At 44.5% G+C, this 72,089-nt stretch overlaps 3 protein-coding genes across 5 annotated transcripts; 1 reads left to right on the top strand and 2 right to left on the bottom strand.

Annotated features, from left to right (window-relative positions):
• The first annotated feature begins 13,619 nt into the window (after positions 1-13,619).
• LOC109771467 (BTB/POZ and MATH domain-containing protein 3) lies at positions 13,620-22,721 on the top strand. Of its 2 annotated transcripts, XM_020330159.3 has the most exons (5): positions 13,640-13,772; positions 13,849-14,226; positions 14,761-15,109; positions 15,532-15,808; positions 22,027-22,721. In XM_020330159.3, the coding sequence occupies exons 2-5, from the start codon at positions 13,859-13,861 to the stop codon at positions 22,221-22,223; spliced, it is 1,191 nt and encodes a 396-aa protein (XP_020185748.1). In that variant the 5' UTR covers positions 13,640-13,772; positions 13,849-13,858; the 3' UTR covers positions 22,224-22,721. The 2 variants fall into 2 exon arrangements, with proteins under 2 accessions (XP_020185747.1, XP_020185748.1); XM_020330158.4 differs by having other exon boundaries at positions 13,620-14,226.
• Positions 22,722-26,408: 3,687 nt separating this feature from the next.
• LOC109771468 (transcription factor EMB1444) lies at positions 26,409-31,276 on the bottom strand. 2 transcript variants are annotated; one of them, XM_073508518.1, is made up of 11 exons: positions 31,144-31,276; positions 30,288-30,759; positions 29,888-30,085; positions 29,725-29,803; positions 29,594-29,635; positions 29,420-29,479; positions 27,839-29,080; positions 27,662-27,739; positions 27,005-27,115; positions 26,787-26,912; positions 26,409-26,698 (listed from the first exon to the last, which is right to left on the bottom strand). In XM_073508518.1, the coding sequence occupies exons 2-11, from the start codon at positions 30,377-30,379 to the stop codon at positions 26,633-26,635; spliced, it is 2,094 nt and encodes a 697-aa protein (XP_073364619.1). In that variant the 5' UTR covers positions 30,380-30,759; positions 31,144-31,276; the 3' UTR covers positions 26,409-26,632. The 2 variants fall into 2 exon arrangements, with proteins under 2 accessions (XP_073364619.1, XP_020185749.1); XM_020330160.4 differs by having other exon boundaries at positions 27,839-29,086.
• A 799-nt stretch (positions 31,277-32,075) lies between these two features.
• On the bottom strand, positions 32,076-35,785 carry LOC141020545 (uncharacterized). Its single transcript, XM_073508517.1, has 4 exons — positions 33,320-35,785; positions 32,819-33,049; positions 32,456-32,745; positions 32,076-32,358 (listed from the first exon to the last, which is right to left on the bottom strand). Exon 1 carries the CDS (start codon positions 35,699-35,701, stop codon positions 33,518-33,520), a length of 2,184 nt encoding a protein of 727 aa, XP_073364618.1. The 5' UTR covers positions 35,702-35,785; the 3' UTR covers positions 32,076-32,358; positions 32,456-32,745; positions 32,819-33,049; positions 33,320-33,517.
• Positions 35,786-72,089: the final 36,304 nt, after the last annotated feature.

The raw sequence follows: 72,089 nt of genomic DNA on the forward strand, positions 1-72,089 counted from the left end.
TAGAGGGATGGCCGGGGCGGCGGCGGACCTGCGGTGGGGAGTGTTTTCGGGGCGGGCGGGGCGGCGCACCGCCGGCCGCGGGCGGCGGGGGCTGCTGTTTGGCCGGTGGTGGCTGGCGACTCAGGGGGTGGAGGTTGAAGATGAACCGCAAGCCCTTGATTTTGTACCCAACGGCTGCAAAATCGACTGACCAGAGATGAAAAAGTCAGTCGACCGACGTGTAGCCTCACCTTGCTAGTGCGTTCAGTTTCGACAACAAAATTCAGTTTCGACATCAAAATTCAGTTTCGACAGTTAAGTTCAGTTTCGACAGTTAAGTTCAGTTTTGACAGTTAAATTCAGTTTCGACAGTTAAGTTCAGAGATGAGCGGCTGATGTATTTTACATCTAGCACTTTGTGGTTATGTATTTTACGTCATGTATTGGAGATGCTATTAGAATTCCACTCAGGTTAACGTTGTTCGTTGTCTCTCTTGTCCTGCTTCAGCCTCGGCGTCGTACAACTCACCGGAGCTGCTCCAACGACGAAACCCTCCATCACAGTGGAGCAGTACCTCGGGCTCCATCTCCAGACGCCTAAGATCTTCTTCCCCTCCTCCGACATCCAAGTCAGCCGGAGCATCCTCACCGGCCAACCCAATCACGCTGAGATCGACATGGCTTCGCCAAAGAGGTTGTACACTTGTTGCATCTCTTTTTTACTCTACATGTTATATATATTGTCCACTGAGCACTCGTAGTAACGGGAAATACGATTATTTTATCCTACTATATGACAAGCAGTGAGGTACCAAGCAACTTAGCTATCCGTGATGGACTCTCTTGAACGCCATCATTATTTATCTCTACGCGTTTGAGCTGTGCATTTATCGATGGGCCTGGGAGTTGAGCTAGTATGGCAGTGGCCTGGGTCCAAAGTAATAGAAGTAGCACAAAAACATTTTTTTAGTGTAGGATTTTCCTTGCTCAAGCCTGCCTATTAGAATCGCCAGTGCTTGAAAGGAGAAGTGAATGAAAAACATCGGAATTGGAAAGTTTCCTATGGTACTACTTTTCATGAATTTTGTGCAAAGGAATGGAGCAAAGGAAAACTGTAGGATTTGTTCCTTTAGTGTCTCCTTGAAAGAAAAACCGTAGGAATTCTAATTTCCACTTCTCCTCCTTTTCATATTCCTATTCATCAAGCACAAGACTAAGAGATAGTAGCATAATAGCATTATAACCGTACATTTTCTTGTGGTTTGACTTAATCTCACCATGCTTTTTTGCATCCTGTGATCTTCCAATTGTTGTGAATCAAACACCCAGATTGGCAGAAATCCTGTGTTTTTAAATTCTTTGTTTTGCACGTGCATTCCTATCCTATTCCTGTCTATTTCCTATCCCTGCATTGTTAGAATCCTCAAATTCAAACAAGCCCTTACTCAATTACTTCTGTTACAGATATGTGTCAAAGAAAACCTTGTGTGGTTTGTCCTGTTCCTGCGGCGCTGTGTTCCACCCCAGCTCAGCTGCTCCAATGACGGAAGGGTTCACCACAGCAGGGATCCGCTCTCCAGACTGTCTTTCGCCACCTCAGATCTTCTTCCCCACCGCCGGCAGCCACGGCAACTGCATTACCATCATCAATTGAGCAGATGACCTTGAGGACTACACGGGTCCGCAAGAGAGGTCGCACTCTTCCATGTCTGCTTACGTTATGCGTCGCTTAATATGATGACATGCTACATTATCGCCGTGTTCACCTATTAGACTCCGAGTCAGGTCCAAACTAATGCTGAAACTTGAGTTTTTAAATGGTTGTGGGGTACATATTGGGGCAGCAATCAGTACTATCTATCTACTATCTGGTTAATCTCCGGTGTCTACTACGAGTTTCATGTTGGGTGCAAACAAACATTAAAGGAGCCATTATCTGTATTTTTTAACTAAAGCTATTATCTGCCTGCTATCATTGGTTTTGGGTCTATCCACAGTTTGCTACCATCACTCTGGATTTGTGCATGCACTCCTTACATAATCTCACTATGTTTTATTCCTATGCATGCCAGTTATTGTACACAATGGAACTGATCATGTAGAGCAAAAGAGACGAGCCTTGCGTGGCAATAAAATTTCATGCAGACGTCGTTCCATGGTGGGCACAAAGACAGCCCCCCTCCACCCATTTCGGATCGTAATCAAGAGGAAGATAACTGTTCTGAGGGGGATTCAGAAGGAGAATACCACTCCTATTTACCCCATGAGGTCTTCGCTCTAACTTGGCATGCTGATGTTGGTAATATCATGCATATGGTGCCTTGCATTGCTTACTGTATACATTAAAGATGTCATCTGCTTAGTTTAGACATGCTTTGTGTCAATGCCATCTATTTAGTTTCTTTATCGTATATGTGAATCATGCAATGCCATCTTGTCTAGCCAGGCATCATATATGTGAATTTTGCAATGCAACCCTGGTTAGCCAATCATCTTATATGTGAATTATATCATGCCATCATTTTTTTATTACGTGTTAAATTTGTCAACAATTTTAGTACATTCAATTACTCTTCCTGTGCATCAGCCATTCGGCACGGTCATGGAAAAATCTGGAGTGGAAACAAGGTCTTCAGAGCAAACAATGCTATCTGACGAAGCGCATGTCTTGCTGGTTACCGATAGCTCCTCAGAGGAGGATTCAGAGACAGATGACCAGTCATATTCCCCCCCCCGAGGTGCATGCCCTAACTTGGCAGGGTTATGTTGCTCATATCGTGCGTATGGTATCTTGCATTGCTATGTCATTTGCTTAGTTTAGACATGCTTTGTGTGAATGCCACCTGTTTAGTGTCTAATTACCATATATGTGGATTATGCAATGCCATCTTGTTGCAAGACATTATATATGTGAATTATGCAATGCCATGCTGTTTAGGCAAGCGTCATATATGTGAATTATATCATGCCGTCCTTTTTTTGTATTTCTCATTGCTTTTGTCGACAATGTTTGTATATTCAACTGCTCTTCCTGTGCATCAGCCATTTGAATTGGTGATGGAGAAATCTGGAGTGAAAACAAGGTCTTCAGAGCAGACAATGCTACCTGCTGAAGCAGATATCTTGCTGGTTACAGATAGCTCTTCAGAGGAGGATTCAGAGGCAGATGACCAGTCCTATTATCCCCCTGAGGTGTATGCTCAAACTTGGCAGGGTTACATTACTCATATAATGCATATGTTGTATTGCAATGCTTAGTTTTTACATCATATACACAATATTGAATGCCATCTCCTTAGTTGACACATCATATATGCGATTGCCCTCTGCTCACTTCCTTAGTATATAAATCATATATTTGAATTATGTCATGCCATGATGTTTACATAGACAGCATGTATCTGAATTATGGCATGCCAACCCATTTTCTAAAGACATAATATAGTTATATCATCTCATCATGTTTACATAGTCATCATATTTTAAATTATGTCATTCTATCCGTGAATTATATCATGCCATCATGTTTCCATCGACGGCATGTTTGTGATTTATGGCATGCCAACCACTTTAATAGACACATCGTATAGTTATATCATGTCATCCTGTTTACATAGTCATCATATTTTGAAGTATGTCATTCTATCCTATTTAGTTAGCCATCATACATGTGAAATTGTGTCATGCTATCCTGTTTAATTAGCCATCATATGTGAAATTATGTCCTGCTATTCTGTTTGCTTAGACAACATAAATGTGAATTATTTCATGCCCTGTTTTCTTCCCTACTATCCATTGCACCTGTCTATCTTACAATGTCTGTACATTCAATTACTTTTCTTGTTTATCAGCCATTTCAATTGGAGGGAGTGATGGCAGTATCTGTGGGAGTAAAAACACGGTCTTCAGAAAAGATCATGCTACCTGTCAATGCAGATAGAACCACGGTTGTACTTGCCCAAGAACCAGCCCCGCCACACATAACCCACACTCATGCAGATTGTACCCCTACCCAGTTGGACAGAGAACCAGCAACACCCCTTCTAACCCCAACCCCAGCAGATAGACACCCAGTTCCCGTTGACACAGCACCGTCTCCACCACAGAGCACCCAAACACGAGCAGTTAGTAAGGCAACTGCAGTGCCCAAATCACGAGGACCACCACTCCGAACCCGAAGTCAACGCTTAAAGTAGAAGAAGAATTGTTCTTAGGCCAGGTTCCGTAGCTATGGTTCATACTACTTTGCTCTTGCATCACTGTATTTACTGATACCAACTAATTTCAAATTTGAAGGATGCAATTGAAACTCCAATGGCGCAATAGGTATGTTTTAAACCTGTTTCTTCAATGTGTTTGGTTGTTTGCTGTTGTAACTTGCTCTATGTTGATTTCAGTTTCAATTGAATAAAAAGTTATGTTCTCATGCCATGCACATTACAAGTGTTGTTATTGCTGTGTAGTTTCCCACACTTATATTCTGTCTATGCTGCTTTGTCTTAAATAGATATGATTCGAACTGTATCTATCTTGATTTGGCAACATAAACTAGAATGATATAGACCATACAGTGACCATACTACATAGATATATGTTTGTTTCATGCTGTTATCCTGTCCACCTTATTACTGAACTGGTTTACCAAAATGAGTTTCATATACTACATTGTAAACCTGAGATGTGTTTGTTTGTTTCTCTTTTAGAACGCGGATAAAATATTGGAGAAGAGTACCCTATTATGCAATGGTAAAGGAAGTAATGCGGATAAGGTTCAAGATAGTGAACATCCCTGTTGGTCTCCAAGAAAGGTGATAAAAACTATATTGAAGACACTGAGACAACCCCAAAGTCTTGTCTTGATGTAGTGTTCGAGTTACTGGCTACCACTGCTGGCACCAGCTCTTCGAACTCGTTGCCTGAATTAGTTCGGCTTCTTGAGTCTCAACTTCAAGTTGAAAGACATCGATCAGATGTTATGCGACAGGAAGCCGAAGGACTGAGGAAGTCCCTGTAGAATTCAGATACATACTTTTTGGTGCAACAGCAAGCGCTGGAGGACTTAAGCGCCAAACAAGAGAAAGTTAATAAGCTTGGTAAGCATCTTGCCAGCATTATGGGTACCCAGGATATTGTTTCTTGAGCTCTTCTGAAGTGGTTTCAGTTCTGGACTTGTTTTGCTGCGGCGTTTATATGCTGTTGTATTCCCTATATTTGCACTGGTGGCGAACTTTGATGCCCAGTGGATGTAATATGTGTAATAGCCGTGATAGCCTAGTGTAAGTTGCTTGCTTATTTATTTCCTAGTTGTCTTGTTTATTTGTTTGCTTGTAGTCAGTGCAATTCTTTTTCTGCAGTTTGCTAGTGGCTGCAATAACCTATTTTTTAAAACTAGGCCACAATAACCATGGGCTAATATTTACTGTAGTGACACTAGGCCTCCTACGGGCCGTAGAAACAGTGGGCCTTCTACGGGCCGTATAAACAGTGGGCCTTCTACGGGCCGTAGAAACAGTGGGCCTTCTACGGGCCGTAGAAACAATGGGCCTTCTACGGGCCGTATCATCAATGGGCCTTATACGGGTCGTATGATCGATTGGCCAAACATGGGCCAAACATACCGCATTCTGGCTGTAAACGGGCTAGAGTTGGAATCGTCCGTTCATGGGCCGACCATAACGGGCCATCGTTAATAGGCCATATTTGATGACGTTATGAAAACGGCCCAACGTATTAACAGACCACAAACGGGCCGCCTGTAACCACGGGCTGAATTTGGCCCACAAGCAGAAAATGACAGTAACGGGCCGTAAGTAAACGAATGCTGGAAAACAGCCCAAGAATAAATGGGCTCTGAGAAGGCCGAAAGATAACATGGGCTGGAAACGGCCCAACGGAATAACGGGCCGTTAATGGGTATAAAGTGATACACTGTTCTTTACGGCCCAGTTTCACCACGGGCCGTTAATGGGTGTAAAGTGATACACTGTTCATTACGGGCCAGTTTCACCACGGGCCGTTAATAGGCCAAGAGTTACATAGGGCCTCATATGGGCCGAAAGACATCATGGGCCATACATGGGCCAGAAGTGAAAACGGGCTGGAATCATATTGGATGGCCCAGATGATGCTACTAGGCCTAATTCGAATAGGGCGTAACGGGCCTTGGGTTAGCGGGCTGTAAATGGGCTATATGCGAACAGGCCGTTAACAGGCTTTCCATGGGCCGGCCCGCCACCTTTTGACCAAGTCAAACGGGCCGGCCTTTTCACAGGAATGGGCCTCTGTTGGGCCGTGCCATGTGTCGACATATCATAGGCGCCTTCTGTCCAATGAGTGGATGACATCTGTCCTAGCGATGAGCCGACACGTGTTTCCTCTAGCCAATGATGATTTTACACGTGGAAAATCCCCATTGGTCGGGGCTGTTAACGGGTTATCGGATCCAAAACCCGACCCGATAGCTTAACGGCGTTCCGTTACGGTGGATGCCACATGTCGGTCACCCTTGACGAAAGCACTTCTGTGACGCGCGATTTATCGTCATGGAAGTGGACACTTCCGTGATGATAATTTTGGTAATGTCATGGAACACTTCTACGACAGCACATGTATGACTATCTTGATTCTGTCATTAAAATCGTCATGGATGTACATGCATGACAGAAAACGCGACCTACTGTGACAAACACGTATCATCACGGAAGTGTATTTTTTTGTAGTGTCAGTCCACAGATACTACCGATACCAATGCATGTGTAGTGAAGATCCTTGCTTGCGAGTACTTTGGATGAGTACTCACAGTTGCTTTGCTCCCCCCTTTTCCCCTTTCTATACCTGGTTGTCGCAACCAGATGTTGGAGCCCAGGAGCCAGACGCCACCGTCGACGACGACTCCTTCTACACTGGAGGTGCCTACTACTACGTGTAGGCCGCCGCCGACGACCAGGAGTAGTTTAAGAGGATCCCAGGAAGGAGGCCTGCGCCTCTTTCGATCTGTATCCCAGTTTGTGCTAGCCATCTTATGGCAACTTGTTTAACTTATGTCTGTACTCAGATATTGTTGCTTCTGCTGACTCGTCTATGATCGAGCTCTTGTATTCGAGCCCTCGAGGCCCCTGGCTTGTAATATGATGCTCGTATGACTTATTTTATTTTTAGAGTTGTGTTGTGATATCTTCCCGTGAGTCCCTGATCTTGATCGTACACGTTTGCGTGCATGATTAATGTATGATTGAATCGGGGGCGTCACATGTTCGCATTACTAACTAATATGACTGACTCGTGAGAACCAAATGTGCAGACCATGTGCGAGAAAAACGGTCAGCCCCCTCCGCCGATGCCCCAGATTGCTCCGGCGACCACGGTGAGTTTGATTTGAATGGTCGTTAGTTACTAGTATTCACATTTCAGTTTGCATCATGCTAACGAGACATTATTGGAAATGATCTTTGGTGCAGCATGGCTCCCGACAAGCATCGACCAATCCTTCTGCGTCTGCCAATGGCGGAACCCCGACCGGTCCTTCACCTCCGTCTGCCACTGGCGCAGCCCCGACCATTCCTACACCTCCGTGATAACGGTATTTTTCTTCTTATTTAGCCTGTTTAGTCCATTTTTGACATAATGTAGCCTATTTAGTCCACAAATGACATAATAAGATGAAGAAAATCAAGGAAGAGGAAGGAAAGAAGGAATAGGAAGAAAAGAAGAAGAAGAAGAAGTTCTTCTTCTTCTTTTCTTATTCTTCTTTTCTTCTTCTTATCCTCCTCCTCTTACTTGTTTTTATTCGTAAATGGCATAATAACCTTGCTAACCTCATAAATGTCATGTACTTAGCTTGTTGTGCTCTAAAATGACACAATAAGCTTAGTTAGGCCAAAAATGGCATAATTAGCTAGGTTAGCTCAAAAATGACCAAGTTTAGCTAGGTTAGCTCCAATATGATCCATTTAACCTATGTTAGCTCCAAAATGACCTATTTACCTAGCTTAGCTCTAAATTGACCTACACACTTAGCATTTTTACCTACCTTAGCCCAAAAATGGCATTTTTGCCTACATTAGTTAGTAAAGAAGAAGATTAGTAGGAGAGGAGAGAAAGAAAGAGAAGATAAATTCTTCTTCTTCTTTTCCTCCTCTTCCTTTTCTTCTAGCTAGTCTTCTTCTTCTTCTAACTTTCATCTTTCCAATTTGCAGATTTGCTTTACATGAGGAAGCTTGGATTCATGGAGTGTACTATTCTTCTGGTGCTTCCTTGTTGTTTATGAAAACTTGTTTGGATATGTATGTCTATATGGATATGTTGTTGGAAACTTGTTTCTGGTTATGTATGTATATATGGATATGTTGGACTTTGTTGAACTATGTTGTTGGATATATATGTTGGATTTGATGAAATATGTTGTTGGACATGCTGTTATATGTTGGATATGTATGCATGTATATCTGTGTTTGAAACCCTGTCAAATTAAATGGATTCAAATAAAACAGGGGATATATAGCCTCTTTGCCGTCTGCTAGCGGACGGCAAAGAGGACATGTGGCAGCTACCTGTAGAAACTGGGAACACCGGCTGGCTATTTGGTCACTTTGCCGTCTGCCAGCGGACGATAAAGAGGTTTGAATCTTTTGCCGTCCGCCAGCAGACGGCAAAGATTCAAACCTCTTTGCCATCTGCTGGCGGACGGCATAGCTGGCCATGTGGCAGCTTCTTAGTGCTGGCGGAGCTGAGCTCTTTGCCGTCTGTCAGCGGACGGCAAAGAGCGCTGTTAACCCCCTAACGGCCCTCACCCCACCCCACTGCCGTCCGTTATCTTTGCTGTCTGCTGGCTTCGGATGGCAGATGGCACAATCCTTTGCCGCCCGTTTCTAATAACCGGACGGCAAAGAAGGCCTTTGCTGGCACGTGTTCAGACGGACAGTTTGCCGTCCGCTGGCTGACGGCAAAGGAGTTTGCCGTCCGGGATGTATGCCTTTGCCGTCCGCCATGGCAGACGGCAAAGAAGCTGATTCCAGTAGTGAAAGAAGATGAATAAAAAGGATGGTATAGCTCCACTCGATCAATTGGATTGGATGGTGAAGAGAGAAAATGGTGGGGCGGTCATACAAGCCACCGTGCCGAGAGAAACCAACAGGTGACGGGGAACAAGTGGGAGAAGGACAAGATCATGTGTGATGGCGCGGCAAGCAAAATGTCCGCCACTTGGACGGGCATTTTTTCCACCAAGGAGTTCAAGAAGGACGAAATGTAAAAGATGTTCATAGATGTGCAAAGGGAGAAGACGAAGTTCAACCAAGAGAGGTTAAACATGGAGAATAACAAAATAGAATTGGAGAGATAAGAGGAGATTGCAAAATGGGAGCTTCAACAAGTGGTGATAGTGCAAGGAACAGAGAGAGAGAGAGAGAGGTCGAGGCTTGCGAGAGAGACGGAGGAGTCGAGGATCATGTTACTGGACATAAACATCTTGAATGATGAAGGCAAGAAGTGGGTGCTTTGCAGGAAGACGATGATCAATGACAGCAACAAATGAAGTCTTTGGTTCGTTCGTGCATCGCCTATCTATGTATGAATTGTTGAATTTTATTTTGGCATGTAATGAATCATCTTTTACTTTGTATCGCTGAATTCATGATGCATTTGTGCTATATGATGAGCATGCATGGATATGGGTATTGGGATATGGGGAGTTTGGTTGTGCAGGAGGAGAAATGAGGACCCGCCCGACGTTGTCCGCTGGCGTGTCCGGGTGCGTCCCCGGATGTATAGGGGCTCGGATATTCCAACTATGGTTGTGATGCTCTTAGACCCCTGAACTCTCTAGGTCTTTTCATCCATAATTCTTGCCCGGTTTGCGGTTGCAATTGTGCATCCATAAGAAAATATGACCACCTCCAAATGTAAAACAAAGAAGGGACAATACTAGCAGAAACAAACCCGTGAGCCCCCGCGTCGCTCCTCCCGGAGTGACACAGGAGGTGATGAACCCTAGCGCTGCCATGCCTTTTCCTCCCCTTCTCTACTCCTTGCCACCGCCAAAGTGTGCACCGAAAAGCTCGCATGCCACAAGGATGGTGGCGATGGGGTGTCCTCTGCACGAGTAGAACACACCAGATGGCCTAGGATCCTTCTTGGTTTCATCAGTCCATGGGTCAGGTTCAACACCAACCAATCCTGCCACCCGTCGTCGCCACCCCCCGGACCTCACCTTCACAGTAAGAGCTCTGCCCTCGATCGGAAGGGTGGTGATCATCACACCTCTAAAGTGGTTGTCATCTCGCCAACGGGCAGGTGGAAAGAGTGCGTCTCTGGCCTCCAATGGTCCAAAAGGCCGGTAATGATCGTGGAGTTCATAAGGGCCCGCATGCCTTTAAAGTTGTGGGCGAATGGGAGAAGATCCAATCTTCTGAAATAGGGCTCGTAGCGACTATCATATCGCATGGCTTCACTATGATTGTGGCCCCTCAAACAAAGAAGTGGAGGAACCTACAAAAAGCAAACATACATCTTGTTACTTCCTTTCAACTTATAAATAGTAACAAGAGTCCAACAATAGAGATAGTTACCTCCCCTCTTTCCACGAGCATTGCATGGTACTTCGGTTCATAGACATCATCAAGGTCAGTGTAGGGCCACACATCCTACATAATACATCAGAGTCTAGTTAATACCAAATGTACTCCAGGCAATCTCCATATAGAGTTACACCATGTACCAAAAAAAATACATATAGGCATATCAACACCAACTATCATACAATCGCTATAGAGTTTTCTCTAAAAGCCACTTGCATTGTGCATAATGCTTAAAACTTTTCACCACATTCACATACATACATACATACACACACACACACACACAATCACTATAAATTTTCTCATGACGGCCATGAGTACACATTAACAATATACACTTGAAATTCTATCTAAAGTCACAAGCTTTTGACAAATTCTATCTAAAGTCACAAGCATATACACAATCCCTATAAGAATTATATTAAAGTCACGTGCATGCATGTTTCACAAAAAACACATGCATACACAATGCTTATATTTTCTCTCTCTAAATCCATTAGTACACAATACCAAATACATTACCACAACAACTAAATATTGCATCTCAACCAAACATAGCCCAAACAATCTTTTCAAACCAATTAGAAAAAACTAATCTTAGGGTTCCACCAAATACCAAAAATGCAACTAACATAGTAAGTTTTGATAGAAAAAATTGGAGGAATAGAGAGAGAATACCTCAACCAACTCGGGGAAGCTTAGATCCACGGATTTTGGCAATCAAATGAGTGGATCTGGGGAGGATTTGGCGAAGAGGGGAGAGAGGGCGCCGCCTCTGTTCTTCGTGCGAGATGGGGCAGACAAACCCGCTGTGGGGCTGCGAGTGGACCAGGCCCCACCCGCGGCCCCGTTGCCACTTACATATGCAGGTAAGCAACGCTGGGTCAATGGCATTTCTAGAAATGCCCGACGGTTTGACGTTGCACGCTGGCACGTAGGCAGACGTTGCCACCTCGGGAAGTTCGGAAGAGGTTATTTTGTGCTAAAGATTACTCGCAATATTTTTTTTGAGAGTACACCAAAGGCGTACCATTTTTTTATAGAAGGCATAAGACAACTATAAGAGACCATCACTTGTTGTGAACAACAAGCATAGTACAGACTCTACATCCGAGCTAATCCGAAGAAAAGCCACCACACACATTACAAACACAACGCAAAAATACTTGCCCTAAGAACAACAACAAAGCCGCGTCTCAACCAAACACCGGCCACCTCGAAGAGCAACAACTACCACCGGACTCCCCTTGCCAACGCACCAATCACCCTTGAATGCCTAGAAAGAGATGACGAGTGGGTGCGGGACTCAGTCGGTCCCGAGACAACCATCGTCTTGGACTCACCGGCGCCTACGTATATAGCGCCGAAGAAGATCTAATCGGACTAGCGGCGAGCACTGAAGAAACCACATCAACGAACCTTTAGGCCATGTCTCCACAACCGATGCTCCCAAGAGAGGAACGACGCCAAGACGCCGCCATCGCCGGTCCGAGAAGAACCAAGGCTTTCGCTCGGAGACAACCATCCAAGTTAGGAGGAGGAGATGCCGACACACCTTAGCGACACCTCCAAGGAGAGTAGTGACATCTGCAGGCGCCATCGCCCCCAACACCGACCAAATGCGGGTAAGATTTTTCATCTGTGTCGCACATCTCCACACTCCTCGCCGGAATGAGGCACACTGTCCATGAAAGGCCACTCTGCTGCCGCCGCAACACCACGCAATCGTGGCCATAACGATGCAACACGTTAACCCAGCACGACGAAGGGAGGGCAGCCCAACTTTCAACTCCCAAACAACCAAGAAAAATTGCAGCTTTGGACCTCCATCCATGGCAGCACGACCAAGGGCCATCGGCACTGCACGCATCCGCCAAGCACACTGACTCCAGACTGCGTGGTCGCAACCTCCAGCCACTCCAATGAGACGCCAACTACACATGGACGGACCAGGAGCAGCCTCAGATCTCGTGCGCGCCACCACCTCCAACATCCGTGCCGGCGCAAGCCGAGGCCATCTTGCCGCAGCCCCGCACCTCCGGCGCCGTGCAAGCCCAACCCCTCCTGGCCGAACGCGCAACCCCGCAAACACCTCGGATCAACCGCGCCGCCGCCATCAAATCCCCACACTGGCGCCACCAAGAGCCCAAACCCGAGTGCCATCAACCTACGCTGCACTTCCTGCCAAGCTCCGCCACCACCACCGCCGCGTTCCCCGCCACGCGCCACCACACCGGAGGAAACCACTGCGCCGTCCAGATGACGTCTCGCCCCCGCGCGAAGGGAGCCCATTGGGGCGCGCCGACCCGCCCGCCACCTTCCGCAACCGGGCCCCGCCGCCACTGCCAGCATCGGCGGCGGTCAGGGAACCTGCGTGTTTGGTTGTTTAAGGGAAAGGGATTGGGAATTTATGAGAGGGAGTTGCCTGAGGGATTAGACTTGGGAAGTGCATTATTGGATAATTCTAATGAACAATGGATAAAGAAGGGGACACGCAAATGTTGAAACAAAATCTGTAACATGTGAAGGCAAAAAAGAGAATAGAAAGGGGAAATAGATCTGCATCAAACTTTGTTACGTAGCAAAATCAGATGGGCTACACGCTGCTGGGTGCCCCTCTTGCATGAGATGTGCTGGTGCTTGGCATTGCATCTGCAGATTAGTAAGCAGTTAAGCTGGCCGACTTATTTTGGGGGGAAATGATGTCGCTGCAAGTATTTAGGTAGGATTTTCGTGGAATTTTTTCCTTTCTTTGCAGGAGGTGGACCAATAAATCTATAACAATTTTCTTCTAGGCGTCAACTCCCATTCCTTCGCGGAATTACCAGGGTCCCCGCGGAAGAGATCGATGGGAGTTGGGCCTCCTAATTCTCCTTCCCCTTCCCTTGTTAATTCCCAAGTCCATGAACCAATCAAGAGGTCCCAACCACCTTAAACTCCCATTCCCTAGCTCCAACTCCCCCAAACAAACAGGCCGCGCGAGCAGCCCGGGAGGAGGGGAAAGTCGGGCTATTACTGAATGTTGAAACAGTGATTTTGGCCACTTGTATCGCTATATACCAGTCTAGCTATACGTCGCACCTTCATTTCCCCATTCCTTCGTCGAGTCGTCGTCATCGCCATCGACGGGGCTTCTCCCCGGAATCAGGTGGCGCGGCGCAGCTCGGCTGTCCTCTCCTCTCTCCTCCGGGTCGCCGCAGCCCACCGCCGATACCAACCGTAATAATCCCCCCTACGGCCCCCTCCCCTCCCCTCCCGCCCGCCTGCCCAGATTAACCTAATCCCGCGTACCTAGGGTTTGTGCGATGGCGGTGCCGCGGCCGTCGTGGTCGCGGTCGGTCACAGAGACCGTGCGGGGATCGCACCAGTACACGGTCAAGGGTTTCTCCCTCGCCAAGGGCATCGGCCCCGGCCGGCACCTCTCCAGTGACACCTTCGCCGTCGGCGGCTACGACTGGGCCGTCTACCTCTACCCGGACGGAAAGAACCACGAGGACAACGCCAGCTACGTCTCCGTGTTCGTCGCCCTCGCCTCCGAGGGTACCGATGTCCGCGCCCTCTTCGAGCTCACCCTCCTCGACCAGTCCGGCCGCGCCCGCCACAAGGTCCACTCCCATTTCGACCGATCCATGCAGGCCGGACCATACACCCTCAAGTACAGAGGATCCATGTGGTAACTAAGAACATCTCCCTCACCATTTACTCTCTCTTTGCCACCTAAATTGCTTCCAATTACATTTGCCTTGTCCCCCTTGGATTTATTTAACGGATGCCACTACTGTTTGCTACTTTCTGTCTGCTGAGATTTTCACATCTCTAGTTCTAGGCGGATTGGTTAGGCAAAATACCTTACAATGTTATATCTTCAACGCCACAGCTTAAATTAAATCGCAGCAAAGCAAATATTGCTGAGACTAACGCATTGGTCATTAGATACTGCATAATTCCTGGAACAAGAAACCAAGAATTGATGGTTTGCAGAGACTGGCATTCTGTTTCGTATTGCCATATTCTTATGTAGGAAATGGTCAAATGGTATTTCGTTTCAAATGAATGAGGTTTATTTTTTCTTATCCGTTACTTCTTATTATCCTCCCTTACTGATTGTAATGTGCTCTCCCCTCCTTGTCATATTCTCTTTTTCTGTGTACCTGCATTACTCTTTTTCATTTTGTAATGGCAGCTCAAGGTGATTGATTCTTTTCAGGGGTTACAAGAGATTCTACAGAAGGACACAGTTAGAAGCATCAGATTTTTTAAAGGATGATTGCCTAGTAATGAACTGCACAGTAGGTGTCGTCAAGAACCGTCTCGAAACACCAAAGAATATCCAGATTAATGTTCCCCCATCGGATATTGGCCGTTGCTTCAAGGAGCTCTTCGAACTCCACATTGGCTGTGACATAACTTTTGAAGTAGGTGATGAGAAAGTCCAGGCACATAAATGGATTCTTGCCGCTCGCTCCCCGGTGTTCAAAGCCCAATTCTTTGGACCTATTGGTAAACCTGACATGGACAGAGTTGTTGTGGAGGATGTTGAACCTATCGTCTTCAAGGTAATTGTTACATGCAGACTGCACCTATTTTTAGTATGTTTTTGTTAGGGAATCTCAGTTCCTCCTTTTTAGGGTGTTTTCAGTCATAATTTACATTTTTAGAATCTTTTTTACTCATTTGTGAGTGTTTTCTCTCTGCTCTCTGTTGATTAACACACATGCTGTGTGTACTTGTAATTTAATTCCCAGCAGAATAAATAAGTTAATCCCCGTAAAGTAAGCATGTTTGATCTTGTCTAGTATGAACAATCTAGTTCAATTGTTTGTGTTAGAACCAATCTGAGTCCATTTTGGATTACTAAACTTTTGCTGGCTTGCCTAATATCCAACCTTGAGAAAAAGAAGGAAATCCTTGCAAAATTATTACTTAGTGAAAGACCCCCTTATGGTAATATAATGTTACAACTTCTCTTCCAATGCAGGCAATGGTCAATTTCATATATTCTGATGAGCTTCCTAGTATTCATGAAGTAGCTGGGTCTTTCTCAATGTGGACATCTACTGCGGTAACACAACATCTGTTGGCAGCAGCTGATAGATATGGGTTGGACCGGTTAAGAATCCTATGTGAGGCAAAGTTATGTGATGAACTCACTTCTGAAACAGTAGCGACAACCTTAGCCCTAGCTGAACAGCACCACTGTGCTCAGCTCAAGTCTGCCTGTCTAAAATTCACTGCTGTTCGACAAAATCTGGGAGGTATGCCTTTATTCTCTAGAATATATTTGCATCCTTCTGTTGATAGAAGACAGCGTGTTGTCTTCTGTTTATCTGTATCCACCCAGTATTATAGTACTCCGTTAGAAGTTCACGAGTACATAACTAGATATACATGCTAACACAGAGAGTATTTCCTTCTATTGCTATTAGGATAAAGTGGCTGCCTTTTTTGGGTATTTGGAAATGTCGGTTCGAGTAGTGATATTTGGAAATGTCGGTTCGAGTATTTGGAAATGTCGGTTCGAGTAGTGATATAATATCTGTGACATATTATAACCATTTGGTTCATGTTAACTACAATATTCCACGAGTTTTGAATACCACACAAATTTTGGGTCCTGGCACATTTTTCTTGCTGCAAGTTGCAACATACGCATGTGTGTTCACTAGCAAAATGGTGACGATACTATGGAATGATTGCAAAAAGCGCAAATGCTTAACAGTCCTATATGAGGGCGTTAGATTGTTGAGAATATAGTAGGATTGGTAAAACACTCTTCTTGTTTTCATTTTCATTTTCTTGTAGAGTTGATATTGTTCTCAAGGACTTGCACTTCCTTTAAGTAGCAGTTGCTTTGAAAATTTCAGAGATCTTGCAATTCAAACCACTAATGCTGAAAACCCATAGTTTTGAGTTCTTTAAGCCAAATGTTCGCACACGCCCGCATCCTGAGATGTTCATGTGCGGTGCTATGCTTGCTTGTGCCCATTCAGCTGGCTTGTTTGGTGTGTGGCGTAACATGTGGGCATTCATATGCATCATTAAGGAAGTGAAGCTAAGCACATGATTAGTTAGTGTACAGTCATACGAGATGTCAGGCATGGATAGATGAACATCAGCTTGTGTTAGCAGGTGATATCGATGTCAGCCATCGACAGTATGTGAGCCCTCCGTTTCTTTTTACTCCGTGTATTAGATTTTTCTGAAGTCAAATCTCCAAAGTTTGACAAAGTTTATACAAAAAATTATTAACATTCACGCTACAAAATCAATATCATTAGATCCATCATGAAATATATTTTCATATTATATTTATTTGGTATTGTAGATGTTGATATTTTTTAATATAAATTTGGTCAATCTTTACAAAGTTTGACTTTAGACAAATCTAATACACGGAGCAAAAAGAAACGGAGGGAGTACATGAAAATCATGATGTGTCAATAGCTGAGATTGTTGAGCCAATGAACACAGATCAGGTCATTGGGTTACCCATACATATAGTATATTATAGAAACTCATATACATTATAAGTAGTAGCACACCTGATGAGTCACCCGTAGAGCATAATTGAGTGAGCAGTCCATTAGTTGCGGGTAAGAAGTAATCCAAAAAGGGAAGCTAACGTGGAGGAAGCTACATGTGACACAAAATCATTACAAGGTCTGAAGTTCACTATGTGGGATCTTAGGCTTACCGCTTATTTGTTTACACAAGCTATATGTAAATAAAAGCAACTCATGCACGAAATCCTTCTGGATAAGCCATGGAAGTTCTGCTTCCTACAGCAATATATGTCCCACCTCGCCCCTCGTCCCTCCCCGTTGCAACTCAGAAACAGGTAGTGCTGACTTGCTTTGTGAAAATGGAATACTACTTTCAGTCTCCTCACCACCAAAGCAGCCTAAAATAATTTCAGAAAAGTGTTAGTGTTGGGAAAGACTAAACTGTGAATATGAATTGGAAGTCATGTACAAACCTTCCATATAATTCTTCAGAGAATTCAACAGCAAATGAGACCCTTGATATAACAGCTTCACAAATCTGCAATATCTAATAATAATAATAATACACACGTGGAGGTCAGCCAATCTCATGTACCATCAATACATGCCTCAAAATGTGAAAGAAAAAACACTGAAACATAACCATCACCACACCATCTGGTACTGCTGCCTGCTCCCATTGACCAAGGCATTGGAACATATATCAACTAGTAGTTGTTAACCGCATGTTGCTGCGGGTATTGGGTAAAACATATTTTACTGAAATTTGGTTGTATGAACATGAGTAAACATCATGAATATTTGGAATAATAACATATGATCTAAAACTAAAAGTACATGTTATATATTGTGTTTGATTATTGTATAGTTATTAGTTAAAAATATTTACTCCCTCTGTAAAGAAACATAAGAGCGTTTAGATCACTAAATATTTCTTCACAGAGGGAGTATTGAATAGAAGTAGCATAATATAATGGATTTTTTGCCATGCTTGTGATGGTGGGCCTTTGATGAAGTGGCATGTTTGCATGCTGAGATAAATAGCAGTGGGGATCAATTAATAAGAGAAATCTTTCACATGCATATTAAGGTGGGCCTTGATGAGGTGGCATGTGTGCACGTTGAGATAAATAGAGTAGTGGGGATCAACTACTTGAGTATATATAGGATTTCAGTAGGAAGAAAAGGCTTAGTCTACACAAGGTAACACTTAATATCATGGTGGTGAAAGCAATGCCGCATTAGCCATGGCTAGCAGCTGCAAGACACTCAAGTGTCCATAGCAGAAAACAGCAAATATAAGCGTCAATCTATGATGTTCTTCACATGGTAATAACACTTTTAGCATGCAAACCGTATATGTGGAGTTTATAGTTGTCGCAGTGTGACAATGGGACTATTTTCTGTATGAGGCTACGGGTTAAAGGCAACGCAAAATACCCCCTACTTTCACCGATATATTTCTACCACCCTAAGACAGGCCCATAAACATTTACTACAATGAAAAGAACTTCTGAAGGCACTCGGTCACAAGTTAAGCTAAGCTTCTACTAAAACGGCAGCCCGGTGCACGTAGCTCCGCTTGCACAGGGTCCGGGGAAGGGTCTGACCACTTTGTGTCTATTGTACGCAGCCTTTCCCGCAGGGTCCGGGGAAGGGTCCAACCACTTTGGGTCTATTGTACGCAGCCTTTCCCTGCATTTCTGCAAGAGGCTGTTTCCAGGACTCAAACCCGTGACCTCATGGTCACAAGGCATCAACATCACCGCTGCACCAAGGCTCCCCTTCACAAGTTATGCTTCTACTGACCTACCATTTTTTATTCACTCTGTAAAATGACCATGTCAACACTCATTTATATATGAAGCTACAAAGAGATAACAATAACAGCTGGATTGATGAAAACAGAAATCACGATGTATGACGTAGCAATACTCACATTTGTTCTCCTATTCAAATGATAACACTTCATGCTATTAAGATAACCTAATCCTGGTGAAAATGGAACATAATTTTCAAATCTAGTAGTTTGAGATATCACCTTAGCACCGAAGATGGGAGCAGTAGCGAAAACCTTGAAGGCTTGAACCGCAACCTAGCATTGCGGAGCTAGAAGAAATTTGTAGCTGTTGATTACCTTCAGCCGTCGTTTTTCTAAGAGAACCTGCTCATTAAATAGAAGCCAAACTTTTAACTTCAATATCTTATGGAATTATGGAAGCATAACTCTGCAATTTATTAAGTTCTATATGAATCATAGGTTAATAACTGTGCAGCGATGTGTACTTCAAAACCATAAGCATTAGAGAGGCTATAAAAGGCAGATCATTCCAAGCTGACATGTATTAACATGAACTAACTTTGATAAAGTGTAGACGCAAACTGAAAATGCAAGTCTGTTTCATTCTAATACCAACACATCAAAAGTGATATGCACCTAATGTCGAAAACACATAAAAAGTGTCTACTTCATGGCTGAAAGGAATAACAAACAACATTCTAGAAGATTAACAGCAGTTTAAATATTATGACAGTAAGCAAATGGTGTAAAATCCTGATCATCCTTGCAAGCAATTTGACAAACACTTTATGTCCATGGATTGATCACCTGTAAATTCATTTCGAGATGCACGGGCAGAAGTCCCCATGACCTCCCATCTATCAAATTGGAAGGTTGGAACCCATCAAAGGACCACCAAATGAGCTGAAAACAAATAAAACAGCTGCATACCTTGTAGGGAGATCTTCCTTGCACTCCACTCTGCTAGGCTGCTCCCTCTGTCCCAAAATAAGTGTCCCAACTTTAGTACAACTTTCTACTAAAGTTAGTACAAAGTTGAGACACTTATTTTGGGACGGAGGGAGTATTTGTTAAGGTCAAGCTTTTCCCCGTGGAAGTATTTATGGATGCTTTCTTGAGCTGGTATTTTCAACGGACCAAGCACCAAAAATGAGACAGAACATTCGCATGGAGTATAATAGAACAAAACAGAGGAACAGGGAGCACGAGAACCAAAAATCAGGTGGCCAAACGAGAGGGGGTGGGCTCACCGAGAGGATCTTTCCATTATTGCATCGCCATATACTGTAGGATGACGGCGGCTCGCGGTCGTCCAGTTACAAGTTGCAACAGCTCCAAAGGAGGAGGCAGGTTCGCAGGGGCGACATGAGCGGTGGCTGAAGCTCTTCCCGTCGGGTGCTGCCAAGGAGATGTAGTGACGGTGCATCGCAGTAGCGCAAGGTTGGGAAAGAGGAACGCGAGCGTGGCGGCGGTGTGAGGGTTTGGGTTGCGCGCGTACAGAAGAAAACTCTTTTCTTAGCTCCTAAGCTTCTATTTTCAACCCAATCCTCATGCAGCAATCAAACGCCTATTACATATGGGACCAACTAAACAAATGGCCCACATGCGCACCAGCCCAATCTCTCCACCGGATTGACGAGTAGAGAAGTGACGCATGCCAAATCAGCAAGCAGAGGAACGCGCAGACCCGCACGCGTTTTTTCTTCGTCGCTAAGCACTGTTATAATCCTACATGGACATGCCAAGTGCTCGCCCCTTCTCTCGGGCTTATTGGTTTTAATGTGTCAGTGCCTCGGTCGGTGGGTGGGTGCACTGGCGGAGGTACGCAAGAAGTCTTGGGGGGGGGGGGGGGGGGCTAAACATAAAATAGGGATGTTTGGGGGGGGGGCAAAAGCTTATGCTTTTCCTAATCTGACCTCCCTCAAAAAAATCTTCACGTAATTTAATCTAGGCTTGGGGGGGGGGGGGGGGGGGCACGGCCCCTCCAGCAATCAACATAGCTCCGCCGCTGGGTGGGTCCATGAGGCACATGCTCTCATGTGCATGGCATCTGTGTTTTTAGTCATTGAGGTGCGGTCCGTTGCCACTCAAGCAAATTAATAATGCTCGCTGATGTCCACATTTCAAATTTCTACATAAGAATTTCCATCCTTGTCTTTCTGTTAGTCATCACTGTTTACTCTTCCCGTATCCCCCAGTGGTTTGTTTGGCTGGCCTCTTTGAATGCTTACTGGATGATAATTATTTTTCTACTTTACCTGCTATAATATATGTATTATTATTCTTCCTCATTTTTCTTTGTTCATGATGATTCCCTGAAACAGTAGCATGAACATGCTACTATTTCAGATGCTTTTGCTATCAAAATCATGGCTTGATGATACTAATATTGTCTTTGTGCATGGAATTATGGTTTGTAACTTGAAATCTTTATCAGATGACATTCTTGTAAACTGTAGGGTTGAACAAGAATGTGTTATTTCTTTCTAGTTCTGGAACTGTATTCTTTAGCAACAGAGAGGAAGCTGTTGCTGGTTTCAAAAAGGAAACTGAAAGAAAATAAAAAAGCAAGTCGTAATTGACCATTTCCAACTTCTACTCCTTATAATGTACTCCGTCCTATAAATATAAGATGTTATTACAACCAATATACTGCCTCCATTCCTATTAAACTGCCCCAACGTCTTAGTATTTAGGAATGGAGGTAGTATGATATAAGATGTTATTACAACCAATATACTCATATACTGGTTGTAATAACATCTTATATTATGGGACGGAGGAGTATTTTACCTATTTCAAGATAAGAAATGTGGGAGCATTACCGCATCCAGTGAAGGAGAAGGCAAACCTTCAGCAGCATAATGCTGTTATCCCCATTAATTTGCCAAATGCCTTCATGTTAATTTTGAGCAGCTGATGCTCGTTTAGTACCTTCAGTTCCAGTAACCTCCCAATGTTAGGTTTGTGGTATTAGCTTTGCCTTTTGCAAACATATGATGCCTTTTCATGGAAATTTTAGCTACCGTTGGGACTTCCCTGCTGTTTGGTGTCCAACGGAATTTTCACCATTTAGAATCCTTTTAGAACATTTGTTTTGTTGTTATAAGAAGCTATGTAATTTGCCTGGTGGAGTTGTCACCTTGAGCTGTTTGGTTTTGTTGTGCAGCTGTGATGGAGACAGAAGGGTTTAATTACCTGGAGGAGACTTGCCCATCCTTGCTGTCTGATTTGTTAGCAACCGTTGCAGTAGTGGATGATGATCCTGCATCTGTTAACCGGAAAAGGGGAGTTTGTATCAACGAAGATGTGAATCCCGTTGAAAGCGTTGAGGCTAGTGACAGGCGCACCCGCAGGAGGGTTTAGGCGGAGGCTGTCAACTAATGTAGCTTTTTGCTGTCTCCCATGAATTTTACTATGGCTGGAGTTATGTCAAGTGCTCTGTGACAGGAACTTTGATTTGGATGAGAGCAACTTGTGAATAATCTCCAGCATTGACGGCTTTCTGTGGCGTTAGTTGCAACTCTGCCTGTTCATTGACATATTGTATGCCGTATTTAGGTACTCCCTCCGCAAAGAAATATAAGAGCGTTTAGATCATTAAAATAGTGATCTTTACGCTCTTATATTTCTTTAGGGAGGGAGTAATAAGTAATGCCGGATTCCACTGCTTTCCAAGATGGTTGTTTTCGAAATGAATGAATCTAATAAGGTAAGCTTCTATACTATGTACAAATCGATTTTCCTCCCTTTGGGGATTTTTTGGGGCCTCCGGTTGGTTTTCCTCAGTTTGATGTATGTAATTTGGGGACATGGGTGCATGGTGTTGAAGTGTATACATGTATTGCATAGCTTTTTTCATCAGTTTGGACTTTTGGTTGCGTTGTTAGTGCATGAAGCTTAACATGATATTAGAGCTTAAGGTCTTAAGTTTAAGTTTCGTCTTTTGTAATTTATTTAAAGATTGATGTATTTGTGCTGGTCAGTGCATGAAGCTTAACCGTCTTGAGGTTTATTTTTTTATCGCTTTGTTTCGTTTAGTCTGCCAATGGTTCTAAAATAATCCCTCTGTCCCATAATATAAAGGCCAGTACTAGGCGTCGGCGGACCGGCTGAAATTTGGGCCGGTCGCCGTGCGTCCGTGCGATGCGCTCGCCCCCGACCATCAGATTCGCCCTGAAAAACCTGAGCTCTCGCCTCGCTGTCAGATCCACTTGCCCTTCCTCCTTCTCCCACCCTTGCGCGAACGCTTAGCACCGCCGTCCACTTCCTTGAGCCCCTGCTTGAGGATGCCCCTCTTGTTCGCAGCCTTGCGGGTGCCGCTCACAGCCTCGCTGCCGACATATGCATCGCCGGTAGCGCTTGTCACCATCAAGGTAGCAAAACACATCGGTGGTTGCAGCAAAAGGTGCCCTTGGTTGTAGCAAAAATCGTCCGAGTCCTCGCTCGTGCCAGGAGTCGTTGTATGCCGGTTGCATCTTTGTCACACATGGATGCAGCTCTACCGCTATCTCTGGTTGCAGCTCCTGCCCCATTAATGATTGCAGCTCTGCCATCCCTCGCTTGCAGCTCAGCTCCCTGCCGACGTTCGTCTGCCATTCGCCATAACCCTCACCGTTCTAGGACCCGATGAAATGAAGCCTGTTCCAGCAAACGTGGACACCGGTTCCAGCAATCCCCATGGCTGGTTGCAACATCCCGTTGCGCCAGTGACACCAATTCCAGCACCCATGGTCGTGTCCGAGCAAAAGAAACCAAGCAAACAAAACCTCCATTAACCAGTTGAAGCAGAAAAGTTGGCTGGTTCCAGGAAAATTTAACGCCCGTTTCAGAAAAAAGACTAACTTAGCAAAACTTCAGTAGTGGTCGGCTGTAGATTTCTTGAATCTCTGGTTGAAGCTTTTCTTTCAACGGCTGTAGCTTTTCCTGTTTGCCAATGTTTGGTTGAAGCCTTTTTGTGTACTGGATGTAGCTTTTTGCGTCAACGATTATAGCATAGGGCACCGCCCTTTGCAGCTCTGCAGGTGCTGCCGTTGCAGCACGGGAGCATCGCCGTTTCCCTGAGGTTCCAGATCCACCACAAGCTGGTTCCAACAAAAAATGGACGTCGACCTGTGCCTTGTCGTCTCCTGCGCAGGAGAGAGAAAAAAGAAGGAGAGGAAGAAGAGAACGAGAGGATAGATGACAACGATCACCAGAGAGAGAAAAAAAAGCAAAAAGGAATGGTTGGTGGTGGGCCTAGGCGATAAGTCAACTTACATGAGGGCACGTGTGGTCGCAGGATTCTACCCGATCGAACGTAGAACGCGCGTCCGGCCGAAGACTTGGCCGGACTGCCGGCTATAAACGTTTTCCTAATATAAACGCTCTATATTATGGGACGAAGGGAGTATTTAATAGCGGGCTCTATAGGTGTCATCTGCCTGTAGCGGGCCAAAAAACAACCGCCCTAATTGCCGTCAGATATGCAGTGCCTGGCCTGCCTGGCCCTCTCATGTTTTCGTTCTGCTTTCGCTTCCTCCTAGCAAAGCTTGTGCAGCACATGGTTCCTCCCATCTCGTGGTTTGTGTGTTCCCGATGCAGCAGCCCTCTTGTGGCAGCCATTGCTGCAACATCGTGCATCCAACTTGGTGCGGTTGTAGCAAAAAATGTGTCGATCCCCTCAGGTGCCAGCTTGTAGTGGCACCGAGTGCTTCGTCCCGAGGGTCGGCCTTATGCCCAATAGCATGGTGGTCCTCGCAGTATCGGCTCATAGCATGATGACGCCCTCACAACACCGGCTTGCCACAACGTCACCAATCGCGACAACTCCGACGACCTCGCAGTAGCGATTCCAACATCTGGACAGCCTCGCAGCATTGAAGCATGCTCAAAGCACTGCAACATCACCGGCTGGCGCCGCTCACAGCAACACCACCTTGCACCATAGTAGTGGTTGCAACACCATTGCCCTGTCTTGCAGCGGCGGCCACTGGCTCTATCCTCGAGATTGCTTGGGGAGGTGCATGATGCTAGTTGGGCATGGCAACTCGTCGCGGCCCATGTAGCTCCTGGCAGCCTACAGCAACGGCGCTGCCCAGGTCTTGTAGTAATCTATGCTTCATAACTCAACTTCGGCATCAACAATGATCCGCTCCCCTGCCTTGCAGCAATCGCTGCTACGTTACGCAACCGATCGTCTGAAGGTGGTGGGAGGAGAGCGGAAGGAGGGTGTAGTATGCTTCGTGTGAGAATAGGGATAAACGGTGGAGAGGTGGAGAAGACCATCGGTAGTGACGGGAGCACGTAGCTTTGTAGGAACACTTGTTGAAGCCAAATGCACGCGTCTGAAAACTGGTTGAAAACCGCGCGTTATCAGCCAGCTGTAGTCAAGTATATAAAAAAAGTATTTTTCATTTTTTATTCGGTCCATCGCTCTCAGAAAGACTCTAGATGAATCCGTGCCATCACCGCGCCGTCCTTATTTTGATTCCGATGTTCAATTCAAAAGCCACAGCTTTCGTTAAAAATATTCAAAACCAAATCATTTGCACGTCATGCATCGTTTTTTGCATGCAATTTCCTAATATGTGTTACACAAAGAAATTACACAAACTAGACCGAGGGCAATGGAATCATTTTTCTGTTATAGACGCTAGAACTAGAAAACAAGGGGCCAGATGATTTCGGATTTGGAAACCACGTGAGGACAAACGTTATAGACGCCTGGTACTTTCCTTTTTGAGGGGTCTGCTCATCCGCGCTAGCGAGCAAACATGCACTCGTTGTCACGTCCATGAATTTTTTTTAGAAAAAGAAGAATACCCCCGGCCTCTGCATCTGATCAATGCATACGGCCAATTTTATTAATTATTAGCATAAAACCTTACAAAGTCGTATAACAGTAAGACCAAAGCCACCATCTTCGCAACCTCTGTCGCTACTCCTATCTAACTGATGAAGGGGCGCTGATGGTCTGGGCCTAATACCAAACAGACCTCGCAGCCAAACCTAACATCTAAGACCTGAGGTCCCAACCTGGACGCCTGCCGGGTATGGGCACCCACCAATCCGGCGTGCTCCTCAACCAGGCCGCCTGCCGAGTATGAGGCCACCACAACCACCTACCACTTATCCATCTTCAGAGAGCTGTATTGTTGCAACGGCCTTGCCCGGTCTCGCTGCCGCCGACGCCACCACGACGCCAGACAGCGTCGACCTCCTGCGCGTGTCCGTCACCACACATCTGACGCCAAGCCTCCGCTGCTCCATGCCGCCAAGAGCCGCCACCAAGAATATGTATAAAGAAACACCGCTCCACCGAAAGGGAGGCAGCACACCCCCACCCCTCACCTACAGACCCTTCCGTCCGATCCCAATGTCCTTGGCGTCGCCTCCAGGAAGGTCACGTCCATGAATGAATGGTTTCTAGGTTGGTTGTCTTGAAATTGAATGCCCCCGCAATTTTTTTTTAAAATCGAATGAACAAGTACTCCCTCCGTCCCATAATATAGTGTCAAAAAACGTCTTACATTATGGAACAGAGGGGGTAGTTTATAGTCATCTTTCATATGATGAACTTCTGGTACACAATGCATTCCTTTCACACCATAGCATTTCACAGTCCTGTGATCAAAGTATATTCTGTAACAGCATAAGCAACTCTGGGTTGCCATAAATCTCAGAGAAGGAAACAGATGTCTGCAATGAATAATGTTGTTCCACTGCACACTCTTATTGAAATGGGAACTGGACTAGCTGCAAGGCGGCACTTGTCTGAACACGCGACAATGGAATCATCTCCTCTGCAACAGGTGCATCAGTGGGCAAAGAATCTGCATCTGGTTTGAACATTTGGAAGCCTGCGAACACGCCACCAGATATGAGATTCTTGGAAACGTACGTGACTGGTCGCAGACATTCAAGCTACCAGGGAACTATGATACGTACCTCAACAACAAAGCGAGCCCAGAGCTGGTCAGAACGATGCTCCAGCTCTCCCTTCAGTATGCTGACCTCAAGGCCCTTGAACAGATGCGCAGTCTCAAAAAAGACGTCATACTCCTTGCACAATATCTGGGCACAAAATGATTTCTATGGTTCAGGTAACATGGACACGGTTACAAATGCAATGATGAAAACTAGTGCCTGCAGCGTTATATGGTGACCTCAATGAGAAGATGACCAGGTTCCTCGAGCTCTTCCACTCTCAGCGGGCAGTTTTCCAGTTTCTTCTTGGCCTCGTTACCGAACTTCTCATTTCTTGTTTTGTTCTGAAGCTGCTTCAGTGACATGGTATTCACTTGTTATTCGGCCACCACACTATCTCTTAAAAACTTACATGTGGAAAAGTATGGTGCAAAAAATCAGGCAGAAGCACATTGTGGTTTATAGATTAAGAAAATGAATAATTACTACTCCCTCCGTTCACTTTTGTAAGTCATTTCAGACAACTCAAAATGGGCTGTTTTGTACATTGTCTGAAATGTCTTCAAGGTCTTATAAAAGTGAACAGAGGGAGTATCTCAGGAAATGAAGACAGGATACTGCACGCTTGTTTAAATATAGTAGCATACAGATCCAAGTCCAAGAAAAAAAGGTTTAAATTCTCAAACTCTATTACCACCCCTAAGGTCACTCTAATTTTTTTCTAGACAAACGGCCAGATCTTTAGGTAGCCTGCTGGGAAGTAACAGAGTCCTATGATGAGTATTCGCTATGATATGAAAACGAATTCGATGAGCATTATAATTCATATCACACGATTTCTGCAAATAGTTGGTTTCTGAATTTTCAATATCACACACAAATTTGAAGAAGCCCACCTTCTCAGCTTTCTCAGACACACTTTGGAGGAACAACATTTGTGTTATTGTTTTGTCCAGGAGAGCATCAATGCTGCACTGTTTTTTTGCAAGAAGATACAATCAATGCACTTTTTATTTGCAAACAAACACAATTGAAAAGGAGATACATCAAATATTAGAACTCACAAGACAGACCTTTGATGCATTTGGAATGAGCTCCCTCAACTCCTTCATCCTGTCTTGAATCAGTTGCCTGTCTCTCGGTCTTGGTCTGTGCAGTTCCTTTTTTCCGCCTTCATGCTTTATTTCAACTGAAATTTCCCTGTGCATGTCTTGAATTGTATGACCCACGCATTCTTCAGTCATGGTCCTGTTGATTCCCTTTGGGAGCGAAACAGTCATTTTGGAAGTCATGAAGCCTTCTTTGACTGAGGTAGGTGAAAATTCTCGACCACCAGAGGGATCTGGGATTGTCGATTCCTCCAAACTCAGTGCATGATCTTCTCTCTGTATTTGTGTTTCACATGAAGTCGAAGAATCAAACCTCAGTGCATGATCTTCTCTCTGTATTTGTGTTTCGCTTGAAGTCGAAGAATCAGTCAAGTGATACGAGTAACTGTTTGGGATATCACCAACCTGGTTGGTTATAGCATCCACTAAGAATTCAGCATAATCATTGGTCTCGAGGTGTGAGTAAGAATATGCTTTATTTCCATTCGCTTGAAGGAGAGAGTGGCTTGTAGACTCTTGTTGTTTCAATCTACCATGCCACATGAAGCTCTCAAGATCTTCCTTGGGAATTGCTTCAAGATCTTTGTGCATCTTTGAGTGAATTGAAGAATTTGATGTTACAACATCATCATTTAAAACTGTAGTGCTGCCACATGTGTGCTCCTGATATTCTTGTGCCATATATGCCAGGATAAAATCATCAATATTATTATAATCCGCATCTTGTATGTTAATTACTGATGTGCAACTCAGTTTGCTGTTGGAATTGATCAACTTATCCATAAATGAGAGGTTTGTCATATCCGGGTTGACCAATGTCTTGCAGTGAGTGAGTTCAGATGGTGCTTCATTAACATTGGTCCACAGATCACTCTCATTGGCATCGAAGGTTTCATCTGAGCAAGTTGTTAGACCAACATTGTACGCTCCTGTAATGACATCTTCTAACATTGGAAACTCGGACGGAGTGAAGGGATGTGGTAGACTAAGGTGTTCAATGGTAAATAGCTGAGCAGAATTGTTGATCACATCAAATAAGTCATGGGCCAGAACATCTGCGGGATCCACCGATACATCTGCAGCAGGTTTTTTCAAAGAATTTGAGTAGCCGAACCCTGTGGCTGAAGGATTATGAGGAATTGAGGGGTTGTAAATCTTATAGAACAGGTCCTTCATGTGTGTCGCCAGTGCTGAACTTTCCAAAACCTGAGGCTTGAGAATTTTTTACACTGATTAGTCACAAGTAAGAGATAGAGACCTTGTGAAGGAAGAGCCTCAATATATTCTGTGTGAAGATTGTTGCACATCAAGTCTGAGCAACTGATGTTGTTTTTGCACACAATATGCTGATTATGCAGCAATAGTGTGAATTCCCTAGACAATGCTGCTGGGGAGGTACAGAACCACCTTGGTTTCATTCTAGAAATGGAACTGGAACTGGAACCCGTAAAAACTCTAAATCATGTTGATTCTCTTACTTAAATATGATAAATGCACTAATGCATTTAGGAAACATGTGGGTACAATAATAACAACTGAACATACCATACATAAAGATCCCAGGTGAAGAACCCCATAAGGAATCACTGGTACAAGTAGAACTGTCTACATATAAGAAACAAGAATTGCCACGTTAGCCATGCAAGTTTGCATTTGCTGGTTGAACACAGACATACATTGTTGGAGAGGACAACTGAAGTGAAAATAAGTGGGTCGTACTTTAATTCCTGCTGCAAATTGAAACTGCCAGTCTTCGTGATACTGAAAAAAGTAAAATTTGTGAAATCACTTAAAGTGCTATGCAAGTTCCAGAGTTGTGGTGTGGAACGAAAAACGTAAATTTAGTTCACCTTGTACACCAAAGTTGAACGAAGATCACTGGAAGAAATCCAGCAATGTCGTCCCATAATGGCCACTTTACCAATAATTCTGTTGAAGTTGAAATTATTAGAGAATCAAACAGTTTATGTGACGTTGATTATAAGAAGTTGAACAACGCGCAATCATGCTTACTCTTCTCCAAGAGAATACGAATGACTAGACATGCGCAGCAATGCTGCCTCGATGGGGCAAAATGGATAGCTTTGATATTGGCCATCGTTAGACCAAGTAAGTGTTATTATCTGGTTGTCACTATCAGCTGGGTCCCCGTAATGATCTCTCGTGTTTTTGGTCATCTTGTCGACGTAGCCATCCTCCCAAGTCAAGATGCTGAAAGTTAATTTACAAATGATGCAACTGAAAGAGTGATAGTGATTAACGACAAATAAGACTAACAGTTGCAAATTTTAGATGGTATATACTTTATATGATAAGAATATTTTAGTCCTGTTACATTTGACGCACCAAGTTGGTTCAGTACTACTGTCCTACAGATAAGCAAAAAATCAAGAGAACAAACAGTACGACTTACCCGTGCTTCTCGCTTTTGATTGACCAAAATACTGCATACTTCCATAGACCATCAGAACACAAGCCTCGCAACGATTCTGTGTTGAACCCCATGTGCTCACAGCTCAAACCTCATGCAACAAACACAGCAAAGAGAAGTTGCAGACTGGGAGCAAGCTGCCAGAAAATACAGAGGGGCTAGCTGCAACGGTAAGATGCGCGGCCTGCTTGCTTCCACCGTAGACAAGCTCGTCGTTTGATCAATTTGTGAGAGAAATCTAGAAGCACAACTCCCATAACTCTGCCTCCCTCACTACTCCCTTGCTGTGCAGGCCTTCCCTTTGAAGCACTTGCGAGATTAAAAGTAGGACCCACAAGAATTGCAACCACGGAAGGCAGATATCTTGGAGGTTCTGCAGGTCACTGCCATCCAAAAAACTCAGTGCCCGGGCTTATGTTCAAGCGGCAACATCTTGATGGCAGCTCCTAAAGACCTGAACACAAGAACATGAGGTTTCCCACTTGAGAGTCTGCTGCAGGTTTTTGGTTCAGAAATCATGAATAGTTACTTCGAGAAACGTAGGAGAAATATAAGAGTGAAGAAATGTCCATTGGGAAAATAGATGATCTGCTTATGCTCTCTAACTAGTACATATCTAAACATGTGGATCATGAGATATGGAAGCTAACCAAGTTCGTACTTCTTACAGTTAATTGGCATGTCCCTAAAGACAAAGGAATGGAGAAAAAAAAAGAGGGGGAGGCTTCACCAAGAAGAACGCTCCCCTCTTGATGTACAAGAAATCACAAAAAGGTCGCCAAGAAAAGAGTTGATTTGATTCTAGCTAGCAGAGGTTTTTATGAGACCTGGACCTTACTGGAATATGATGAATCCGTAGAAGTAAGCAAACGACAAACAGATGAGAGGTGGTGCCAAACAAGCAGGTGCCTTTAAGAGTTTGAGGCGGGCCTCTTATCAACTCCACTTATATAATTTTCAAGGGACAGAACCCTTTCAGCCACCAGCTGTCCTGTTATTAGTTAAAATAAAAATAATACGGAATACGATCTACCAAAATACTAGTACTATATTCTCTGGTGTAGTAGAATTTGCAGTTAGTACAAAAGTTGAACAATCAACAATGTGCCCCAGAAAAATAGAACTGCTTTCTATAAAAAAAACATAGAACTGCTCGTGCAGAGTGGAAGGCATATCATATCATATCAGCATCAGGATATGAATATACTAATTCAAGTTGAAGACCCAAGGCAACGTGGCAGGAAAACGAGTTAGCACTAACGTTAAGCTTAAAACAAGGAGTTGGTAGGTACTGGAATCCAGCTAACCCTGTGATAAGTCAAAACGTTCTATATTGGTTTGTGATTTTCCTTTTGCAGAATGAGTCAACTTCTTCCATCACCAAACATGACATACAATAAGAAGCAACTGCACCGCCATACGACATCGAATAAAACACAGAACAATACAACAAGGTAGGGGAAAAAATAAACACTCCATGATGTATCAGTAGTACCTAGTCCTGATTTTGATTGAAAAGGCCTATATTTGGTATCGCTTTCCTGTATATCGTGATGACATAAGCTGATAAGGATCCAGCACGGCCAAAGGGGATGCAACCTGCCGATCAGTTTTAGAAAACGTCTAAATAAAGAAATGGAAACCGCTCTCTGTCTGCATATGTGTTGTTTATTTTTATTCCATACTTGTGGTTCAGTTGGTCCAGTCGTAGAATACTTCAACTGGAGGATAATTATATTATCTGATGCCAATATCATTTCCCTACATTATCTCCTTTTATCAAATCATAACTCAGGCAGCTCTTGAATGCCTTCTCAAGTCAGCCACAACTTCTTTCTGTCAAGAGTCAACCAAAACTAGCAGCAAGTAGATGGGCATGCACTCAGATTTCTCATGGTATTTTACTTCCATAATTTACTCTTCTTCCAGACCCGGAATGAATTTAAGCGTGATGCCACATAATAGGCCTTTCAGTACAAATTTACAAAGTTACAGGTGCAGCTGGAAGCTAACAAGGAAAATTCTAGTTCCTGGAATAGACATTGCACCAAACCTGCAAGTTTAATAATGAACTATGAGTCATTTTGTTATGAGCGAGTGTAAAAACTATACATGTACAGTCATCAAGGCTAATAGCCAGTTATACACACCTCCTCGGTTCCAGCTACGAGGAAATAGGCACTGTCCTGCTGTTGATTCGACAAAATGAGCACAGTGTTCAACTGTAAGAACTACTCAGTTAATCAGTTCCAAACTTGCAAACCAAGTGCTACATCCTGGCGAGATTTTACCACCTCAAAATTAAATATCAGTCAAGTTTCAAGCTTGCACCTATATGTATAGAGCCATGCTAGAACCTTGGAAGAAAACTATAACTAGAAGAAATTGTTTGTAGCTTGTTTGTTAATCCTCAGCTCTTTGACTTTTTGAGCAAAGTTAGCTGGAAATTAAATATGAATCAGGGCAATTCATAATTTTTAAGAGAAGTCCAATAACAGTTGAAGTAGGCTCACCATTCTCTCACCAAAGATTATAGATGCTTCTTAGGGATATTTCCGCAGACCATTGAAGATTTTTATTTCCATGTATCTCCACCTAGAAGGACCTTGATACTTAGACCACTTTAATCTTCTTTGGAGGGATGACAGACTTGAAACATTTCCAGTTGCAGGGAAAACACAGTTCTTGTTGGCGAATAAACAAAGCACACAACAGCACTTACTTCTACTAGCACGGTTCTCCATCTGGACATGTAATACAAATCCACTAGTTAGTAGTCCCAGAAGACAACAACCGGCAATGAGGAAGCAAGTTTAGGAGCCATCTTCTACCTCAGAGATGGTGCGGCATCTAAATTTTTTCCAGGACAATACTTTAAAATATGAGTAGCAAGGATGAAATCCCATATATGTTTAATGTCCCACACCACTAAACTTTTAACGTGAAGCAGATTGAAACTTAATGCAGGGAACTCTTAATACAAGAAGTGTGAAGCATAGAGATTTACCACAGACCTTTGTATTCTTGCATCTAAGAACAGATGATCTCCCTATTCTGAGCAGAAATATGAAAGTATAATCTTGAGGTGATAAAGTTTGTTGCATCCAAGATTTTGCGGACCTAATGACATAAGCACTTGTGGTTTCTCTCAAACAAGTACTTCTTGTGGTTGAGTGAATGACTGATGTTGTGAGGCAACCATGCTAAATATATTAATTCTGTTCCTGTTTTCTATTTAGTTTGTTATCTCTCACTCCTTCATGCAGTACTTCATAAGTAGGGTAACTAATGTGACCCTTCTTCATCAAGTCCTCAACAAGTATCTTTGGTGCAGCTATCTTCTTCTTATCAGCACTCAAGATGGTATCTACAACCTCGGGAACAACTCCAATTCTAACCATGACACGAATAACGCCCACAGCTTCCGTAATCTGATGGTTCACGGCGAGTGTATTTATTACACGGCCAAAAGTAGCCATTGATGGAGTGAAACCCCCATTTATCATTTCCACGAGATGCTTGTATGCGCGGTCAACACTTGCAGTCTTGCATGATCCATCAATTAGGACGCGATAAGTATACGAATCAGGTCTATATCCCTTCTGGACCATCTTCTCAAAAATACTTTCAGCCATTTGCACGTTCAGCTGACTGCAATATGCGCCAATTAGGATATTAAATGTATCAGCTGTTGTGGAGTACCCCTTTTCCTCCAATTTTTGAAAAAGTATGTACGCTCCCTCAATCTCACCATTCCTACAAAATCCATGAATAAGTGTGTTGAAGCTAACTGCATCAGGAGCTAGTCCTTCTTGACTCATCCTCACTATCAGCCCAGAGGCCTCTTCCAATTTATTGGACTTGCAGAAATTCTCTATCATTATGTTGTAGGTAATAGTGTTTGGGCGACATCCTTTAAGTGTCATCTCTTTGAATGTTTCGTTAACTTCATTGGCCTTCCCAGACTTGCAGAGACCATTAAGGACCGAATTGTATGTGATAGCATCAGGGGTGATGCCATATGTCCACATCCTTTCAACAAGCTGAAGAGCACCGTCCAGCTTCAACCTCTTGCAGTACCCATCAATCAATGTGTTGAAGGTGAACACATCAGGAAGGTATCCTTTCAAAATGGCATCGTTCATCACAACTGTGGCATCCGAAATATTCCCCATTTTGCATAGCCCGTTGATAACAATGTTGTATGTCCAAATGTCAGGATGACAGCCATCCTCGGACATCTCATTCATGACCTGCAAGGCCTGCAAGATGAGCCCCTGGCGACAGAGTCCCTTGATAAGAGAATTGTACACTACCAGATCAGGTTTCAGTTCTTTTGCTTGAGCCTCATTAAACAGCTCCAGCGCCCTCTCGATATCACCCTCGGCACATAGGCCATTGATCAAGGAGCAATATGTGACCCGGTCCGGTACAAAACCTTTAAAGACAGCATCCTTAAGGAGCTCGGTAGCTTCTTGCATCATTCCCATCTTGCAGTACCCATCAATAATGGTGTTATAGGTGAAATCATCTGGCATGCAGCCCCGGTTTATCATCCTACGAAGGTAGTGTGCAGCCTCCTGGGCTCTGTAGCCCTTACAAAGGCCACGGATGAGCGTGTTGTAGGTCACAACGTCTGGTGTGATGTAGTCGTCCATCTCTTTTACAAGTGCAACGGCTTGGACCAACCTCCCACATTCGCAGAGCCCCCTGATCCAAATATTGTAGGTGAACCGGTTCACAGACATCCCTCGCTTGAGAACCTTGGCGAGAAGTGCGGCAGCCTCAGAGATATCCCCTTTCTTGCAAAGATCATGCAGGACCTTGTTAAAAGTGGCAGTATCAGGGAACACCGGTCCCTGGAGCATTTCATCGAACAGGCGACGTGCGTCGTGGGGGTGGCCGTGCGCATAGAGTCCAGACACGACGGTGCAGTATGCGACGGGTCTGGCATGGCATCCACGGTCTGGCAGAGTGCGCAGGAATCTGAGAGCAATATGCGGGCGGGCGGTGAGGCAGAAGGAGCGGAGGCGGATGGTGTGGGTGTGAAGGTCGGGGACAAGGCCGGCGGCGAGCATCCTGACGTAGACCTTGTGGGCCTGGTGGTGGTGGTGGGCGTGGACGAGAGCGTCCATGATGGCGTTATAGGCGGGGGCTTGGGGCGGGCAGGCGAAGAGGTCCATGCGCTCGAAGGCGTCGACGGCGGCCTGGAGGCGGCCGGCCCGGGCGAAGGCGCGTATGGAGGCGACGTAGAGCGGGTGGAGGGAGGCGGGGGCGAGGGCCGAGCGCGCGGAGGCGAGGGCGGCGTGGACGGCATCGACGCGGCCGGTGGAGGCGAGGCGGTGGATCAGAGCGCCGTACGCCGGGGCCGTCAAAGCGGCGGCTTCGCCTGGCATTCGCCGATATCGAATTCGCGCGCGCGCACGGCAACGGCTGACACTGCTCTTCCGAGTTTCTGATGCTGCTGCATGTCAATGTCTACTGGGCTGGACTTGAAAGCCTACGTTAACAATTATTAATTTTAAATATCTTCATGAATTATAGGAACTATTCAGGTTTCTTTAAAACACATGAATTCGTAAAAAAAAGCTGTTGGTGAATTTTAACCTTTTTATGGATTTAAAAATATTCATGAATTAGAAAAAATGATAAAAGAAATGGGAAAAAAGAAATAAAATCAAACAGAAAACTATATAAAAACAAAAAATGTAGGAAAAAACCAATCTATAAACGAGGAAAAGAAAACTAATGGATAAACTCTCAACTTGTACCTAAAAAATCTAAAATAGCCATCCCAGAGATTAGCTACCGGCCTGGTGCGATGTGGTACCAGACAAGAGAAAGAACGAGACAAAAACCTAAATGGCCAAACTTAATGGGGAAGGAGTATGCGATTTGTACCAAAAGAGTATTTATTATTTGCTATGAGCGAAGAATAGGGAATTCTGATACAAGAACTCCTCGCATAATACAATCTCGGAAGAACTTGTTTTTCAATCCATAACTTAGCCATTTGAGGCACCGATGGGCCGAAGGCGGCCAACTTTAACTACCAATATACAAATATGCTATTGAAACTTAAAATTGCTATTGAAACTAAAAACTGCTACAAAATACTTATTCATTTGCAATAGTAATTACAATGGAAGTTCCTCATTGTCTAGTTGTCATACTTGCTAAACGAGACACATCTGTTGTTGGGTAATGCCGAAACAGTAGATTTGTAGGTGCTTTGAGTAAGCGCCCAATGTTGCCCCCCTCTCCAATCGACAGGAGATCCTCTATTTACAGGGAGATAGTTGGGGAATACACATGGCATATGACATTGGGTGTTCTACAAGCGTACACTTGCTTTTCCTCTAACCTAAGGGTGTGATCATAACTCCAAAAGGGGATAATCCTATGGCATCCAGCATATCCCATTAAGGTTATAACAACCCCTCTACCTTCTTAAAAATTGCCCTTGTCCCCTCATGCATGAGAGAGAGATAGTGTGTGTACACAAGTCCCTTTTAGGATTTCTTATTCTCCCTTTTATGCGGTATTTTGTAATTTGAGGGCCTCCTAATTTCTATCAGCTCTATGTGCCTTGCTTCACTCATGGCTTTATCTTGGGGCATCCCATTTGCAGCGGTGGAGCATGAACCAAATTCAGGGTGGTAGAGGAGCAAATGGTAGCATAGCCTAGAAACAACTAGGAAGATCAGAGAGGCCGAAAGATTAGTAGGGAGTTTAGCACGACGAGAAGGATCTTATCCTTTCAAACAATGTGTGTGTGTGTGCGCGCGCGTGTGTGTGAACATGAGCTAGAAACAAGTAGGGATATCAAAGAGGCTAGAAGTGAGTAGCCGAAAGCATCACTAGCTTACGCTTTGACCCGAGTAGCATGGAGCACGTGGAATCCTGTGTGGATCAGCAAGGACCACCTTCCAAGGCAAAATACTCCTGGGTGACCGATAGCGAAGTAGTACCATGAGGGAAAGGTGAAAAGAATCCCCAATGGGTAGTGAAATAGAACGTAAAACCATGCCGAGCTCCAAGCAGTGGGAGGGGACTTAGTAGGGAGTTTAGCAGCAATATGAGAAGCTTATCCTTTTAAATGGGGTTTTATCAGCTTTTCCACTAGTTGTGTCACACGACTCAATTTTGCCACTAGAAATTTCAACTATTCAAAAATGTCAATCTTAACCGTGTACTAAAAAATCCACACAACATCGTTACCGTTTGGTCAAATGCCATTGACCGGGGTGAAGTGACCAAAGTACCCTTGGACCCCACTTGTCAGGGGTCCCCTATAACATGCGGCTCCTATTTGTCACCACACAAAGAATTTAATTAGAAGAAAAATAACGACACATGGTGATTTTCTTTCTAATTTCATGGCTTGTGTGCTGAAAACTAGCACCAACAGGTTACAGTGAGTTGCAGAGGAAAACACTGACAAGTGGGGTCTTAGGGTATTTTGATCAATTCACCCCGTCAATGGCCTCTGACTGAACGGTAACAGTGACAAGTGTCATTTTTTAGCACACGCTTAACAGAAAGATGGCATTTGAGTAGTAGAAACTTCTAGTGGAAAAACTGAATATTGTGACACAACTAGTGTCGAAACTGATCAAAACCCTTTTAAACGTTTCTCATGGAAGGCTATATGGGGAGGGGGATAGTCCTAGTGACACGCCACCACTTCCCACTTGCTCCTTGCACCCGAGGCTCATGGGGATCGACAGGCTAGCATGGGCCTTTGACAATGTGCCAAAACCTATATCTTTTCTAAGGTTAAACCCAAGTCCTTTACGATCAAATGGTTGAATAGTAAACATGTGCGAGGAATCAATTGTGTCTAAAATATTGTATATGCCGTTTGCATCAACTGAAGGCACTTGGGTGGAGGTGGCCAGGTTGCCCAACTTTGGTCTTGCCCCGTTGCAAGCCACCCCCCTTCTTCAGCGGCGCCTCCTCCGAGCGGCGGTTGCGACTTCTATGTGTGTGGCCACGGTGGTTTCTCCTTGTCAATGTTGTCAGAATCATGATTCTATTGTATGATTCTACGACTTTACGATCCAAACTGACCACTCTGATTCTACGATTTTGGTCAGTAGAATCTACGTTTTTACGATTCTGATAGTTAAGATTCTACAATGTGCGATCCTACCATCGGAGCTTCGATCTGATTCAGAATCATGATTCTGACAACCTTGCTCCTGGTAGATGGCCAAAGCATCGCGGTGGATCCTTATCAGCATCGCTCCGGTCCTGGCGACCATGGAGCTACGTTCACCAGCGTGTGTGGTTGTCCTGCGTCCTCTACCGACCCGGTTTCGGCCCCGAAGCTTAGGTTGTTGTGCCCCTTCCAGCTTCTTCGGCTCATTGGTGTTCTGGCAGCTCCGCCTCTAGCGCCCGGATCTGTGTTTCCTTCTGGTTCCTGCTTGTCGACAACGTCGGTCACCATCCTAACCTTCAAGTCGGATCTCCACCCCGCTACCTTCCCGACCCAGTCCACGTATACTCCATGTCGGTTCCAAAGCTCGCATTTTTTGGCGGTTGCAGGTGCAACCCCACCTCCCCTTCCGAGCTGGCGATCTGACTTCCTCATCTTCAGATCTTGATATGGCGGCTATGGGATTTCTCAGACTCAGGCCAGGCAAAGTTCATGCTCGGCTTGTCGATGCTGGCAACAATGACACTCGTGGGTAGTCATTTCCCTTCTTGAAGGCGCCGCCATGCCCTTTATCCGTGCCCCTCTTCGGGCATCAGAGAAAACCCTAGGTCCGGTTCTCCGGATCAGATGGCAGCGACATCACGACGCCATTCCCCTTCTTGAAGGCGCTATCTTGCTCGCTCGCGGTCTCCCTCGTGTGGATTTGAAGATGTTCAATGTCATGCCGGTTCGGACTACCTCCCTAGTTCTGGGTTTGGTAGGTTTAGTTGTATCTATCCCATGTTCGGTCGAAGCATCCCTTGTCTCTCTGCTCTTGGTTCCATGTTCATGCCTTCCTGCGTTCATGCCAAGTGTTGTACCCCTATTAAACTCATTTTCTTTTCTTCTATCAATAAAATGATATACAAGCTTTGCATATTCGTGAAAAGGAGTTAACAAACATATCTAGCCATTGCTTTGCAAGGCCCTCATCATTATTTGGATGACAACATACATACTTTCAATATAGTACGTACCAAAGAATAAGTGACAACCTAACAATAATAAATAATGCTAGATCACAAGATGTAATCAATTTATATGGTCTAGTGCTACCTCTTGAGCACTGCGTTGGTTTTCCCTTGAAGAGGAAAGGGTGATGCAGTAAAGTAGCGTAAGTATTTCCCTCAGTTTTTGAGAACCAAGGTATCAATCCAGTAGGAGACCACGCTCAAGTCCCACGCACCTACACAAACAAATAAGAACCTTGCAACCAACACGATAAAGGGGTTGTCAATCCCTTCACGGCCACTTGCAAAAGTGAGATCTGATAGAGATGATAAGATAATATTTTTGGTATTTTTATAATAAAGACTAAAAGTAATGAAAGCAAAATAAACGGTAATAGAAATAACATGTTGACGGGAGATTAATATGATGGAGAATAGACCCGGGGGCCATAGGTTTCACTAGTGGCTTCTCTCAAGAGCATAAGTATTACGGTGGGTGAACAAATTACTGTCGAGCAATTGATAGAATTGAGCATAGTTATGAGAATATCTAGGTATGATCATATATATAGGCATCACGTCCGTGACAAGTAGACCGACTCCTGCCTGCATCTACTACTATTACTCCACACATCGACCGCTATCCAGCATGCATCTAGAGTATTAAGTTCATAAGAACGGAGTAACGCTTTAAGCAAGATGACATGATGTAGAGGGATAAACTCATGCAATATGATATAAACCCCATCTTTTTATCCTCGATGGCAACAATACAATACGTGTCGTTTCCCCTACTGTCACTGGGATCGAGCAGCGCAAGATTGAACCCAAAGCTAAGCACTTCCCCCATTGCAAAAAGATCAATCTAGTAGGCCAAACCAAACTGATAATTCGAAGAGACTTGCAAAGATAACCAATCATACATAAAAGAATTCAGAGAAGATTCAAATATTGTTCATAGATAATCTTGATCATAAACCCACAATTCATCGGATCTTGACAAACACACCGCAAACGAAGAGTTACATCAAATAGATCTCCAAGAGAATCGAGGAGAACTTTGTATTGAGATCCAAAGAGAGAGAAGAAGCCATATAGCTAATAACTATGGACCCGAAGGTCTGAGGTAAACTACTCACACATCATCGGAGAGGCTATGGTGTTGATGTAGAAGCCCTCCATGATCAATGCCCCCTCCGGCGGAGCGCCGGAAAAGGCCCCAAGATGGGATCTCACGGGTACAGAAGGTTGCGGCGGTGGAAATAGGGTTTTGGCTCCGTATCTGATGTTTCCAGGGTACGTAGGTATATATAGGAGGAAGAAGTAGGTCGGTGGGGCTACGAGGGGCCCATGAGGGTGGAGGGCGCGCCCGGGGGGTAGGCGCGCCCCCTGCCTCGTGGCCTCCTCGTTGATTGCTTGACGTCCACTCCAAGTCCTCTGGATCACGTTTGTTCCGAAAATCACGTCCCTGAAGGTTTCATTCCGTTTGGACTCCGTTTGATATCCTTTTCCTTCGAAACACTGAAGTAGGCAAAAAAACAGCAATGTGGGCTGGGCCTCCGGTTAATAGGTTAGTCCCAAAAAATAATATAAAAGTGTATAATAAAGCCCATTAAACATCTAAAACAGAATATATAATAGCATGGAACAATCAAAAATTATAGATACGTTGGAGACGTATCAAGCATCCCCAAGCTTAATTCCTGCTCGTCCTCGAGTAGGTAAATGATAAAAACAGAATTTTTGATGTGGAATGCTACTTAGCATAATTTTCAATGTAATTCTCTTAATTGTGGCATGAATATTCAGATCCAAAAGATTCAAGATAAAAGTTTAATATTGACATAAAAATAATAATACTTCAAGCATACTAACAAAGCAATCATGTCTTCTCAAAATAACATGGCCAAAGAAAGTTATCCCTACAAAATCATATAGTCTGGCTATGCTCTATCTTCACCACACAAAATATTTGAATCATGCACAACCCCGATGACAAGCCAAGCAACTGTTTCATACTTTTGGTGTTCTCAAACTTTTTCAATCTTCACGCAATACATGAGCGTGAGCCATGGACATAGCACTATAGGTGGAATAGAATGGTGGTTGTGGAGAAGACAAAAAGGAGAAGATAGTCTCACATCAACTAGGCGTATCAACGGGCTATGGAGATGCCCATTAATAGATATCAATGTGAGTGAGTAGGGATTGCCATGCAACGGATGCACTAGAGCTATAAGTGTATGAAAGCTCAACAAAATAAACTAAGTGTGTGTGCATCCAACTCACTTGCTCATGAAGACCTAGGGCAATTTGAGGAAGCCCATCATTGGAATATACAAGCCAAGTTCTATAATGTAAAGTTCCCACTAGTATATGAAAGTGACAACATAGGAGACTCTCTATCATGAAGATCACGGTGCTACTTTGAAGCACAAGTGTGGAAAAAGGATAGTAACATTGTCCCTTCTCTCTTTTTCTCTCATTTTTTGTTGGGCCTTTTCTTTTTTTCTTTCTTTGGCCTCTTTTTTTTATTTAGTCCGGAATCTCATCCTGACTTGTGGGGGAATCATAGTCTCCATCATCCTTTCCTCACATGGGACAATGCTCTAATAATGATGATCATCACACTTTTATTACTTACAACTCAAGAATTACAACTCAATACTTAGAACAAAATATGACTCTATGTGAATGCCTCCAGCGGTGTACCGGGATATGCAATGAATCAAGAGTGACATGTATGAAAATAATGAACGGTGGCTTTGCCACAAATACGATGTCAACTACATGATCATGCAAAGCAATATGACAATGATGGAGCGTGTCATAATAAACGGAACGGTGGTAAATTGCATGGCAATATATCTCGGAATGGCTATGGAAATGCCGTGATAGGTAGGTATGGTGGCTGTTTTGAGGAAGGTATATGGTGGGTGTATGATACCGGGGAAAGGTGCGCGGTATTAGAGAGGCTAGCAATGGTGGAAGGGTGAGAGTGCGTATAATCCATGGACTCAACATTAGTAATAAAGAACTCACATACTTATTGCAAAAATCTATTAGTTATCGAAAAAAGTACTACGGGCATGCTCCTAGGGGGATAGATTGGTAGGAAAAGACCATCGCTCGTCCCCAACCGCCACTCATAAGGAAGACAATCAATAAATAAATCATGCTCCGACTTCATCACATAACGGTTCACCATACGTGCATGCTACGGGAATCACAAACTTTAACACAAGTATTTCTCAAATTCATAACTACTCAACTAGCATGACTCTAATATCACCATCTTCATATCTCAAAACAATTATCAAGCATCAAACTTCTCTTAGTATTCAACGCACTTATAATAAAGTTTTTACTGATCTTGATGCTTATCATATTAGGACTAATTTCATAATTCAAGCAAATTACCATGATGTTTTGTAGGACTCTCAAAATAATATAAGTGAAGCATGAGAGAACAATAATTTCTATAAAACAAAACCACCACCATGCTCTAAAAGATATAAGTGAAGCACTAGAGCAAAAACTATATAGCTCAAAGGATAAAAGTGAAGCACATAGAGTATTCTAATAAATTCCGAATCATGTGTGTCTCTCTCAAAAGTGTATTCAGCAAGGATGATTGTGGTAAACTAAAAAGAAAAGACTCAAATCATACAAGACGCTCCAAGCAAAACACATATCATGTGGTGAATAAAAATATAGCCCCAAGTAAAGTTACCGATGGACGAAGACGAAAGAGGGGATGCCTTCCGGGGCATCCCCAAGCTTAGGCTTTTGGTTGTCCTTGAATTTTACCTTGGGGTGCCTTGGGAATCCCCAAGCTTAGGCTCTTGCCAATCCTTGTTCTATAATCCATCAAATCTTTACCCAAAACTTGAAAACTTCACAACACAAAACTTAACAGAAAATCTCGTGAGCTCCGTTAGCGAAAGAAAACAAAACACCACTTCAAGTTACTGTAATGAACTCATTCTTTATTTATATTGGTGTTAAACCTACTGTATTATAACTTCTCTATGGTTTATAAAATCTTTTACTAGCCATAGATTCATCAAAATAAGCAAACAACACATGAAAAACAGAATCTGTCAAAAACAGAACAGTCTGTAGTAATCTGTATCTAACGCAAACTTCTGTAACTCAGAAAAATCTACCAAAATAGGAAAGCCTAGATAATTTATTTATTTATCTACTGCAATTGGAATCAGTATTTTATCACGTTCTGGTGATTTTAAACAATTGTTTTCATGAACAGAAAGTTTCTGGAATTTTTAGCAAGATCAAATAACTATCATCCAAGAAGATCCTATAGGTTTAACTTGGCACAAACACTAATTAAAACATAAAAAAACTAATCTAACCAGAGTCTAGATCAAAGATTTATTCCTAAACAGGAGCAAAAAGCAAAACTAAAATAAATTTGGGTTGCCTCCCAACAAGCGCTATCGTTTAACGCCCCTAGCCAGGCATTGATAAATTTAATGATGCTCACATGAAAGACAAGAATTGAAGCGCAAAGAGAGCATCATAAAACACGTGATAAACACGTCTAAGTCTAACATACTTCCTATGCATAGGAATTTTATAAGCAAACAAATTATCTAGGCAAGCAAAAATTAGCATATGCAAGGAAGCGGAAAGAAACAATAGCAATCTCGACATAACGAGAGGTAATTTAGTAACATGAAAATTTCTACAACCATATTTTCCTCTCTCATAATAATTACATGTAGAATCATAAGCAAATTCAACAATATAGCTATCACAAAACATATTCTTAACACGATCCACATGTATGCAAAGTTGACACTCTTCCAAAATAGTGGGATTAACATTAACTAAAGTCATGACCTCTCCAAACCCACTTTTATCAAAAAATTCATAAGATTGAACATTCTCCAAATATGTGGGATCTAAAGTTGACACTCTTCCAAACCCACTTTCAATATTATTGCAAACACTATTATCAATCTCATATTCATCATGGGGCTTAAATAAATTTTCAAGATCATAAGAAAAATCACCCCAATCATGATCATTGCAACAAGTAGTCAACATAGCAAAACTAGCATCCCCAAGCTTAGGGCTTTGCATATTATTAGCGCAATTGACATCAAGAGAATTTATTATAACATCATTGCGATCATGCTTTTCATCGAAGGAACTATCAAGTATGGGTGCAATAGCAACGATCTCGTGTTTAACATAAGGAACTATAGCAAATTCATCTTTATAAATATTGGCATCATGGCCACAAGAATAGCAAGCATCATGTTCATCAAGGGATATTTCAATCAAATCATCGGAATCATAATTATCTATAGATTCATGCATATCATTATTTTCTTCCTCCATAGACTCCTGCAAAATATTAGCCTCTTCTTGGACAGCGGAGGAGTCCTCAATATATGGTTTAACATAGGCATTGGAAGCATAATTATCATAACAATATTTAAGTATGGCAAAATTTTCAGATTTGTAAAGAGTAGCATCATACGTTTCAATCAAAGAAGCAATTTCATAAGCACCCTTAAAAGCAACAAATTCTTTAATTTGTTGAACATGATAGTAATTATAAACACCCTTAGCATACGAAGATACGATTCCATTATCACTAAACTCACATTGGTAGGGAAGGTGTTTCTTAAGGTTTTTAGAGCAACAAGTAAAATCATAAATTTCACAAAGATTCCAAGCATAACACATCAGTCTGTTTATTTGATCCCATAAGAGTCTCCCCTTTTCAGACAAACGGTGACGCACAAAATGAGCATGCTCATCTAAAGATTTCCCATCAACTAGACTAGTTGGGGTTTCAGCACGAGCGCATAAGGATCGAAGATGATCCAAGTAGAACACTTTAAGTGGATCCATATCAATAGATTTCTAGCAAGCAAAGATGCAAGCAAATAAAAGGCACATGGTAACACATCAAACAATAGATCTGGCGAGAAAAAGGCAAACGAAAAAGAAGGCGAATAAAACGGCAAGGGTGAAGTGGGGGAGAGGAAAACGAGAGGCAAATGGCAAATAATGTAATGTGAGGGATAAGAGTTTGTGATGGGTACTTGGTATGTCTTGACTTGTGCGTAGACTCCCCGACAACGGCACCAGAAATGGCTCGTTGTAGGGAGATCAAATCTTGACTTGACTTGGTGTAGGCCTCCCCGGCAACGGCGCCAGAAATCCTTCTTGCTACCTCTTGAGCACTGCGTTGGTTTTCCCTTGAAGAGGAAAGGGTGATGCAGTAAAGTAGCCTAAGTATTTCCCTCAGTTTTTGAGAACCAAGGTATCAATCCAGTAGGAGACCATGCTCAAGTCCCACACACCTACACAAACAAATAAGAACCTTGCAACCAACGCGATAAAGAGGTTGTCAATCCCTTCACGACCACTTGCAAAAGTGAGATCTGATAGAGATGATAAGATAATATTTTTGGTATTTTAATAATAAAGACTAAAAGTAAAGAAAGCAAAATAAACGGTAATAGAAATAACTTGTTGACGGGAGATTAATATGATGGAGAATAGACCCGGGGGCCATAGGTTTCACTAGTGGCTTCTCTCAAGAGCATAAGTATTACGGTGGGTGAACAAATTACTGTCGAGCAATTGATAGAATTGAGCATAGTTATGAGAATATCTAGGTATGATCATATATATAGGCATCACGTCCGTGACAAGTAGACCGACTCCTGCCTGCATCTACTACTATTACTCCACACATCGACCGCTATCCAGCATGCATCTAGAGTATTAAGTTCATAAGAACGGAGTAACGCTTTAAGCAAGATGACATGATGTAGAGGGATAAACTCATGCAATATGATATAAACCCCATTTTTTTATCCTCGATGGCAACAATACAATACGTGTCGTTTCCCCTACTATCACTGGGATCGAGCACCGCAAGATTGAACCCAAAGCTAAGCACTTCTCCCATTGCAAGAAAGATCAATCTAGTAGGCCAAACCAAACTGATAATTCGAAGAGACTTGCGAAGATAACCAATCATACATAAAAGAATTCAGAGAAGATTCAAATATTGTTCATAGATAATCTTGATCATAAACCCACAATTCATCGGATCTCGACAAACACACCGCAAAAGAAGTGTTACATCGAATAGATCTCCAAGAGAATCGAGGAGAACTTTGTATTGAGATCCAAAGAGAGAGAAGAAGCCATCTAGCTAATAACTATGGACCCGAAGGTCTGAGGTAAACTACTCACATATCATCGGAGAGGCTATGGTGTTGATGTAGAAGCCCTCCGTGATCAATGCCCCCTCCGGCGGAGCGCCAGAAAAGGCCCCAAGATGGGATCTCACGGGTACAAAAGGTTGCGGTGGTGGAAATAGGGTTTTCGCTCCGTATATGATGTTTCCAGGATACGTAGGTATATATAGGAGGAAGAAGTAGGTCGGTGGAGCTACGAGGGGCCCACGAGGGTGGAGGGCGCGCCCAGGGGGGTAGGCGCGCCCCCTGCCTCGTGGCCTCCTCGTTGATTGCTTGACGTCCACTCCAAGTCCTCTGGATCACGTTTGTTCCAAAAATCACGTCCCCGAAGGTTTCATTCCGTTTGGACTCCGTTTGATATCCTTTTTCTTCGAAACACTGAAATAGGCAAAAAAAAGCAATTTGGGCTGGGCCTCCGGTTAATAGGTTAGTCCCAAAATAATATAAAAGTGTATAATAAAGCCCATTAAACATCTAAAACAGAATATATAATAGCATGGAACAATCAAAAATATAGATACGTTGGAGACGTATCATCTAGTATCACGTACAAACTACACATATGATCATCAAAAGTATGGAGGAACTATCTCAAAACTTGTCAATCATGAACGGTCAACGGATAAACTATTATATACTACTCCTACGTCTTATATTTACGGAGGTTATTGTTAGAAGGGAGAAAGAGGATTGATGGAATAGTTCGTTGTTGTATTGCTTGAGCCTCGTGGGCATATATATAGGAGTACATGATCTACTTGAAGCACAAGGCAAGGCATAATATTTCCTAGTCTAACCTATGTTTCTAATCTAATCAATATACTCAACACCCCCCCCCCCCGCAGTCACAACTCTAGCGACGCAGACGATGAGACTGGAGGAGAATCCGAAGGCAAGCCGACGGACACCCCCCACAGTCGTAACGGTCGATGCATCGTGGAGACGTGGCTGGAGTGGCAACCGACGAGATTGCTCAAGCAAGGCAGTAGCCCTTTGTGCCATTTGTTGAGGTAGCCGAGAGCGTAGGTGGTGTATCCATAGTCGAGGTTGCCGTGCGAAGAACGCCGTGGTCGGTGTCGACTCAGGGGGTCGCCGGTGTCGAGGTAGTTGCCGTGGAGCCGCGGAAGAAGAGCAGCGGTGGCGGCGGCCTAAGGAGGCGGCGGTTGCGGCTAGAGAAGGAGCGCGGCGGCGGTGCTCGAAGTAGGCGATAATGAACCCGACAGCGTGACGAAGACCGGCGCGGACGGTGACATTCCCGCGCCAAAGGAGGTGGCGCGGCACATATCACGTGGAAGTCAACGCGCGTGGACAGCGGTGGACCGTGGGCCGCATCTTTACGACCCGAAGGGGCGATGCAACGGTGGCGGGGAAGAACTCAGGGCAGTTGTAGGGATCACGTGCCACGCTCGCTACGGCCCGACGGGGCGACGCAGCGGCAGCGCGAGGGTCGGTGTAGCCTCAGGGACGGCCTAAAACGGACGTCCTCGGTGCCGCGGTTGACCGCGGGCCGCGGCACTACGGCCCAAAGGGGCGATGCAGCAGCAACACGCGAGGTGGTGCAACCATGGGAACGGCCTCAGGGTGGCAGCGGGGATCACATGTCGCGGCACTACGACCCGAAGGGGCGACGCAGCAGCGGCGCAGATCAATGCAGCCACGGGGCGGCGGCGCTGCGGCCCGACGGGGCGACGCAGCGGCAGCCTGTTGCTCGATCGACGAATGGGTGCGCTGAACTCGGGGACAGGGCGGTGATGGCCGGCGTAGATGGACGAGCGGGACGATGCGCGGACGACGGCCGTGAGGGGCCGCCTGTCACGTGAGGCCGTCGGGTTGGGGCGACGGGTGGGCAGACGCACGAACGACGGCCGTTAGGGAACGCTTGTCGCGCAAGGCCGCCGGGTCGGTGAAGAGGCCGGTCGGTCGCGCCGGTGTCGGAGTAGAGGCGCACGGGGGTCGACGGCGGTAGCGGGCGACGCAAACTGATCAAGCATAGATCGGAAAACCAAAAAGAAAAACGCCAATCAAAACGACCGGCGAGAGCGAAAAAACCCGGAGCAAGGGCTCGGGAAAAAGACTCTCTAGGGCAGCCGGTCAACACGACCGGTGGACGAACCCTAGGTACGAGTGGCGTGGCCCCCGGCAGCGGTCATGGAGGCAGACCGCCCCGGGGGCGACGGCTAGGGTTTAGAACCCGGAAACTTATACCATGTTAGAAGGGAGAAAGAGGATTGGTGAAATAGTTCGTTGTTGTATTGCTTGAGCCTCATGGGCATATATATAGGAGTACATGATCTACTTGGAGTACAAGGCAAGGCAGAATATTTCTTAGTCTAACCTATGTTTCCAATCTAATTAATATACTCAACGGTTATTATTTATGATTAGTTGGTAAATGGATGACCATTATCTTTCTTAGAAGATCATGGAGTTTACTCCCCAGTTCCGTTGCATGAATGAAACCCGACATACACTCATGCAAAGGGAGGGGATTTGGGGCACGCAAGTGCAGGGGCACCGAGTCCCCATCATGTGCTTTTATTTTTGGCTTCCGATTTTTAAACCTTTATATCTTTTGAATGAATAGTCCAAATTAAGTTTAATTTTCATATTCATGTTTCTCGTGACAAGGGCTTTCAACTAAGATCCATTTTGAATATGTTTTGAAGACTTTTGAAGACTTTTGAAAATAAATGTTAAGTTTTAACTCTTGAAACTTAATATGAGCGACCAATAAAATTCAATGTTAGAGATATCGCTTATCGGGAATTTATTGGCCGACCCAAGATAAGAGGTAAATCGGCCAGTTTATCGGCGTATCGGCCGATTTATCACCATATCATTCGATTTATCTTAACGACCAGACATCGGTAAGCGATAAATTGGCCAATTTATCGGAATACCGGCCGATATCTTGAACAGTGATAAAATCATGATTTTTTGTGCCTACAAAGGACAAAAAATGTCTTCAAAATTTATCTATGAAACTTGGTAAGAGCGAGTGAGAAAATCGCAAGTTTCAGACAAAAGTCGTAAGTTTCAATGACTGAAACTTAAAACTAATTGTTCCCTCGTGCGGGATACAACTACTTCATGAATAGCGAGGCAATCAAGCGGCCGTGCAGGGCTTGGTAGGTGTGAGCCCTGGCACCTGTGTGGCCCTGCGAATTTCCGCTCTTGCAAAGCCACAACTCGGCTTGTTTGAGGGATTTGGAAGCTATTCGTGACTTGGGGTAATCAGAGAGGCAGCGACGATGGCGGCCCTATGATATGTCTAACGTATATATAATTTTTGATTGTTAAATGATATTATATTATAACTTTTATATTTTTTTTCTGGACTAAGTTATTAATTTAGTGCCCAATGTCAATTCCTGTTTTTGCTTGTTTTTGGTTTCGCAGAATATCCATACCTAGGAAGGACTAAATACGATGCCAATTTTTTATTATTTTTTGTGGACAATGAAAGACCCTAGAAGCTTCAGAGAGGTCAAGGGAACCCACGAGCCAGCCACATGGACACGTGGCACGACCTGGGGGGTGACCGCGCCACCTGCCAATCTGGCTCCCCTGAGCTTCGGTTTGACCTAATTCTTCCGCCTATAAATCTTATAATTCCCAAAACCCTTAGAAGCGAACCCGAAAGAATTTTATCACCGCTACAAGCCTCTATTCTGAAGTGATCCCATCTGAGGCCTATTTGTTGGGAAACGTAGCATGCAATTTCAAAACATTTCCTACACTCACGCAAGATCTATCTAGGAGATGCATATCAACGAGAGGGGGAGAGTGTGTCCACGTACCCTCGTAGACCGAAAGAGGAAGCGTTTGTTAACGCGGTTGATGTAGTCGAACTTCTTCTCGTTCCGACCGATCAAGCACCGAAGTACGGCACCTCCGAGTTCTGCACACGTTCAGCTCGATGATGTCCCTTGAACTCTTGATCCAGCAAAGTGTCAAGGGAGAGTTCCGTCAGCACGACGGCGTGGTGACGGTGATGGTGAAGGGATCCACGCAGGGCTTCGCCTAAGCACTACGAAGATATGACCGGAGGCGTAAACTGTGGAGGGGGGGGGCGCCGCACACGGCTAACAATTGTTTGTTTGTGTGTTCTAGCGGTGCCCCCCTCATATATATAGGTTGGAGGGAAGGAGAGGCAGCCAAGGGGGTGCTCCAAGTAGGAGGAATCCTACTTGGGCACCTCCCAATTCGGCCTCCCCCCTTTCCTATTCCTATTCGGAGTAGGAAGGGAAGAGGGGGAAGGGGGAATCCTATTCCCTTTTTTCTTTCCTCCTTCCCCTTTCCTTCTCCAATTTGGCCAGCCCATATGGCGGAGAGGGGGGGGGGGCGCACCAGCCCCTTTGTGTCTGGTGTGTTTCCCCTCTTGGCCCATAAGGCCCATATCTTTTGCTGGGGGTGCCCGGAACCCCTTTCCGGTGACCCGATAAGTACCCGGTACCCCCGGAACACTTCCGGTGTCCGAATACTATCGTCCTATATATGAATCTTTACCTCTCGACCATTTCGAGACTCCTCATCATGTCCGCGATCTCATCCGGGACTCCTAACAACATCCGGTCACCAAATCACATAACTCATACAACATAAAATTGTCATCGAACGTTAAGCGTGCGGACCCTACGGGTTCGAGAACTGTGTAGACATGACCGAGACACCTCTCTGGTCAATAACCAACAGCAAAACCTGGATGCTCATATTGGTTCCCACATATTCTACGAATATCTTTGTCGGTCGTACCGTAATGACAACATATGTTATTCCCTTTGTCATCGGTATGTTACTTGTCTGAGATTCGATTGTCGGTATCTTCATACCTAGTCCAATCTCGTTATCGGCAAGTCTCTTCACTCGTCCCGTAATACATCATCCCACAACTAACTCATTAGTCACATTGCTTGCAAGGCTTCTTATGATGTGCATTACTGAGAGGGCCCAGAGATACCTCTTCGATACTCGGAGTGACAAATCCTAATCTCGATCTATGCCAGCCCAACAAACACCTTCGGAGACACCTATAGAGCATCTTTATAATCACCCAGTTACGTTATGATGTTTGATAGCACACAAGGTATTCCTCCGGTATTCGGGAGTTGCATAATCTCATAGTCAAAGGAATATGTATATGACATGAAGAAAGCAATAGCAATAAAACTTAACGATCATTATGCTAAGCTAACAGATGGGTCTTGTCCATCACATCATTCTTCTAATGATGCGATCCCGTTCATCAAATGACAACACATGTCTATGGTTAGGAAACTTAACCATCTTTAATTAACGAGCTTGTCTAGTAGAGGCTAACTAGGGACATGGTGTTTTGTCTATGTATCCACACATGTATCAAGTTTCCGGTTAATAGAATTCTAGCATGAATAATAAACATTTATCATGATATAAGGAAATATAAAATAACAACTTTATTATTGCCTCTAGGGCATATTTCCTTCAGTCTCCCACTTGCACTAGAGTCAATAATCTAGTTCACATTGCCATGTGATTTAACACTAATAGTTCACATCACCATGTGATTAACACCCAAAGGGTATACTAGAGTCACTAATCTAGTTCACATCGCCATGTGATTAACACCCAAAGAGTACTAAGGTGTGATCATGTTTTGCTTGTGAGAGAGTTTTCGTCAACGGGTCTGCCATATTCAGATCCATATGTATTTTGCAAATTTCTATGTCTACAATGCTCTGCACGGAGCTACTCTAGCTAATTGCTCCCACTTTCAATATGTATCCAAATCGAGAATCAGTGTCAACTAGATCGGTGTCAAAGCTTGCATCGATGTAACTCTGTACGACGAACTCTTTATCACCTCCATAACCGAGAAATATTTCCTTAGTCCTCTTTGTCAAACTCATGGAAAGGTACACAATAGGTCTGGTACACAACATGACATACTTTATAGAACCTATGGCTGAGGCATAGGGAATGACTTTCATTCTCTCTCTATCTTATGCTGTGGTCGGGCTTTGAGTCTTTACTCAACTTCACACCTTACAATACAGGCAATAACTCCTTCTTTGACCGATCCATTTTAAACTCTTTCAAAATCTTGTCAAGGTATGTACTCATTGAAAAATCTTATCAAGCGTCTTGATCTATCTTTATAGATCTTGATGCCCTATATATAAGCAGCTTCACCGAGGTCTTTTTTTTGAAAAACTCCTTTAAAACACTCCTTTATGCTTTCCAGAAAATTCTACATCATTTACGATCAACAATATGTCATTCACATATACTTATCAGAAAGGCTGTAGTGCTCCCACTCACATTCTTGTAAATACAGGCTTCACCATAAGTCTGTATAAAACCACATGCTTTGATCACCTTATCAAAGCGTATATTCCAACCCCAAGATGCTTGCACCAGTCCATAGATGGATCGCTGGAGTTTGCACACTTTGTTAGCACCTTTAGGATCGACAAAACCTTCTGGTTGCATCATATACAACTCTTCTTTTAATAAATCCATTAAGGAATGCAATTTTGACATCCATTTGCCAGATTTCATAAAATGCGGCAATTGCTAAGATGATTCGGACAGACTTTAAGCATCGATACGAGTGAGAAAATCTCATCGTAGTCAACCGCTTGAACTTGTTAAAAAAAATCGACAAGTCGAGCTTTGTAGATAGTAACACTACTATCAACGCCTGTCTTCCTCTTGAAGATCCATTTATTCTCAAAGTCCACCAAAGTCCACACTCTGTTCTCATACATGGATCCTATCTCTGATTTCATGGCCTCAAGAAATCCGTCGGAATTTGGGCTCATCATAGCTTCTTCATAGTTCGTAGGTTTGTCATGGTCTAGTACCATGACCTCCAGAACAGGATTACCGTACCACTCTGGTGCGGATCGTGCTTTGGTTGACCTACGAGGTTCAGTAGTAACTTGATCTGAAGTTTCATGATCATTATCTCTAGCTTCCTCTCTAGTTGGCGTAGGCATCACGGGAACGGTTTTCTCTGATGAGCTACTTTCCAATTCGAGAGAAGTTACAATTACCTCATCAAATTCCACTTTCCTCCTACTCACTTCTTTCGAGAGAAACTCCTTCTCTAGAAAGGATCCATTCTTAGCAACAAAGATCTTGCCTTTAGATCTGTGATGGAAGGTGTACCCAACATTTTCTTTTGGGTATCTTATGAAGACACACTTCTCCGATTTGGGTTCGAGCTTATCAGGCTGAAGCCTTTTCACATAAGCATCGCAACCCCAAACTTTAAGAAATGACAGCTTAGGTTTCTTGCCAAACCATAGTTCATACGGTGTCGTCTCAACGGATTTAGACGGTGCCCTATTTAACATGAATGCAGCTGTCTCTAATGCATAACCCCAAAACAATAGCGGTAAATCGGTAAGAGACATCATAGATCGCACCATATCTAATAAAGTACGGTTAAGACGTTCGGACACACCATTACGCTGTGGTGTTCCAGGTGGCGTGAGTTGTGAAACTATTCCACATTGTTTTAAATGAAGGCCAAACTCATAACTCAAATATTCGCCTCCGCGATCAGATCGTAGAAACTTTTATTTTCTTGTTACGATGATTCTCCACTTCACTCTGAAATTCTTTGAACTTTTCAAATGTTTCAGACTTGTGTTTCATTAAGTAGATATACCCATATCTGCTTAAATCATCTGTGAAGGTCAGAAAATAACGATACCCGTCACGAGCCTCAACACTCATCGGACCGCATACATCAATATGTATTATTTTCAATAAGTTATTAGCTCGCTCTATTGTTCCAGAGAACGGAGTTTTAGTCATCTTGCCCGTGAGGCATGGTTCGCAAGTATCAAATGATTCATAATCAAGTGATTCCAAAAGTCCATCAGCATGGAGTTTCTTCATGCGCTTTACACCAATATGACCTAAACGACATTGCCACAAATATGTTGCACTATCATTATCAACTTTGCATCTTTTGGCATCAATATTAAGAATATGTGTATCACTACGATCGAGATTCAATAAACCATTTACATTGGGTGTATGACCATAGAAGGTTTTATTCATGTAAACAGAACAACAATTATTCTCTGACTTAAACGAATAACCATATGGCAATAAACATGATCCAATCATATTCATGCTCAACGCAAACACCAAATAACATTTATTTAGGCCCAACACTAATCCTGAAGGTAGAGGGAGTGTGCGATGGTGATCTTATCAACCTTGGAATCACTTCCAACACACATCGTCACCTCGCCTTTAACTAGTCTCTGTTCATTTTGCAACTCCTGTTTCGAGTTACTAATCTTAGCAACTGAACTAGTATCAAATACCTTGGGGTTACTATGAACACTAGTAAAGTACACATCAATAACATGTATATCAAATATACCTTTGTTCACTTTGCCATCCTTCTTATCCGCCAATTATTTGGGGTAGTTCCACTTCTAGTGACCATTCCCTTTGCAATATAAGCACTCAGTTTCAGGCTTAGGTCTAGCTTTGGGCTTCTTCACGGGAGTGACAACTTGCTTGCCATTCTTCTTGAAGTTCCCTTTCTTTTTTCCTTTGCCCTTTTCTTGAAACTAGTGATTTTGTTAACCATCAACACTTGATACTCTTTCTTGATTTCTAACTTCGCCGATTTCAGCATCGCGAAGAGCTCGGGAATCACTTTTGCCATCCCTTGCATATTATAGTTCATCACGAAGTTCTAGTAGCTTGGTGATAGTGACTATAGAACTTTGTCAAACACTATCTTATCTGGAAGATTAACTCCCACTTGATTCAAGTGATTGTAGTACCCAGACATTCTGAGCACATGCTCACTGGTTGAGCTATTCTCCTCCATCTTGTAGGCAAAGTACTTGTCAGAGGTCTCATACCTCTCGACACGGGCATAAGTCTGAAATACCAATTCCAGCTCTTGGAACATCTTATGTGCTCCGTGGTGTTTCAAAACGTGTTTGAAGTCCCGGTTCTAAGCCGTAAAGCATGGTGCACTAAAATATTAAGTAGTCATCATACCGAGCTTTGTCAAACGTTCATAACGTCTATATCTGCTCCTGCAATAGGTCTGTCACCTAGCGGTGCATTAAGGACATAATTCTTCTGTGCAACAATGAGTATAATCCTCAGATCACGGACCCAGTCCGCATCATTGCTACTATCATTTTTCAACTTAGTTTTCTCTAGGAACATATCAAAAACATAGGGGAGCTACAACACGAGCTATTGATTTACAACATAATTTGCAAATACTATTAGGACTAAGTTCATGATAAATTAAAGTTCAATTAATCATATTACTTAGAACTCCCACTTAGATAGATATCCCTCGAGTCATCTAAATGATCACGTGATCCAAATCAACTAAACCATGTCCGATCATCACGTGAGATGGAGTAGTCTTCAATGGTGAACATAGGACTGGGCATTCGGTTTAACCGAACCATTCGGTTCGGTTCTTCGGCTTTTGAAAAAGTTCGGTTTTCAGATAATCATGACCGATTGGTCATTTGAAAAAACACTGACCGAAGATTCGGTGGACCGATATTTCGGCTCGGTGCTCGGTTAACCCCTAATTGGCCGATAGATTAGAGAAATGAAATGAAAGGAAGATACACTTCTGCAATAGATCTGCAAAAGAACCTTTTGTACGCTCAAGAAGTAAGATCCTATGAGTAAAAATCGGAACCTGGTAGCAATATGATGACGTGAAATCATCAACACTTCACGAAGTTATCAAGAAATCCCCATCGTAGAAAAAAAAATGCCAACGGTATGCAATCAAAGAGAAAGCGACAGATTTGAGGGATGAGGTGTGCGTTTTCCATAGCACAAAGGTCTGCGCCGCCGTCGTGCGCCGGCCGCCCGGGTGGAGAGAAGTAGAGGCGGCTAGGGTTAGGTGTTCAGTGGGGAAAATCGGGAGTGGAGACAGAAGCGTCCAGGCGCAGGTCGATGTGGTCTCTCTGGTGGCTGTGTCATGGACTAGTACTGGATAAGGACGGGAGACTTGATATTGGGCCGTGGGTTGTGGCCCATTATGTAGATTTAGTCCATGTCATATCTAATCGGTTTTGCCAGTCCTTACGGGTAACTGATGCACATGACCGAACTCCCCGAATTAATTTTGGTTTTTATAATGTGTTGACCGAACTAACAAGCAGAAGTTTCGGTTTCGGTCATTTCGGCTTCGGCTCCGGTTTTTTCGGTTCGGTACTCGGTTAATATGCCCACCCCTAGGTGAACATCTCTATGTTGATCATATCTACTATATGATTCATGTTCGACCTTTCGGTCTCCAGTGTTTCGAGGCCATGTCTGTACATGCTAGGCTCGTCAAGTTTAATCCGAGTATTCCGCATGTGCAAAACTGTCTTGCACCCGTTGTATGTGAACGTAGAGCCTATCACACTCGCTCATCACGTGGTGTCTCAGCACGATGAACTGTCGCAACGGTGCATACTCAGGGAGAACACTTATATCTCGAAATTTTAGTAAGGGATCATCTTATAATGCTACGGCCGTACTAAGCTAAATAAGATGCATAAAAGATAAACATCACATGCAATCAAAATATGTGACATGATATGGCCATCATCATCTTGTGCCTTTGATCTCCATCTACAAAGCACCATCATGATCTCCATCGTCACCGGCTTGACACCTTGATCTCCATCGTAGTATCGTGGTCTTCTCGCCAACTATTGCTTCTACAACTATCGCTAGTGCACAGTGATAAAGTAAAGCAATTACATGGCGTTTGCATTTCATACAATAAAGCGACAACCATAAGGCTCCTGCCAGTTGCCGATAACTTTTACAAAACATGATCATCTCATACATATATCACATCATGTCTTGACCATATCACATCACAACACGCCCTGCAAAAACAAGTTAGACGTCCTTTACTTTGTTGTTGCAAGTTTTACGTGGCTGCTACGGGATTCTAGTAAGAACCGTTCTTACCTATGCATCAAAACCACAACGGTGTTTCGTCAAGTTTGTTGTTTTAACCTTCAACAAGGACCGGCCGTAGTCAAATTTGATTCAACTAAAGTTGGAGAAACAGACACTCGCCAGCCACCTTTATGCAAAACTAGTTGCATGTCTGTCGGTGGAACCGGTCTCATGAACGTGGTCATGTAAGGTTGGTCCGGGCTGCTTCATCCAACAATACCGCCGAATCAAAATAAGACATTGGTGGTAAGCAGTATGACGATCACCGCCCACAACTCTTTGTGTTCTACTCGTCCATATCATCTACGCATAGACCTGGATCGGATGCCACTGTTGGGAAATGTAGCATGCAATTTCAAAAAAATTCCTACGCTCATGCAAGATCTATCTAGGAGATGCATAGCAATGAGAGGGGGAGAGTGTGTCAACGTACCCTCGTAGACCGAAAGCGGAAGCGTTTGTTAACGCGGTTGATGTAGTCGAAGTTCTTCTTGTTCCGACCGATGAAGCACCGAACGTACGGCACCTCTGAGTTCTGCACATGTTCAGCTCGATGACGTCCCTCGAGCTCTTGATCCAGAAAAGTGTCGAGGGAGAGTTCCGTCAACACGACAGCGTGGTGACGGTGATGGTGAAGTGATCCACACAGGGCTTCACCTAAGCACTACAAAGATATGACCGGAGGCGTAAACTGTGGAGGGGGGCGCCGCACACGGCTAACAATTGTTTGTGTGTGTTCTAGCGGTGCCCCCCTCATATATAGGTTGGAGGGGAAGAGAGGCAGACAAGGGGGCACCCCAAGTAGGAGGAATCCTACTTGGGCACCTCCCAATTCGGCCTCCCCCTTTCCTATTCCTATTCCGAGTAGGAAGGGAAGAGGGGGAAGGGGGAATCCTATTCCCTTTTTTCTTTCCTCCTTCCCCTTTCCTCCTCCAATTTGGCTAGCCCATCTGTTGGGGGGGGGGACGCACCAGCCCCTTTATGTCTGGTGCGTTTCCCCTCTTGGCCCATAAGGCCCATATCTTTTGCCGGGGGTGCCCGGAACCCCTTTCCGGTGACCCGGTAAGTACCCGGTACCCCCGGAACACTTCCGGTGTCCGAATACTATCGTACTATATATGAATCTTTACCTCTCGACCATATTGAGACTCCTCGTCATGTCCGTGATCTCATCCGGGACTGCGAACAACATTCGGTCACCAAATCACATAACTCATAGAATATAAAATCGTCATCGAACGTTAAGCGTGCGGACCCTACGGGTTCGAGAACTATGTAGACATGACCGAGACACCTCTCCGGTCAATAACCAACAACGGAACCTGGATGCTCATATTGGTTCCCACATATTCTACGAAGATCTTTATCGGTCATACCGTAATGACAACATAAGTTATTCCCTTTGTCATCGGTATGTTACTTGCCCGAGATTCGATCGTCGGTATCTTCATACCTAGTTCAATCTCATTACCGGCAAGTCTCTTTACTCGTTCCGTAATACATCATCCTGCAACTAACTCATTAGTCACATTGCTTGCAAGGCTTCTTATGATGTGCATTACCGAGAGGGCCCAGAGATACCTCTCCGATACTCGGACTGACAAATCCTAATCTCGATCTATGCCAACCCAACAAACACCTTCGGAGATACCTATAGAGCATCTTTATAATCACCTAGTTACATTGTGATGTTTGATAGCACACAAGGTATTCCTCCGGTATTCGGGAGTTGCATAATCTCATAGTCAAAGGAATATGTATATGACTTGAAGAAAGCAATAGCAATGAAACTTAACAATCATTATGCTAAGCTAACGGATGGGTCTTGTCCATTACATCATTCTCCTAATGATGTGATCCCGTTCATCAAATGACAACACATGTCTATGGTTAGGAAACTTAACCATCTTTGATTAACGAGCTAGTCTAGTAGAGGCTAACTAGGGACATGGTGTTTTGTCTATGTATCCACACATAGGGATGGCACCCGCAGGGTTTGGGTACGGGTGGATCCATCCAATACCCTTACCCATCATCCCAAACCTTACCCATCACCCGTACCCATATCCACTGATGGGTACAATTTTTCCCCATACCCGTCACCCATCAGGGTAAGTGGGTACCCACGGGTAAAATTACCCAGATTTGCAACACACCAATTTGAGCATTACATAGTCATAAACAACAACTTATAACAATAATTGATAAACAACAACACATCATTACATCAACGCATGCTCATTCGTGGGCTAGCTATTGTGGTGCGGCGGCCTAACATGAATGCATGATGAGGTCTTGTTAGGGCTGTCGGATTTATGTACATATAATATGTCTAATATGTGGATAATAACATATAAGGTCTATTTGTCAGAATATATGCGGGTACATGGGTACATGGGTATGAGTTATACTAAACCATACCCATACCCACTATACCCGATGGGTATGAAAATTTCCTGTTTATGTACCCATGGGTACTTTTTTGACCCATACCCTTGCCCTAATAGGGTTTTTACCCGCAGGGTACGCGGGTAATGGGTACCCATTTCCATCCCCCCACACATGTATCAAGTTTCCGGTTAACACAATTTTAGCATGAATAATAAACATTTATCATGATATAAGGAAATATAAAATAACAACTTTATTATTGCCTGTAGGGCATATTTCCTTCACTATTCTAGTGCTCTGCCTGAGGGAGAAGCCATCACAGGAGGCCTCTTCATCAATCTTGCTGCCTCCATGATTATGTGTGAGTAGTTCCTTTAGGACCTACGGACCATAGTAGTACCTAGATGGCTTCTTCTTTCTCTCTCTTTTTGATCTTCAATACAATGATCTCCTCCGAGATCAATCTGATGTAATTCTTGTGGTGCATTTGCTGGGATCCGATGATTTGTGGATTTGTGATCAGATTGTTCATTGAATATAACTGAATCTGTTGAAGTTTCTTTGTTGTATGATTGAGTAATTATGTATACTTTCTGAGTTATTTGTCTTCTCTGGCCAAGATAGATGGGTAATTCTTCAGATGGAGTGGTGCATAGTAGTGGGTTCAACCTCACTGTAATCTATTCCCTCTGTCCCAAAATAAATGTCTCAACTTTGTACTAACTTTAGTACAAAGTTGTACTAAATTTGAGACACTTATTTTGGGATAGTGGGAGTACATCCTAGTGACAGAATGGGGAGAAGGCACGTGATGTGTTGTTGGTACTAAGGATAAAATGACGGAGATTGATCTTATTGCTAGGTTTCTTTCTGTCTACATCATGCCATCTTGCTTATTGCGTTGCTCTGTTTTTCATTAAACTTAATACCTTGAGATGCATGCTGGATAGCGGTTTCGGGGCGGAGTAATGGTAGTAGATGCAGTTGGAATACGGTATGCTTGTCACGGACGTGATGCCTATACGAGAATATGACATGAATGATCATAGTTATGAATGCTGCTTGTCTGTCAGTTGGCCAATAATAATTTGTTTATCATGCCACTACCCGTTTTCGAGAGAGATGCCACTAGTGAACCTATGGTCCCCGGGTCCATTCTCTATTAATACTTGCGTTGCTCCATTGCTCTTTTATTTACCTTTACTATTTTACCATTTTAACATACCACTATCTATCACTATTTGCTTTTAACCAACTAGCAAGACAGGAGGATTTGACAACCCCCTTGCCAAGTTGGGTGCAAGCATTTATTTGGTTTGTGTTCATGTGCTGCTTTTCTTGTTAGTTTGTAGACTCCTACTAATTCGATTAAACCTTGATTCTTAACTAAGGTAAATACTTTCTGCTGATGTGCTACATCACCCTTTTTCTTCGGGGAAATTCAACAACTCCTATGGGAGTAGCACCCTATGGGATTTTTGTTGGGAACGTAGCATGCAATTTCAAAAAAATTCCTACGCTCATGCAAGATCTATCTAGGAGATGCATAGCAGCAAGAGGGGGAGAGTGTCTCCATGTACCCTCGTAGACCGAAAGCGGAAGCGTTAGTTTAACGCGGTTGATGTAGTCGAACATCTTCTCGATTCAACCGATCAAGTACCGAACGTGCGGCACCTCCGAGTTCTGCACACATTCAGCTCGATGACGTCCCTCGAACTCTTGATCCAGCAAAGTGTCGAGGGAGAGTTTCGTCAGCACGACAGCGTGGTGACGGTGATGGTGAAGTGATCCGGGCAGGGCTTCGCCTAAGCACTACGACAATATGACCGGAGGAGTAAACGGTGGAGGGGAGCTCCACACACGGCTAAGAACAATTGATGTGCCTTAGAGGTGCCCCCCGCCCCCATATATAAAGGAGGGAGAGGGGACGAGGCCGGCCAAGGCGCGCTCCCAAGTGGGGAGGAGTCCTACTAGGACTCCAAGTCCAATTCGGACCCCCCTTCATTCTACTAGAGAGGGAAAGGGGGAAGGAGAGGGAGAAGGAGAAGGAAAGGGGGGCGCCGCCCCCTTCCCCACTCCAATTCGGACCCCTTCCTTGTGGGGGGCGTGCCAGCCCCTTGTCGCCTGGTGTGCCTCCCTCCTTATGGCCTATAGGGCCCATATCTTCCCCTGGAGGGTTCCGGTAACCCACCCGGTACTCCGATACGTACCCGATACATTTCGAAACACTTTCGGTGTCCGAATACTATCGTCCAATATATCAATCTTTACCTCTCGACCATTTCGAGACTCCTCGTCATGTCCGTGATCTCATCCGGGACTCCGAACAACATTCGGTCACCAAATCACATAACTCATAATACAAATCATCATCGAACGTTAAGCGTGCGGACCCTACGGGTTCGAGAACTATGTAGACATGACCGAGAAACCTCTCCGGTCAATAACCAATAGCGGAACCTGGATGCTCATATTGGCTCCCACATATTCCACGAAGATCTTTATCGGTCGAACCGTTATGACAACATACGTTATTCCCATTGTCATCGGTATGTTACTTGCCCGAGATTCGATCGTCGATATCCTCATACCTAGTTCAATCTCATTACCGGCAAGTCTCTCTACTCGTTCCGTAATGCATCATCCCACAACTAACTCATTAGTCACATTGCTTGCGAGGCTTATTATGATGTGCATTACCGAGAGGGCCCAGAGATACCTCTCCGATACTTGGAGTGACAAATCCTAATCTCGATCTATGCCAACCCAACAAAACACCTTCGGATATACCTATAGAGCATCTTTATAATCACCCATTTACGTTGTGCCGTTTGATAGCACACAAGGCATTCCTCCGGTATTCGGGAGTTGCATAATCTCATAGTCAAAGGAGCATGTATAAGTCATGAAGAAAGCAATAGCAATTAAACTTAACGATCATTATGCTAAGCTAAAGGATGGGTCTTGTCCATCACATCATTCTACTAATGATGTGATCCCGTTCATCAAATGACAACACATGTCTATGGTTAGGAAACTTAATCTTATTTGATTAACGAGCTAGTCTAGTAGAGGCTTACTAGGGACACTATGTTTTGTCTATGTATCCACAAATGTATCAAGTTTCTGGTTAATACAATTCTAGCATGAATAATAGATATTTATCATGATATAAGGAAATATAAATAACAACTTTATTATTGCCTCTAGGGCATATTTCCTTCAATTTTGGTTTTCCAACTCTATCCTTGTCTTAGTGACATGTCCTTCGATATCCCCGGAGGGCTGTGGGATTCTGTACATGAGTGAAGTTGGTGAACAGTGGGCGGTGCTTTGGGTGGCATCGACGATGTGTGGGGAAAGACGTCGGCAGATCCAGTGCTTCTTCCCAACTTCATTGGTGCGTGGGCATGGATTTTGGATCCGAATTCCAGCACGCGTATGAGCCCCGGTCGGCATGCCACAGCGTCAATGGCTTTGCTGCATCGGCGAGCCTCTCCATCGACTAACAAAGTCTATGACGGCGATGGTGCTGCCTCGGCTCCAGCGATGATGGATGGATCTGGTTGCAGGCCCCCAAGCCTCGTTGTAATTTTCTTTCTTTCAGGGCGTTTTCTACATTTTCGTCTAGACTCGTGGTCTTTCCTTGTCTTTCTAGTGGTGTCTGCGTGTGTGGCTGTACTACTCCGGCTTGGTTAATATAAGGGAAAAAGTTTGTAATCGGCGGGCCGACCGAACTTTGGGCTGGTCCGCGCTCGCTCTGTCGTGCACTCGCACCACTTTCTTCACGCTCGCCCACGCGTCCCGGTCCTCACGTGCACTAGTCCTTATCTGCAGGCCACAACACCGCTCGTCCACACAATCTCCATCTCCATAGCTTTTTCTTCAGCTTCCTTCTCTTTTCCCATCCAGAGCTCATCTGCCTGCCCTCGCCTCTCACCCGCGCCACCGCATCTTTAGCTCCGGCGAGCCTCACCACCGTCGGACTCCCCTAAACTACTTTTCTCCCTTCCCTTCTCGCACCCCAACACCCCTCTCATCGATGGAGCTACTACAGGGCATCACCGGGTGTTACCATGACGAGTAGCTACAACGCAGCTTACGGTGGAGCTGCAACCGGTGCCCCGTTTTGCCGGGACCGGCAACACAAGTTTCTGCATAGGGTGCGGGAGCTGCCACCATGGACGGCGAGTGTGGCGACTGTGGTAGGCAACAGCGGCGACGCTGGTCCGAGCGGCACCACACCCCTGTACAACCGGTGTCCCATGTTGCTATCACGAGCATCACACCTTGCTACAACTGCCATCGTGACTTGCACCAGTAGTAGAAAACAGGCTTTGGTTCGGGCCTGGCCAGCCCATTAGTCCCGGTTTTGCATGAACCGGGACCCATGGGGGGCATTCGTCCCGGTTTGTGAGCCCAGGGGGCCGGCCGGGGCCTCGTGGGCATTGGTCCCGGTTCGTTTGGACCCATTTGTCCCGGTTCTAGGCACGAACCGGGACCAATGGGCCTCGCTCCTGGCCCACATCCATTGGTCCCGGTTCGTGGCTTGAACCGGGACAGAAGGGGGATCTTTAGTCCCGGTTCCAGCCATGAACCGGGACAAATGAGTTGCCTATATATACCCCATCACCGCGGCAGAGCACTCCACAGTGCTCTGTTTTTTGCTGGCCGGCGAGGGGAGGGCATTTGGGTGCTCTAGCTCACCTCCTATGCACATGAGGTGTTTGATGAAATGCCCGAGCCACACTAGTTAAGATTTCTCCTCTCGAAGGTCGACCTCTGAGCTCCATTTTTCCCGAGATTTGTCTAGGTTTAGCGGTCCGTCATGCCCCGTCCCTGTCTTCACCGCCGTCGATCGCACGCGCCGATCTCGTCGCTGGAACCACCGTGGTGAGCCTCTTGTTCTTATCTTCTTTCTGAAAGAAAAAAAATTCTTACTTTAGATAGATACTTGTCTAATTTTCTTACTTTTGACACACATAATTATATATAATGCACGCAGATGAACCGGCAATGGATGTACGGTGACAGACACACCTCCGAGTACATTAAGGGCGTGCATAATTTTCTCGAAGTGGCTGAGGCAAACAAGCAGAATGGTTTTATGTGTTGTCCATGCCCTAATTGTGGGAATACGAAGTCTTACTCTAACAAGAAAATCCTTCACACCCACCTGCTTTATAAGGGTTTCATGCCACACTATAATGTTTGGACGAAGCACGGAGAAATAGGGGTTATGATGGAAGACAACGAAGAAGAAGAGGACGATGACAACTATGTGCCCCCTGAATACGGTGATGCTGCAATGGGGGAAGCTGCTGAAGATCAAGAGGAACCAAACGATGTGCCCGATGATGATGATCTCCGCCGGTTCATTGTTGATGCAAGCACACAATGCGAAAGTCAAAAGGAGAAGCTGAAGTTCGATCGCATGTTAGAGGATCACAAAAAAGGGTTGTACACCAATTGCGAAGATGGCAACACAAAGCTCGGTACCGTACTGGAATTGCTACAGTGGAAGGCAGAGAATGTAGTGCCTGACAAAGGATTTGAGAAGCTACTGAAAATATTGAAGAAGAAGCTTCCAAAGGATAACGAATTACCCGACAGTACATACACATCAAAGAAGGTCGTATGCCCTCTAGGATTGGAGGTGCAGAAGATACATGCATGCCCCAATGACTGCATCCTCTACCGCGGTGCGTACGAGGATTTGAACGCATGCCCGGTATGTGGTGCATTGCGGTATAAGATCAGACGAGATGACCCTGGTGAAGTTGACGGCGAGCCCCGCAGGAAGAGGGTTCCTGCGAAGGTGATGTGGTATGCTCCTATAATACCACGGTTGAAACGACTGTTCAGAAACAAAGAGCATGCCAAGTTGATGCGATGGCACAGTGAGGACCGTAAGAAACATGGGAAGTTGAGAGCACCCGTTGACGGGTCGCAGTGGAGAAAAATCGAGAGAAAGTACTGGGCTGAGTTTGCAGGTGACCCAAGGAACGTATGGTTTGGTTTAAGCGCGGATGGCATTAATCCTTTCAGGGAGCAGAGCAGCAATCACAGCACCTGGCCCGTGACTCTATGTATGTATAACCTTCCTCCTTGGATGTGCATGAAGCGGAAGGTCATTATGATGCCAGTTCTCATCCAAGGCTCTAAGCAACCCGGCAACTACATTGATGTGTACCTAAGGCCATTAGTTCAAGAACTTTTATAGCTGTGGAATGGAAACGGTGTACGTGTGTGGGATGAGCACAAACAGGAGGAATTTAACCTACACGCGTTGCTGTTTGTAACCATCAATGATTGGCCCGCTCTCAGTAACCTTTCAGGACAGACAAACAAGGGATACCACGCATGCACACACTGTTTAGCTAACACCGAAAGTATATACCTGGACAAATGCAGGAAGAATGTGTACCTGGGCCATCGTCGATTTCTTCCGACCAACCATCAATGTCGAAAGAAAGGCAAGCATTTCAAAGGCGAGGCAGATCACCGGAAGAAGCCCGCCATGCGTACCGATGATCACGTACTTGCTATGGTTAATGATTTACACATAATCTTTGGAAAGGGTCCCGGCGGACTAGCTGTTCCGAATGACGCTGAGGGACGCGCACCCATGTGGAAGAAGAAATCTATATTTTGGGACCTACCCTACTGGAAAGACCTAGAGGTCCGCTCTTCAATCAATGTGATGCACGTGACGAAGAACCTTTGCGTGAACCTGCTAGGCTTCTTGGGCGTGTATGGGAAGACAAAAGATACACCTGAGGCACGGGAGGACCTGCAACGTTTGCATGAAAAAGACGGCATGCCTCCAAAGCAGTATGAAGGTCCTGCCAGCTACGCTCTTACCAAAGAAGAGAAGGAAATCTTCTTTGAATGCCTGCTCAGTATGAAGGTCCCGACCGGCTTCTCGTCGAATATAAAGGGAATAATAAATATGCCAGAGAAAAAGTTCCAAAACCTAAAGTCTCATGACTGAAACATGATTATGACGCAACTGCTTCCGGTTGCATTGAGGGGGCTTCTACCGGAAAACGTTCGATTAGCCAAAGTGAAGCTATGTGCATTCCTCAATGCAATCTCTCAGAAGGTGATCGATCCAGAAATCATACCAAGGCTAAGGAGTGATGTGGCGCAATGTCTTGTCAGTTTCGAGCTGGTGTTCCCACCATCCTTCTTCAATATCATGACGCACGTCCTAGTTCATCTAGTCGACGAGATTGTCATTCTAGGCCTCGTATTTCTACATAATATGTACCCCTTTGAGAGGTTCATGGGCGTCCTAAAGAAATATGTCCGTAACCGCGCTAGGCCAGAAGGAAGCATCTCCATGGGCCATCAAACAGAGGATGTCATTGGGTTTTGTGTTGACTTCATTCCTGGCCTTAAGAAGATAGGTCTCCCTAAATCGCGGTATGAGGGGAGACTGACTGGAAAAGGCACGCTTGGAGGGGACTCAATAATATGCAGGGACGGGCATTCTTGGTCTCAAGCACACTACACAGTTCTATAGAACTCTACCTTGGTGACCCCGTATGTCGATGAACACAAGAACAGTCTGCGCTCCGAACACCCGGAGCAGTGTGACGACTGGATTACATGTGAACACATCAGGACTTTCAGCAGTTGGTTGGAAACACGTCTCAGAGGTGACAACACTGTTTGTGATGAGCTGTATCCAGGGGACCATCTTCGACTGTATTAACTTACAAAGGATACGAGATAAATGGGAATACATTTTACATGATCGCCCAAGATCAAAAGAGCACCAACCAAAACAGCGGTGTCCGCTTTGATGCAGCAACCAAGAGGGGAAATGACACATATTATGGTTACATAGTGGACATATGGGAACTTGACTACGGACATGATTTTAAGGTCCCTTTGTTTAAGTGCAAATGGGTCAATCTGTCAGGAGGTGGGGTACAGGTAGACCCACAGTACGGAATGACAACAGTGGATCTGAACAATTTTGGGTACACTGACGAACCGTTCGTCCTAGCCAATGATGTGGCACAGGTTATCTATGTGAGGGACATGTCTACCAAACCGAGAAAAAGAAAAGATAAGGAAGCGAATACATCATACGTTGAGCCAAAGCGCCACATAGTTCTTTCAGGAAAAAGGGACATCGTGGGAGTGGAGGGCAAGACAGACATGTCTGAAGATTATGAAAAGTTTAATGAAATTCCTCCCTTCAAAGTCAAGGCTGACCCAAGCACCCTGATAAACGATGAAGATTATCCATGGTTACGGCGCAATAAGCAAAGGACACAAGCGAAGAAAAAGTGAAGACTTTCTCTCCACAACTATTATGATGATACCATGCCAACTGTCAACCTTTTCGTAGTTCATTTGAAATGCCTATTGTAACAGACGAGTTTCCGTATGAAACCCTGATATCTCGAAACAGCTTGTCCGTTTTGTACACGAAGTACATCCAGTTTTTGCCATAACCCTCTCAACTTTTCAGCACATGCTATGTGGGTAAAATGATGATACCATGCCAACTTTCAACCTTTTCATAGTTCATTTGAAATGCTTTTCAATTTCAGGGTCTTATAGCTCAAAAAAAATCAGTAAATGCATGAAAAATAACAAATGAAGACAGAAAGGATTGAAAATTGATGATGTGGCTTTGAATGTTGCATTTTCAACACACAAGAAGTCCGGAGTTGTAATAAGTTATTAAAAATAAAAGAGAGGCGCAATGCTCACCTGCATGTTGCTTAGCTTCAGGCCTTGAGGAAATAGTGTAGACTGCACGGAGCTATGTGTAGTTTTCGTCTGAAACCCTGATAGCTCAGTGCAGTCTACACCACTTCCTCAAGGCCTGAAGCTAAGCAACGTGCAGGTGAGCATTGCGCCTCTCCTTCATCGTCTCTGCACTCAGGGCTTATAAACCGCTGCGAGTGCCTCTCGCTTGGCGAGGTGGGACTAAAAAACAGCTGCAGAAAGAATCAACTAAAAAACTCTTTTACCGGTTCATGCCACGAACCGGTACTAAAGGTGCTCGTGGGGCCCCAGCCTTAGAACCGGTACCAAATGAAATGCCTTTGTAACAGCCTTAGAACCGGTACTAAAGGAATCAACTAAAAAGCTTTTATAAACCTCTAGTATTATTGAAACTAAAATTATATAGAATTTATGCAACTAAAAATATCAAAGAATTTTCTCTTCAGAACATTAAAAGCAAAAATAATTTTCATAAAATAAATACAAAAAGCAAAAAGAAAAGAAAATAAATAAGTATAAACAAAATAAACTTTTATAAATAAGTATAAACAAAACAAAACAAAATAAAATAAATAAGTAGAAACAAAACAAAATAAAATAAAATAAACTTTTATAAAATAAATAAGTAGAAACAAAACAAAACAAAATAAAATAAGATAAATAAACCTTAATAAAATAAATAAAAATAGCAACAGTAAGTATTTTGTTGTAAGTAGAAACAAAGTAAAAAAAAATAAAGCAACAACGAAAACAAAAAAATGGAAAAAAATAAAAAATGCCACCTACTGGACCACCACGGCCTGAATACGACTAGAAATCCACCCATGGGCCAGGATGCAGGCCCGTAGAAGGGTCAGTAGGCCCACAGGCAGTTAAGTGTGTTTAGGCCCGTAAGCCTGCATTTGAGAGGAGCTCGAGAGGGCAGTGGGAGTGGGGCTTATAAACCACTCTCGAGCTCCCTCAACTAGCGAGGTGGGCCTAAACTTTCGTGCCGCGACGCGGGCATCACAAGGCCACCAACCGGGACTAAAGGTGTGCATTGGTACAGGTTCATGGTACCAACCGGAACCAATGCCCACCCTTTAGTCTCGTTAGTGCCACCAACCGGGACCAAAGGTCTCTGCTTCCCGCCCTTTGGGCTGCTGAAAAGAGACCTTTGGTCCCGGTTGGTGGCACCAACCGGGACTAAAGGGGGGCATTGGTCCCGGTTGGTGGCACGAACTGGGACCAATGCTCTGTCTATATAATCAACACTTGTGAAAATTTTCGTTTAGTTCTTCGATCCCGCCCCGACGACACCGCTAGGCTGCCCCTCTGCCTCGCCGTCGCCGTCGTCGCCCTGCCTCCGACGCCGTCCCGTGCCACCCCTGCCCCGACGTGGCCGCCCTCTGCCCCGACCTCGCCGTCGCCGCCCTCTGCCGCGCCTCGTCGTCGCCGCCCGTGAGCCATCCCTTCCCCCGCGCCGCCGCCCCTACTTTGTTGTTGCAAGTTTTACGTGGCTGCTACGGGCTTAGCAAGAACCGTTCTTACCTACGCATCAAAACCACAACGATAGTTTGTCAAGTTGGTGCTGTTTTAACCTTCGCAAGGACCGGGCGTAGCCACACTCGGTTCAACTAAAGTGAGAGAGACAGACACCCGCCGGTCACCTTTAAGCAACGAGTGCTCGCAACGGTGAAACCAGTCTCGCGTAAGCGTACGCGTAATGTCGGTCCGGGCCGCTTCATCTCACAATACCGCTGAACCAAAGTATGACATGTTGGTAAGCAGTATGACTTATATCGCCCACAACTCACTTGTGTTCTACTCGTGCATAGCATCAACGCATAAAACCAGGCTCGGATGCCACTGTTGGGGAACGTAGTAATTTCAAAATTTTCCTACCAACACGCAAGATCATGGTGATGCATAGCAACGAGAGGGGAGAGTGTTGTCCACGTACCCTCGTAGACCGACAGCGGAAGCGTTATCACAACGCGGTTGATGTAGTCGTACGTCTTCACGATCCGACCGATCAAGTACCGAATGCACGTCACCTCCGAGTTCTACACACGTTCAGCTCGATGACGTCCCTTGAACTCCGATCCAGCCGAGTGTTGAGGGAGAGTTTCGTCAGCACGACGGCGTGGTGACGATGATGATGTTCCACCGACGCAGGGCTTCGCTTAAGCTCCGCAACGGTATTATCGAGGTGTAATATGGTGGAGGGGGCACCGCACACGGCTAAGAGATCTCAAGGATCAATTGTTGTGTCTCTGGGGTGCCCCCTTGCCCCCGTATATAAAGGAGCAAGGGAGGAGGAGGCCGGCCCTAGGAGGGGGCGCACCAAGTGTGGAGTCCTACTAGGACTCCCTAGTCCTAGTAGGATTCCACCTCCCATATGGAATAGAAAAAGAGGAAGGGAAAAAGAGAAGGAAGGAAGGGGGCGCCCCCCTTCCCTAGTCCAATTCGGACCAGACCAAGGGGAGGGGTGCGGCCACCCTTGAGGCCCTTTTCCTTCTTTCCCGTATGGCCCAATAAGGCCCAATACGTATTCCGGTAACTCTCCGGTACTCCGAAAAATACCCGAATCACTCGGAACCTTTCCGAAGTCCGAATATAGTCGTCCAATATATTGATCTTTACGTCTCGACCATTTCGAGACTCCTCGTCATGTCCCCGATCTCATCCGGGACTCCGAACTCCTTCGGTACATCAACATACATAAACTCATAATAAACCTGTCATCGTAACTTTAAGCGTGCGGACCCTACGGGTTTGAGAACTATGTAGATATGACCGAGACACGTCTCCGGTCAATAACCAATAGCGGGACCTGGATGCCCACATTGGCTCCCACATATTCTACGAAGATCTTTATCGGTCAGACCGCATAACAACATACGTTGTTCCCTTTGTCATCGGTATGTTACTTGCCCGAGATTCGATCGTCGGTATCTCGATACCTAGTTCAATCTCATTACCGGCAAGTCTCTTTACTCGTTCCGTAACACATCATCCCGCAACTAACTTATTAGTCACAATGCTTGCAAGGCTTATAGTGATGTGCATTACCGAGTGGGCCCAGAGATACCTCTCCGACAATCGGAGTGACAAATCCTAATCTCGAAATACGCCAACCCAACAAGTACCTTTGGAGACACCTGTAGAGCACCTTTATAATCACCCATTTACGTTGTGACGTTTGGTAGCACACAAAGTGTTCCTCCGGTAAACGGGAGTTGCATAATCTCATAGTCATAGGAACATGTATAAGTCATGAAGAAAGCAATAGCAACAT

The sequence above is a fragment of the Aegilops tauschii genome, chromosome 2 (assembly GCF_002575655.3).
Source record: "Aegilops tauschii subsp. strangulata cultivar AL8/78 chromosome 2, Aet v6.0, whole genome shotgun sequence".
Taxonomy (NCBI): Eukaryota; Viridiplantae; Streptophyta; class Magnoliopsida; order Poales; family Poaceae; genus Aegilops; species Aegilops tauschii.

Excerpts from the sequence above, each read along its gene's own strand:
- LOC141020545 (XM_073508517.1), bottom strand. The coding sequence starts at position 35,701 with ATGCCAGGCGAAGCCGCCGCTTTGACGGCCCCGGCGTACGGCGCTCTG.
- LOC109771468 (XM_020330160.4), bottom strand. The coding sequence starts at position 30,379 with ATGGGGTTCAACACAGAATCGTTGCGAGGCTTGTGTTCTGATGGTCTA. Across the intron at positions 29,804-29,887 it reads TCGTATTCTCTTGGAGAAGA|AATTATTGGTAAAGTGGCCA; the intron begins GTAAGCATGATT and ends CAACTTCAACAG. Across the intron at positions 27,116-27,661 it reads TGTCTGAGAAAGCTGAGAAG|CTTCAGAACAAAACAAGAAA; the intron begins GTGGGCTTCTTC and ends TCACTGAAGCAG.
- LOC109771467 (XM_020330158.4), top strand. The coding sequence starts at position 13,859 with ATGGCGGTGCCGCGGCCGTCGTGGTCGCGGTCGGTCACAGAGACCGTG. Across the intron at positions 14,227-14,760 it reads AAGTACAGAGGATCCATGTG|GGGTTACAAGAGATTCTACA; the intron begins GTAACTAAGAAC and ends GATTCTTTTCAG. Across the intron at positions 15,809-22,026 it reads TGTTCGACAAAATCTGGGAG|CTGTGATGGAGACAGAAGGG; the intron begins GTATGCCTTTAT and ends TTTGTTGTGCAG.